The sequence below is a fragment of the Brachypodium distachyon genome, chromosome 3 (assembly GCF_000005505.3).
Source record: "Brachypodium distachyon strain Bd21 chromosome 3, Brachypodium_distachyon_v3.0, whole genome shotgun sequence".
NCBI lineage: Eukaryota > Viridiplantae > Streptophyta > Magnoliopsida > Poales > Poaceae > Brachypodium > Brachypodium distachyon.
The window spans coordinates 32,169,142-32,238,607 of record NC_016133.3 but is presented as its reverse complement, the minus strand read 5'-3'; the positions used below and the strand labels follow the sequence as shown (position 1 = coordinate 32,238,607).

The following is a 69,466-nucleotide window of genomic DNA, read 5'->3' as shown; positions in this document are numbered from 1 at the left end:
TACTGTCGCACCAGTGGCACCCGGGGTACCACCACTGCGCGACGCGTGGCCCCCTCCCCCGGGTTCCCGGGAAGGCCTCATCCCGGGGAGCGCCAACGAGCTTCCCGGCAAGCTACCAGCCTGAAAGGGGCTAGCGGGGCTTCCGGGAATATTCCCGATTAGGCACCTCCCGGGAAGCTGCTTCCCGGGAGGAGGTTCCCGGGCGCGCTGGGCCCGGGTGCTTCCCGGGCCGACTTGCGGGGACTGGAGGCTCCCGGACGCGTGCCCCCGCCTCGGGTCATGGGGCCCACTGGACAGCGCCACACGGACACTTGCAGCCCATGCACCGTGGCACATGTGGCATCCCCTTGTGTATAAAAGGAGGACCCATGCCAACGGTCTAGGGGGTTAGAGAGGATTGACGGGTCAGACAGTTGGAGAGGTTAGTCAGCTGGTCAGTTAGTTGGTTCGGACGAAGCTCGCTCGATAGACGCTTACTGCCTCCAGTAGGCAGCCAGCGGAGAGTAGTGAGGAGTGCCTAGCCACTGAGAGAAAGCCCGGGAGCTTGCCCGGCAACCTGTAAACATTTGATCCATAATCAATGTCAGCTCAGACAGGCAGGACGTAGGGTTTTACACCTCCGGGTGGCCCGAACCTGGGTAAAAAACGTGCGTACGTCTGTTCTTGGACTAGCGCATACCCCTAGCACTTTGCCTTGCCGGCCCCGTAGGGCCTCATCGGCCGTGCCGGCGATCATCTGGTCTCCACCCCAGACGCCCCTACCGAACCTAAAAGGGGGACGTGGCTGCACGCCCTCGGGGTCGGAGCACCGAGCGACGACACGGGGGCTCCCCAGAGGCCCACCAAGAAGGCGGCGTCGGCGGGAGCATCGGGTAGAAAGCCGGCGGTCGCCGTGCGCTGCCCCATCCACACCAATGCCACCCACGACGCGCAGGATTGCCGCACTCTTCAGACCATCAAGGAGAAGCGCGAGCAGCGCCACGAGGAGCGTCGTGCTGTCGGGGCTTGGTTCAACCGCGGGGACATCGGGCACCTCTCCTGGGAATGCCTGAACAACCCCCGCGGCGGAGCAGGCCGGGGTGCAGCCGGCGGCGACAAAGGAGAACCCACGAGGGGGCGCGGTCAAGCCCGTGGCGGCAAGGACCGGCCTCCCCGGGGACGCGACAAGCCTCGTGCCGAACAACGCGTGGATGACTACAGCGACGACGCCGACGAGCCCGGCTTCCAAGAGCCTCGCGACGTCGCCTGCATCCACGGAGGAGCGTACGCTCTCACGTCTCACGCTACCGTAAAGCGGCTTACGCATGAGGTCTGCGCCCTCCTCCCCAGTGTGGAGGCGCAGCAGCCGTTGAGGTGGTCGCATGTGCCGGTCACGTTCAACTCGGACGATGACCCGATCCGTCCCTTGGGGTCAGGGGTACTTTCCCTCGTGGTGTCACCAATCATAAACAATGTGATGGTGACCAAGATACTGGTGGACAGCGGGGCGCCTCAACCTGCTCTCCGCCAAGCTGGTGGAGAAGCTTAAGTTGACCCTGGAGCAGATGAAGCCCACCGACCCGTTCCAGGGGATCAACCCCGGAGGGGTGCAGCCCATGGGGCGAATCACGCTCCCAGTGACCTTCGGTTCCCGGGAAACGTTCCGGACTGAGCACATCGTTTTCGATGTAGCTCACACCCCGTTGCCGTACAACGGGATTATTAGTCGGCCGGCGCTGATCAAGTTCATGGCGGCAACCCATTGCGCCTATGGCGTGATGAAGATGCCGTCAACATACGGCGTACTCTCTATCAAGTGCGACATGAAGAACGGTGCTTGGTGTGTGGGCGAGGTCGTGAAGACCTCCGTAGTGGCGGATCCCGGCGTCCCGGCGACTATGACGTTGCCGGGAACGAGGATCCACTTGCGGGTGAACAACCCGCACAGAAGAAGGCACGAGCCGCTCCCGGACCGGACGCCGGGGATAGCTCCAGCTCGAGCCCGCGCGTCAGCAAGGGCGCGAAGCTGGAGTAGGAGGGCGCCAAGATCAAGAAGGTTCCCCTGCATGCCGGCAACGAGGCACGTGTCTCCATCGGTGCGAGCCTCGGTGACAAATAGGAAAGCGCCCACGTCACCTTCTTCCGGGAGAACTCTGACGTGTTCGCTTGGGAGCCGTCAGATCTTTCCAGAGTCCCTAGGGAGGTGATCGAGCATCTGCTGGCGGTGCGGCTAGACGCGAGGTCCGTTAAGCAGAAGGTTCGCCGGCAAGCACCGGAACGCAAATACTTCATCCGGCAGGAAGTGGAGAAGCTCAAGAACGCCGAGGCGATCAGGAAAGTGTTGTACCCTACTTGGTTAGCAAACCCTGTTGTTGTCCTTAAGGCTGGAAATAAATTGCGCATGTGCGTAGATTTTACAGATCTTAATCGTGCATGTCCTAAGGACCCCTTCCTTGTACCCGGAATCGATCAAATAGCAGATTCTACAGCAGGTTGTGACTTTCTGTGCTTTCTGGATGCCTTCTCCGGCTACAATCAGATTAAGATGGCAGTCGAAGACAAGGAGAAAACAACGTTTATCACCCCGGTTGGCTGCTACTGTTACACGTGCATGCCTTTCGGGCTGAAGAATGCGGGCTCGACATTTCAGCGCGCCCTACGCGAGTGTCTGGGACCCCAGCTAGGCCGGAATATAGAGGCCTACATGGACGATATCGTCGTCAAGTCGCAGCTTCGGGACTCGCTCGTCGGCGACCTGCAGGAGACGTTCAACAACCTCCGCAAGATCAAGCTCAAGCTTAACCCCGAGAAGTGCACGTTCGGTGTGGACTCGTGCAAGTTTAGAGACGTCCAGCACCTCAACGGATGCGTTGCGGCGCTTGGGCGTTTCATCTCAAGGCTGGGCGAGCAAGCCCTGCCTTTCTTCAAGGTGATGAAGAAGAAGGGTCCAGTCAATTGGACTCCCGAGGTGGAAGCGGCTTTCCAGGACTTGAAGCACTACCTGAAATCGCCACCGGTCCTCATTGCCCCCAAGCTAGGCGAGCCGTTGCTGCTATACCTGGCAGCGACGGACCAAGTGGTGAGCTCTGTGCTCGTTGCCGAGAGGGAAGAGCAAGTCCCGGGGGCTGAGACGGAAGGGCCAGGGGCTTTCGGCGACCCGAAGAAACCCCCGGCTACCGCCTTTGCCCCTGGATCCGAGGGACAGCCCATGCAGGCTGCCCCCCGCAAGTGGCTAGTGCAGCCTCCCGTGTACTTCATTAGTACGGTGCTGCGCGATGCCCGGGTACGGTACCCGCAAGTCCAGAAGCTTCTGCTTGGGATCCTGCTCGCTTCAAGGAAGCTGCGCCATTACTTTCAGGCACACAGCATCACGGTGGTGTCGGGGTTCTGCCTAGAGCAGGCCCTCACCAACCGTGAAGCCACCGGGAGGGTGGCCGAGTGAAGCGATCCTCCCCCTTACTAGGGTTCGATCTCTGTGTTTACTATGCTAGTCTCTGGATCGACTCACTAGCACACACAGTTTCATGATGAAATATACAGAAACAAAGGTCAAGTACTTTATTACATCGCATCATCCAGAACTTAAATAGTACTTACAACCTCGCATGACCTCTTGGGCCAGTATAAAACAAATACTGTTTCATCATCATAAAACAATGTTTCAAAATTTCTGCGGAAAAGGGTAGAACAAAAGGGCCTCAACTACTCCACGGTGAAAGCATGTTGGAATGTAAGCACATGACTCACAACATATTGACGAACCTCACTCATCGACGGATCCACCTGCATTGTTAATTGCAGCCACTACGTGGTCAATACATTTGAATGTATTGGCAAGTTAGCCAGAGTTATACAGGACCTACAAAGTACATGCATAATTTGGCTAGGTGGAGTTTGGTTGTTTGCATAAAAGCATCATAATTCAATCATATCATTTTTAATCAAGTAGTTTTTAATTCTATTGGACACGGGGTAGAAACACCCATGCTCCTATTAACCTAGGCACATTGAGTAGAAACATCAATGGTCCTACCCAGTTCAATCCATTCATTTTATTAGGAAATTGGAATGAGTGAGACCTTCCTTACAGCCCCAATATCTAGTTACTCATAATTGTCCGTAACCGGGGACACGGCTAAGTACTTAGTTTGACACTCTCATGAGGTGGTACACTTTACCCATAAGAAATCAACATGTTAATCCCTTGCTGTCCTCCAAGTGGAGCAGCAACAGCATCGATTACAGAAATTTTCAGAACATATTCCCCCAAACCACCTGAGGGATGCGTTCCAACCTACACTGCAACAAACCGATGTCACCTCGGATCCAGGTTCATATTTCTTACGTCCATCCTGGCAGAGCCCATAATACCATGTGGTTGTACTGGAAGCTACTAAACAAGAAACTAGTCCAGTTTCTGGTTACCCCGGGTGGCATTCCTCAGTTGCAACATAGGCGCTCCCATAGAAATGGCGAGACGACTCATAGAAATGAACCTGACGTCGCATACATCTCCACTTCCTCAAAGCAGCCCACCCAGGACGGTACATTGAATTACTTGTTTTGCCATACACTAGGAAAACCATATCGTAATTCAATAGTATCACATTGTAATAATACCACCCTCGTATATTATCATAGCCTAGCATTTTACTACCACGATGGTAATTGGTGGTGGGGACATGGCAAAGATATTTCTACACTACTAGGAGAATCATAGCATAGCATAGATACAATAATAGTCCTAATAATGCAACTAATAAAATCTCGTGCATAATAAAGTAATAGGTGAATGATCAAAGTAAACTTGCCTTGATAGTAATTGGTATTCAGACACTCTTCACGGTCACACAATTCGCTCTCCGAGAAAACTAAGCAATACAAACAATGCATACATAAACACACCATACCAACAAAAGAATATGTATGCCATGATGCAAAGCAAAACATGTGACATGAGTGGGTTGGTTTTATTCGGGTGACCTACTGATCCTAAGCATAAGTAATTAGGGTTTTAAACAAATAGCAAAGGCTAGGGTTTAAACTCTAAAATAAGGTTTTATTTGCATCAGCCAAATAAATTAATTCAAAAAAATTATTTCTCTGTCCCATTGGACAGAGCTTAATAAAATAAAATTTTGGCCATTGGTTTCATTCAAAAAGGACTTCTAAATAATTAATTCTGATTTAAATGGCATAAAACCCTATTCTGTAATTTGAATGTGATTCAAATTTGAAATCGGACAGTGCCAAAAGATTCTACAATTCCTAAGGATTCCAAAAAGGTGTGGATCATTAAATTTGGCCAAACAGATTAAAAGATATGATCATTTGAAATTACAGGGGCTTTTCTGCAAAAGTGCCATTTAATTATTCTGGGGAATGCAAATTAGATTTTCATTTTGTAATATAGGTGCCACGTGTCAGCTCCTAATTGGCGCGTACCGGTTCGTTTAAGTGAAATAAAAAGGATCTAATCTGGGCCGTTGAGGACGGATGGACGGACGAGATCTCACCTCCGGGAACATAGGGTTCCCGGGAGCTTCTCCGGCGGCGGTGCGGCACGGGCGGGCGGCGGCAGGCGGTTCCGGCGAGGCCGGCGCGACGGGGAGGTCACGGGGAGGCGCGGCACGGCACGGGGAACACGGTGACGCGGTCGGCGCGGGGTCGGGCGGTCGGAGTCCATGCCTACGTCGAAGACGAGGCGGCGGCGCGGGCGGCGGAGCTTCAGGCTCGGGCGTCGGGGCGCTGCAGTGCACGAAAATGAAGACGGCGTGCGTCATCTTGACCGCGAGGGAGAGAGAAGGAGAGAGAGGGAGGCGGCTTCGGAGATGGCTCACTGGAACTTCGTCGGCGAGAGAAAAATGGCGGCGGGCGACGGCGAGCAACGGCGAGAAATCCTGGTGGCGTGGTCGCGATTGACTGGGGAAGCAAGGGGAAAGAAGAGAGGGGGTCGCGGGGTTTAAATGGACGTGCTCGGGGCTCCGAAAGAAGGACGGGAGAGGAGATTGCGGCGGAGACAGCGCGCGGCGGCGAAGAAGGAAGGCGGCGCGTCGCGGGCGCTTTCCAAACGAAGACGACGAGCCTGACAGGTGGGCCCCACCTGTCAGTGACGGGCGCTGCGTGCGGGCGAGCGGCTGGGCTGGCTGGGCTGCGGCGCGCGCGAGGGATTGGGCGGGTTCGGCCCGAAGTGGCCGGGCCGGTCCGGTTTCCTCTTTTTTTCTTTCTTTTAGCCTTTACTTTTTCTGCTTTTCTCATTTTTTGATAACTTTTGATTTTGAACTCCAAATTGGTCCAAATAAATTCCAGAAAATGTGTAAAATCACGTTCTACCATGATACAACTTTAGGGAGTAGTTTCCCCTCAAAATAAAATTATATAAAATACATTTTCCCTATAAATGCCTTAGGGCTATATTTCTATTTAAATAAAATACTTTTTCAACTCCAAATAATTATCCAAAAATTATGGGATAGCTTATATATGCATTAAACCCCTTTTATACATAAAACCTATTGGTTTGAAGATCCAAAGCTCAAATGGGTGTAAACCCTAAGGTTTAAATTTAAATAAAATCCTTTAAAAGCCTTTTGGAGATTCAAATTTGAATTCAAACATGCAATTGTGGCATGATGCTTATGGATGCAATGCATATGTAAAAGTTTAAAATTTTGGGATGTTACACCGAGTGGAGGATGGAGCTGGCGGAGTTTAGGCTACGTTTTGCAAACACCAAGAGCATCAAGAGCACCGCTCACGCTGACTTCGTCGCGGAGTGGACATCGACGGGCATAGAGGAAGAAGAGCCGGAAGCGAGCCTTCCCGGCAGATTAGACGAAGTGTACTTTGACGGCACCTTCTGCTTGCAGGGCGCCGGTGCTGGAGTGGTGATCGAGTCGCCCACTGGAGATCAGCTGAAGTTCGTAATACAGCTCGACTTCGCCACCTCCACCAACAACACAGCAGAGTACGAGGGACTGCTTGCCGGGCTGCGCGCGCCAATCACCCTCGACATCAAGCGCTTGGTTGTTCGTGGGGACCCCCAATTCGTGATCAACTAGGTAAACAGGGACTACGACTGCCCTATAGGAATGTTTCCAATAGAAATGGTTTGCTTTTGCACATCGAAACCAAAAATTAATCTCGCAGATACATATAATTCGGAAGAATGGGTGAGTGATTCATATACAGCATCCCTTTCTTTTATCGAGGGTTCTGGCAATTGATATTCTTTCGCAAATAATTGAAATGCAATTTCTTGATCTGGATCTTTAGTTGTTAGAAACTTCTCAAGCTCTTCTGCCAAGCCTTGATTAATGAACCTACAAAATCCCTCAAATTGGATCTGACTAAATCCAGGTATTGTGGACATTCCCTCATTCCCATTCCGGAGCATCTTAATCTTAAGTTTCCTGTTTATCAAAGAAAAATTCCGCCCAGATGGCAGCGTACGTGGAGGAAGTGCGAAAATTGGAGTCCAGGTTCAAGAGACTTCGATTTGAGCACGTGAAGCGCAAGGACAACTTTGTTGCGGATGAACTGTCCAAATGGGCGGCGGAATGCAGCAAGGTGCCTCCTGGGGTGTTCCTGCAGAGGCAGTCAAAGCTCTCTGTCGACCCCAAAACGGTTGCCGGGGAAGCCCCTCCGGCAACTCAAGGGGACCCTGCAGCTGCAGGGGACCATGCCGCCAAGTTGGTGGCATACACTAGCCGGGAACCACCACCCTGGGGGACGGATATTATTCGTTACCTCAGGGACGGGACCCTCCTAGAGAAAGACGTTGCCATGGAGCGAGTAGCCCGACAAGCTAAGATGTACGCCCTAGTGGACGGGGAACTCTACCGGAGGCGTCCTAACGGAGTCATGCTCCTCTGCGTGCCCCAGGAAGAAGGACGCACGTTGCTGGAGGATATACATCGAGGCACATGCTCGCACCATGTGGCCTCCAGGGCACTAGCTGGGAAAGCATTCCGGCATGGTTTTTACTGGCCGACAGCACTAGCTGACGCCGAGCAATTAGTCAAGACTTGTGAAACGTGCCAGTTTCACGCCAAGAAGAGCAACCAGCCAGCGCAAGCCCTGCAAGTCATCCCGTCCTCGTGGCCATTCGCGGTCTGGGGGCTGGACATCGTCGACAAGTTGCTGAGAGCAGTTGGCGGCTACGAGTACTTGCTCGTGGCCATCGACAAGTTCTCGAAGTGGATCGACGTGGAGCCTATCCGAGCCATCACGGCGCAGGCGGCCATCAAGTTTTTCTAGGGCATTGTGTGCCGGTTTGGTGTGCCTAACGGCATAATCACCGACAACGGCACGCAATTCCCTAGCACGGTGTTTCAAGCTTACTGCGAGGACATGAGCACTAATATTCACTTTGCCTCTGTTGCTCATCCGAGGAGCAATGGGCAAGTTGAGCGAGCCAACGCAGAAGTGCTATGGGGGCTCAAGACGAGAACCTTTGACAAGCTCAAGGGCCACGGGAAACACTGGGTTGAAGAACTCCAGCCCGTGCTGTGGTCACTGCGGACCACACCAAGTCGGGCGACGGGTCAAACTCCGTTTGCCCTCGTCTATGGGGCAGAAGCTATGCTGCCCCTCGAGCTCAAGTATGGGTCACCTCGGGTACGCGCGTACGGTGACAAGAGCCAACACAGGCAGGATTGATGACCTTACCTTCATCGAGGAGATTCGATGCCGGGCTGCCGTGCGAACTATAGGCTACCAGCAGGGACTCCGTCGTTATCACGACAGGAGAGTTCGTCCCTCGGGGCTCGAGGTTGGAGACCTCATCCTGCGCCAGATACAAGGAACGAAGGCCGTGAACAAGTTGACTCCAATCTAGGAAGGCCCTTTCCGGGTAGTGCAGGTGATCAGACTGGGGGCTATCCGGCTGGAAACCGAAGAAGGCTTGCTGGTGCCCAATAGTTCGAACATTGAGCACCTGCGGAAGTTCTACCCGTGAAACGGTGGCGCCTTACCCATGGGTGACGCTGCAGCAGTGTGCCTCTTTAAGCTAGTGTAGCCGGGCAAGGCCCGATTGTAATCCGCTAGCACAAAGTTGAATAAAAATAAGTGTTGCTTCAATGAATATTGTGCTTTGCTGTTTATGAGTGCTTCTATCTCCTACTCTAGGTGCACAAAATTGTCTCCTCATCCTTGGCTGTGAGCAGGGGGCTGCTGGAACCCCGAAAATCAAGCTCGTTGCCGGGACGTCTCTGAACGAGGCCTAACAGTTGCCGGACCCGTCCGCAACGTGCTACGTGCCAGCAAGGCACCATGGGAATATGAAGATGCTCACACCCAAGTCTGAGGTCGACTCTTCTGTGCTCGGGGGCTGGGAGGCAAGAGGTTATCCAGTTGGAACTGTTTTTCGTGCATTTAGAAATTTTTTGCTATGCACCTTGGGCACTGCAGGAATCTGACACACAGGGTAAAGATGGGGCGAAGGCACACTGTGGTGCTCGTCGGGTGGTCATGGGTGTAGACGCCTTGTGAGTAAGTTGTACATATATGGCAATTACTTCGGGGCTTGATGCAGGAAACTGAGACAAGTCCAGTGCCTCCACGCGGCGGCGGGTGATCCCGCGCGTGTAGAGGCAAGGGCAGCGCTTCGGCTATTTAAACAGACCGAGGCAAGTGCAACGCCAGCAACGGGCAAGAAAGCAAGAGATGCCGCAGAGAGGCGATGGTGGTGCATCCCTCTGCGCTTGTCGCTGAGGGTGTTCCCACCATTGCGGCCCTGCCACATGGCGATGCAGCGGGCGAGGGGCGTCGCGAAGACGCTGTGGGGGTGCATGCCTCCGCGCATGCCGCTGGAGGGTGCACTGCCACAGCGTCCTTGCCACGGCTCTCAACAAGGTGCTACAAGACCAAAGAGAGTGGAAAGCTAAGTACTTTGTTTTGGGTCCTTAGCTCTTCCTTTAGTCACGCTGGTTTGCTAAGGTAAGCTCGGTCCCCATGTTGCCGGAGTGTAGGAAGGACGTTGAGGGGTGAGGATGCCCCCCGCATGTGGCTCGCGGGTCCGTCCCGGAGACGTGCGCGCTGGGGTAGTTAACCCGCAGACAGAGTGACTAGCCGCTGCTGTTTGGTCCTAGGTCAGCACCGCGGGTCCATCCCGGGTCCCTAGTCTGGCCAAGCATGTAGTTGGCGAGTCCCCGGATACGCAAGGCTAAAATGCGAGAAGGACAGAGCCCCTCCCCGGCAAACTAGTTTTAGATAAAGAAGCAAGTAAAAGTAGCATTGGATATAATGAAACTTCAGCAAACGAGTTGACAAGTAACACTTGTGATGACAAGAGAAAGCTAACACAAAAAGTTCTAAGGCACCATGCACCAATTGCAGGAAAAAACAACAAACAATCATGCAGGAGGTGCTCCCGGGGCGGCTGCGTCGGTGTCAGGTGCATCCTCGGCATCGGGAGCTTCTCCGGCAACCTCCTCTTTAGCGGCTTCGGCTTCATCGACCTTGCCCTGCATCCGCGCCACCATCTCGTCCACAATGCCCTGCACCGCTTCCCGGCGGGTCTTGGCCTCTTCCTCGTCCGACCAGGCGTCGAAGACCGACTCGAACGGGAAGTCGGGGTGGGCGGAGTGGACCCAGGTGAGAATTTTCCCGGCGACCTGCTCGGCTGCAACGCCAACTTGCCGGTCCCCGAAGGCTGTAACGCAGTTCTGCAGGCCGCTCAGCCGGCCGACAAAGTCTGCGAAGAAAGAGGTGAAGCTGCCCATGTACGCCCCGTCGAAGGAAGCCACCGGGATGTCGAACCCCTGCAGCGCCTCCACCACCGAGTCCGCCAGCTTCTTCAGCCTGGCCACCTCCTCTGTCCTGTGGGCCCGCAGCTTTGTGCACGTACCGCAAGCCTCCTGGGCCTGCAGCTTGTGTTCGCGGCACTCGGACTTCAGCCTGCCGATCTCGGACGTCGAGATCGCCCTGAAGGGACGAGCTGGCATCTTGGGCGGCCTTGAGCTGCCCCGCAAGCTCGTGCTCTCGGGAGCGAGCCTGGTCCTGCAACTCCTTCTCCCGGCGCGCCGAGGCTTCGGCTGCTGTTGCAGCCGCCATCTCCAGCTCTCCAACCTCGCGGCGGAGGCGCTGGATCTCGAGGGAGTAGTAGAACAGTAAGTCCGTCTTCTCCCGGAGACACCCCTGGAATGAGTCCAGAGCCGCCTGGTGCTCCTACTCGCTCTTGGCGTGCGTGGCCTTCACCAGTCCGAGCTCCCGCTGGTGCTCTTGCTGGAGATCCCATAGCCGCTGGAGGACTTCTGCCTCTGGCACCCCTTGCACGGCAGGCGTCGCCCCGACTTGCTGCGCCAGCTGGAGCTTCCCCCGGAGCCGCTGCAGCTCGGTGCGCTGCTCCTCCGCCTCCCGTCACGCTGCGCGCAGTTCCGCTACCACGCGGGCGTGGTGTTGTTGCACGTCGTTGAAGAAATCGACGAACATCCGCTGCTGCTGCTAGATGTTGTCGATCACTTGGTGTCCCTGTTGGAACACGCTGGGGTCGAAAGTAACCGACCCCATGACCGCCCGACGAGCTCCCTTGCTCCCGGGCAGAAGGCGGCTCCGGCGGAGGAGGAGGACCCCGCCGCAACCGTTTGTGATCCCGAGGGTGCGTCGGGATTTGACGACGCGCCCACGGCCTGGCCAAGCCCTGCTGCTCCTTGCCCGTCCAAAGGGGCGGGCTGGGGGGCTCGGGGGCTTCTCCAAAGCACCGCCGCCTGCTCCGGCTGGCAGAGGCTGCTCCGTGTCACCTGCCACAGATGGCGCCCCCTGTGTGGCATCACCTGCGGCAGCAGTCGCGGCCCCGGCAGGCGCCGGTGCCGAGTGCTAAAGGGCTCCAACGGAGGCAACCTCCGCCGGAGCATCGTCGTCGACCTCGCCGGTGAGGTCGATTACCTGCACCTCGGTGGACGCGGGCGCAGCCGGAGCAATTTCGGCAACTGCACGAAGAGCACCTGCGTCAAGTATGGGAGATGGCGCAGATGGGTAAAAGAAGTATTGGAACTCGCACGTACCTGTCGCTGGGCCGGTGCCCTGCAAGCTTGAATCGGGGACCGTCGAGTCCCTAGCGGCGGCTGCCGCCGCCACAACATCCGCGTCAGCGGCATCGTGGTCACCATTGCCTGATGCGGGCGGGGCTTCTTGGTCGGGGTTGCCGGCGACGTGCTGGTCTGCCCCCTCTTCCTCGAAGAACTGGGAAATGTAAAACAAAATTAGTCAGACATGTAAAAATTCATGAAATCTAAAGTGTTCAAAACAACAATGAACTCACCCCGCCGGTCTGAGCTTGAGCACCCTTTCCGCCAGGATGCTCCTCGCCGGAGGGCCGCTTCATGCGGGGGAACTGGCGGAGCCGTCAGGGTAGTCGGAGCGGCCGCTGCAGCCACATCACTGCCGCCGGAGGCCATAGCCCCCCCGTCGGCATGAGGCTCCTGAGGCCGTGGGCTGGCCTCCTGCCTGCTCGCCCACTCCGCCGCAGACTGCCTCACCAGGGGGACGTCGTCTTCCTCGTCGTCCTCCTCCGGCGCGACCCCGCTGGCTGCCGGGGGAGCGTCGTCGTCGTCGTTGAGGTCTCCTCTGACGCCCAGCGAGGAGTCGTCGGAGTCCGAGTCCTCTGGCCTGGCGGAGGCCTAGCCTTGGCCCCCCCTCCCCAAGTCGGCAAGCGGCTCCTTGCCCCTGCGGGGCGCGGGGGGCGGGGGCAGGGGGGGGGGGGGGAGGGCTGCGCCGAGGGGTCCTGCACAATCCCCCACTCATCGCAGAGTGGGAGATCCCGAGCTCCCGGGTTCGGGATACCGGCGTGGAGCGGGTGCGCTCCTAGCGGCGTCAGCCGGTAATCTTCGTCCTCGCCGGTGATGCCCTTCACCCAGAATTGCACCTCCTCCGGCAGGAGGTCTGTGCGCTGCAGCCGGGTCCGGTGTACATCCACGCCGGATGTGAGCGCTGCTGTAGGGGAGCCACGCGCCTCCTGATGAAGTGGCGCGCCACATCCGTGTCCGTGAGCCTAGCCTCACGGAGCGCCTTGATCTTGGCACAGATTGGGGCCAGCTCCTCGTCCTTCTGGTCGCTGAACGTCCAGTCGTCAGAGCCCTTCGGAGGCCCGAGGGGCTCCTCGTGGAACTCCTGGAGCTCGTCGGTCCGCACCCAGCACCAGTCGCGGTGCCACTCATGCTCAATCTTCTTCTTCCCAAGCCGGATGAACTCCGACTTTATCCTGTCGCGGAACCGGAACACCACTCCCGAGGACAGAGGAGCCTTCCCTCCACCCTCGGGTAGTAGTAGTGGCGAAATAGAGCCTCTGATGGCATCACCCCCACGAACGCTTCAGAGAGGTGTTGGAAGCCAGCCAATGTGAAAAACGACGTGGGGTGAATCTGCGCCATGATGAGCCCGTAGGTCTCCATGATGGCGGAAAGGAAAAAAGAGTGCGGCGACACGAACCCAGCTAGGATGAATCTTCCGAAGACCCGGAAGTACTGCGGGTCGCTCGCTGCGCCGACGGGAAGAACCCGCGTCGGCCCGTACTCGTTGTGCTTGGTGGCGAGCGCCAAGACCAGCTTGTCAACTCCCTCGCCGTTGTAACCGGGGGGGGGGGGGGCAAGAAGGCGAACTTAGTCCGCATTTCCTCATCCTTCCGGGCTCAGTCTGACAACTCCTTCTTGGTAACCTTCTCGCGCTTCTCCCCTTTGCTGGTGCTCCCCTTGGGACGGTTTTGGCCCTTGGAAGACATCGGCGGAGGTGGGGAGGTGATTTGGTTGGAGTTGGGGCGCGGAGAGCTTGGGGGGGGGGGGGCAATGGCAGGAGCAAGAGGCAATGGGGGGTGCCCGCCGCCAGCTTTGGGTATTTATCGGGGCTGGCGGATTTCAACGGACACCCCCACGATCGGCAATAAAGTGCCCTAAAGAATCAGGGATTAAGAGGGGGCTGCGCGACGTGGCCTTAACTCTCTGGTGATTAAGGGGGATAAGGCACGAGATCATGCGCCTGACAGTTTCGCTCGGAAGAGTGGAGCTGTAAATGCGGCCCACAAGGCCGGGTGCCAGGGGGACTCCCCTTAGGACCCACGCGTCGGATAGGGCTTAGCCCGGAAACCGACCAAAGATAGCACTTGTTGGGAGCTTCAAGGCTGCCGGCCCACGCCCGGGGGCTACTGTCGTACAAGTGGCCCACGGGGTGTCACTGATACGAGACGCGTGGGTCGCCAGTGATGAAGCCCCGTCAGGAAGGCCTCCCGGGAAGCCATGGGCCCGGGAAGACTGCCTCAAAGAGACGGTCCTTGGTGAAGGCGAAACTAAGGGCCAGAATAGAAGAAGCTCCCGGGAACCCCGGTCCCGGGAAGTGGAAGAAACGCCTCCCGGCAACTAGCAGGTGTGCTAGCCAGGAAGGGGCACCCCAGCAACCCACGCCCGGGGATGTAGGCGGGGCCCGCAGAACAGTGAAGACATGACAAGACGGCGGGCGCAGTGCATTTAATGCACCAACAGGAGTCTTATCAGTAGGCCTAGTCTTACTTAGCAAGGTTAGGGCGACTACTCTACGAACCATTTTTTCTACCCTGTACAGTGGACCGGGCGCTGCATGGCGTCTAGCATGGATCAGCGGGAGTGTATTTCATGTGGTTGTGACACGCGTCTAGGAGACGTGTCACGTTGCATGCATTGGCAGCTGTGGTATCCCCTTGTCTATAAAAGGAGTACCGATGCCACCGGTCAAAGGGTTCCAATCGGTCTTAGTTCTAACCCTAGTTAGAGCCATCGCCAAGTAGCTCCCCGGGAACTCCCGGGACACCTTGTAAGCCACATACATAATCTTGAATATAACAAAAAGCAGGACGTAGGGTGTTACACCTCCGGGGGGCCCGAACCTGGGTAAATTCACGTGTCCACACTTCGTGTCTATCGTCACGCCGGCGATCGCCGGAGCGATCGCCTCGCCCTCCACCGAACCAAAAAGGGGGTGCTCGGCATCCCCGGTGCCGGAGACCCGTGCTCCGACAAATGTGATTGTTTCAATTTGCATTATTTGCAAAATTTGCTATGGGAGAGCCATTTGGCGGGGTGGCTGGGAACCGACTCAATCGCAAACAGAAAATCTAACCGGCACCCCCTCATACGGACGAAAAAACTGCCTTGTCGGATGCCGTATGGGGGGCGCGAGTGAGAATGCTCTTTGTGCCTAAACAAAATTTAGGATCGACGGGAGTAACTTTTAAGTAAACAAATTGTAAGTCTCACCGCACCTTAGGGCCTAGGGGTTATTTGAGGAGGAAAAGAAACAATTTTCTTTTTGAGTCGGAAAAGAACTGATTCCAGCCATCCATTGAAGGGGGGATGGTCGAATCCTTCTCGGTTTCCTCCGTGAATACGAACTCTAAAAATCTGTATAATTGTTTTAGTCCAAAATTACATGGGCCTAGGGCAAAAATAGTGGTGGTGAAAACCTCCCTCCAATCCATAATAAGTGTCGCTTATTTTGTACTATGTTAACACTTGTACTTAGTACTTCATTTATTCCAAAATACATCTCATATAGATTTGTGCACTTGTACCAACTCAGCTCTCGTTTATAGTGCCTGACCACTCATATTGGGTTAATAATAAATAGATGTGATTTTGTAATATGAGATTATTTTGAATCGGAATACAAAATAAGCGACACTTATTATGAATCAGAGGACAAGTTCTGGGTCCAAAATCCAATGGATCAAGGTCTAGTTTCACCTTTTGTCTTAATACAAAAAATGGTTCTCGTCGCTGATCCGGCCAAAATCGGTGATGACTGATCGGCACAATGGCATCCAGCCATCCACCTCGGCCTCATACGAGATGCCTGGTCTCAAAAAAAAAAAATGTACTGTATACGAGATGCCTGTTTCTTATGGAGCGGCGATTTCCAGATTTCCCTCATTTATTAAACGTCTACGCAAGAAAACACACCCGTAATTCTTCAACCCCCGCTGCCTTGCGGCGGAAGAAGTGAAAATCACCAGATAGAAGAAGGACAAATCACCAAAAACCCTGCGTCCAATCCCCCAGACCTCCCGTCCGTTCCACCCCACCGCCTTGCCGAGCAAGCAGATACCGCCGCCGCCGTCCACACCGTACGTCGTGATGGCGCCAGTGCCGAATCCGGAGGAGGGGAGGGAGCTCTACGCGCTGCTGCACCTGTCGCCGGAATCCTCCGACGAGGAAATCCGCAGGGCGTACCGCCAGTACGCGCAAATCTACCACCCTGACAAGTACCAGGACCCTCAGGTATCCCCCTTCCTTTCACCCACTCTCTGTACGCTGCAGCTGCGATTCAGTCGGCTAGAACTGATTGCGCACTGGCTAGTGATAGCTTAGGATTGCTACGCTCGGAGTTTTACTGGTGCTGTTATGGCGTTAGTGGTGTGGTGCGACAAATTGGTGTCATGATTTGGTCGTTCTGAAGTGGTTAAGCAGTTGGTTTCACGGGTTTCATCCAGTACTGTGTTCTGTTCGTATTGGGCTTCGGTACAGGCACTCCTTTTGATACGCCAGTAGATGGTATTGATTTCCCTTTCCGTTGAGAGATGGTGAAAGGGAAGAGTTGGGCAATTTCGATGCTAACTAATGTAGTAGGGATTCACTTCTTTGTATATCAAATCGATTACCACTGGGGAGAATTTAGGGGAATGATAAGAGTCAACCGCGGGCAGATTTTGTCAGGGTGGATGCAACCTATATTTTGTGCTGGTCATTCCGCAGAAGGGATTGTGCTTTTTTTTTCTGCAAAAAGCTTTGTAAGTTTGATGGTGCTATGGTAGATTGGAGAAATACCAATTTGTCATGCACATTGCGCTGTGTATGTTGGCATGTTAGTTTTTTAAACCGACCTGAAACTTATCCCGTAAAAAGTTGTACCATGTACTAAATTCCAGACACTTATTATGAATCGGAGGGAGTGGCATTCTTTGGTGATTTTAGCTTGTCAGAATGGAAATTAGAGAGAGAGAACCATTCGTTATCTGATTTTTCATACAATTTTGTGAAGATTGTTAACATTAGATTCTTTCACTCGTGCTACCTGTATTTTCTTGAACAACTCATCTCCTGCAACTTACATTTCTCAATTCTTCCAAGCTGACTAGATTCTTCTTTGCTGTGTTCTTTGCTTGTCTAGATGAAGGATGTAGCCACTGAAAACTTTCAACGAATACGTGATGCTTATGAGATACTATCAGATGAGAACAAAAGACAGATCTATGATATCTATGGTATGGAAGGTTTAAATTCTGGCCTGGAACTTGGTCCCAAGCTAAATAAACCTGAGGAAATCAAAGAAGAGCTAGAACGGCTGCGACGCCGTAAAGAGGAAGCGAAAATTTTCATCCATTCTTGGTCCATTGGGTCAATCATCGCTAATATGTCACTGCCACAATATTTAGATGGCGATGGCATCATGAGAGGGTACATAGTTTTCTCCATTCTAGTATATGTCTATACTCTCTCATTCATCGTACGTGCTGGGTGGTTTTTAACGCAATTTAGAAGCCACTTTCTGTGTAGTTATTGTTTATACCATATTGCAATCTGTATACACCTTCAGCAGGCAGCAGTTCTGACCTTTTTTTTATATAAAAAGATTATATAGATTGAGAGAGTTTTCTGTGCTGAAATTTAGTACTCCCTTTTGATTTGTTTCCTGCAATTATAAGTGGTTAGAGACCTAGTGCAGTTCAATTAACATACATAAGAGAAATTTCTGCATAGGATGATTTAACATACATAGTATTCGCACACCTGTTTCACACAATTAGGGACTATGTAGCGCTACGGGGAGTATGCAATACTCGTACGTAGTAGGAAGTATATAGGTAATATGTAGTATGTCAAACATTCTATGTATATACTATTTTTTAGGTTGTATGTGCAGTTCTTTAACATGCTCTATTATATGTATAAATATGAAGTTATTTAATAAACATATTAAATACAAAGGATGAACTCCCACGTCTAATATACTCCCACATGGTAGTATATATTCTACTTTATCATTTTTCATGTACTCATATACTATTTCTAAGATACTTCAAAGCGAACTACTAGAAAAATTGCAAGTTGGTCCGTTGTTTTTAATATATTTTATTTATATACACCTTCATATTTGTGTATATAGTATGTTAAAAAACTTAATATGATACCTCAAAAAAAGTACTCCCTCCGTTCCATAATTCTTGTCGAAATATTACATGTATCTAGACGCTTTTTAGGAATAGATACATCCATTGGGCAATTTGAGACAAGAATTATGAAACGGAGGGACTATATAGACTATGTTCTACATACTATATACTTCATATTGCATACTACATACGCCCTGTTGCGCTACACACTCTAATTTATGTGAAACGAACTTGGGAGGGACTACATCTGGTATTACTGGAAAAGTATATACATATATAAACTCTTTCTGTCATAGATATTGTTCTTAAGTACTTCTTAGACAGTGGCGGAGCTCAATTTTTGTTTAGGGTGGGGCGACTAAAAAAAATTAGGTTCAATACAATGGATGTAACATGCCAACACACAAATATATAATTTATCAAACGAGCAAAAGAAATTGATTCATAAGGTCTTAAATGTCTCAAATTTGCATAAAAGAACACTACATACCTGCAACATTTTTCAAAATAAGACGATGCTACTACAAAATTGCACCTTATGTTAGGCTTGAAAGGTTCAAAACGAACAAGATAGGAAGCGTCCTGTGCTGTCCTCGCCAGCTCTGCTCCTGACGTCCTGCTCTGATCTGCCGGCGCCGCACCGCCTGAAGGCTGCTGCTCCTGGCAAGCAGAGGCGCCTGGCCGAAACTTTGATCTCATGAGCAACCTAGGTTTGGCCTGGCTGTACTGGGGAATTGCCGAATTGGAAATTTGGGTGTTCTGAATCGTACGTGCAGGAAAGACTAAGAGTTGGGGACTTCTGGCGCTGGCTGGGCGTCGCACAAGCGCTCAGCGAGACCGAAGTGCGTCTGTGCAGTTGGAGTTAGCGTAGAATACGACCTGTTGGGCTGCAGATCCGATCGATGGGCTTTTTTCCAGGCATTTTTCTTTTCTGTTAACAATACTATGTGAACATGCACCTATTTCTTAGGGTGGTCCATGCCCCACCCAGCCACCCTGCTAGCTCCGCCTGTGTTCTTAGATGATAAATTAACTTTAGTACTCCCCATAATCTTCAGCAATACTATGTATTCATTATTTATTTTTGAAAATGGCTAGAATGGGAATGTCTAGCCAAGTTCAGCTGCCGATATCGAAGCAAAACACTGTTACTGTTGGTGGAAATTTGGTTGTCGATGGTACAAAGGGAACCAGTGCAGCAAGCGCTGTGCTGCGGCACGAGTTGTCTCCAGCGTCGTCGATAGAGTTTATGGCAACAGCTGGACTACGTTCCCTTATTGGAGTACATACATCTCGGTGAGATTTTTCCTTTTCTTTGCTTTCCTTCCATTTCTAGTTCCTTGCATGTTGCAGATCATAATTCTTTGATCTTGTCTGCTTCAGTCAGATTTCGCCAAATTCATCAGCAACTTCCGGGCTTGCTCTCTCATTGAGAGATGGATCTGTCAACCTGTCAAATGCCTGGACTCGCCAGTTATCTGAAGATACTGTTGGAAATGTATGGCACCTCCACCTTGTAATTGATGCCCTTTTCATGTGTCTGACATGCTTTATTTGCCATATTTGATTAACATAAGCAAGTAAATTGACACTTTATATGCAAGGGAGCATCTTATAATTCCAATATTTTATATTTTTTACTTCCAACGTGAAGCCCCTTTTATAATCTGTTGTGGGAAAATAGCCTTGGCAACAGGAAAAAGTTGTTTAGCCAGATAGTAAAATAGGGTTTTTAGGCAAGCAGGATTATCATAACCTAGGATGTATGTCTTATGTGATCTCACTTCCAATTCACGTCTAGAAAGGAGGGGTCAACTGAACCTTGCTGGATAAATTGCAACAGGGGTGCAGGTTACATTTAGTAGTTTCCAAATTCCATACAAATCCAAAGTGTGTCCCACTTTACTGGTTTATGCTCGAGCGGGGCATCTTAGCATAGTTACCCCTGTTATCTTTATGTATATGTAGTATGCACGTGATTATACTGTTCTGTTACTGATACCATGAATTGATTGTTGATCTGCTTCAGTTTTTTATTTATTGTATTCATAAGCCGATGCTGATTGTTTGCCTGTTTGTGACTATTTCCCCCCTGATCTCTAGATAGAACTTAACCTTGGTACTGAATCAAGTATATCTGTCGGATGGCAAAAGAAGAATGAGAAAAGGTCTGCAGTGGGAGAAGTAAAGGTAGTTCTCATTATGAAAGTAATTGAGCCCAAATTCTAATTTAGAAAACTAAATTGTCTATAAGTTTGGAACTAACAACATTAATTTGGAAATGTATAGTTATCATTCCATGTTGGTGCCACTATTTATTTTAGTTCTACGTAGTGTCATACTGTCATAGTATTGTTTTGTTCCCAAGAATCTACTTCTTTTATTTTATTTTTTTGAATAGCTCCGCATTGTGTTTTATTTGAGACACTTCAAGAAGTTTTAGTTACTGCAGATGCTACTTCAAAAGCTCCCCGTTGTGCTCTGAAGCTAGCTCTAGTTAGTATAGGAGCAGGGAAAAAACCTGCAGTTAAAAACTTAAAATTGACTTTAGTGTCATATAATATAATTAATTTAGTACTCGCAGATGGAAGCCTATCAATATTCCTACTCTGATTCAAGTATTCAAGAAAACATTTAGTGTACTCGGAACAAGAAAAATGTAGTGTCAAGCTAGCCTTTCTGGTAAATTGTAGATTTGTGGTAATTGTACTTTAATATGTCTTGCCTCTAGTTAAAGGGCAATAGTCTGCATATCTAAATTTATTTGTATGGTTGAACTGTGCTGCCTTCACGAACTTAGAGCATGCAACAATCAGATACTTGTTCTTTTGAAGGCTTTATCCTTTATTATTAACTATACTCCCTTCTCCCCCAGCTTGGTGCTAATTATTTTGGTGCATCTGCTCATTATACCCATCATTTCTCCTCCAAGTCCCATGGTCGTGTTGCTGGTAGAGTTGGAAGGTATATACTGTTTTGATTCACTTATATCTGATATGTACCTTCCTTGTTTGCATTTAAAAAAGAAAATAACCAATTGTATGAGTTGGTAAATTCTCTTTCTTCTCTCTTGAACAATTTATTTGCAGCACGGCCCTTGATTTTGAAATTGGAGGAGGAAGGCAGATATCCGAATTCAGTACTGTGAGGATGCTCTATAATATAGGAATTCAGGTGAATATGCTTGTTTCTAACTTCTAAGGTCCTATTTGCTGGATGTGCTCCCAATTCGCCTCTTTAATTCTTTTTTGCTTCTGCAATATTACCAAGTCTGATACATACTTTTTTGGCCGATTTGAAAATAATAATACTAAACCATATCTACTACTGATTCATACCTATGCTAATTAGTCATGGACAATGAAGCAAACAACTCCTGCACGCTCACTATTTGCCAATGCGAAAATTTGAACATGCATTGTTATTAGGCAATGGCAATTGATATTTTGATACATGCAACGATCATGTATTTCCAATTCCCTTTCATCTCATGTAATCTTTAGTAGAGAACTTTGCTGTTTGATGCGTTTGACAGCTAGTTTTCTTATTATTCGTTTTGTGTTCTGAGATTGCTTCATTTCTGTTGCAGGGTGTCTCTTGGAGATTTGAGTTAAAGCGTGCTGGGAAAAAGTTAGTTATCCCAGTAAGTTAAAACCTTCTTGTCTTCTTCTATTATCTGTTTATCTAATGGTATAAACATGCTCACTGCGTAAATATTACAAAACTACAGGTCAATTTTATTTGCTTGTGGTCCATGCAACAATAAATATTTCGGATTTCACTGACTTTTTCATTAACTGTGCAGGTCTTGCTTTCAACTGACTTCAATGCATTATTTGTCACTGGTGCATTTGCTATTCCTTCAACACTATATTTTCTGCTTCAGGTTCTAATATTCCTGACTTCTGTTCTTACCGCGTGGCAGAGATGTGTGGTAGATTTATGCAGATAAGGCAGAAATCCCACATCTGTTACCTTCTCTGCATCTGTTCACTAAAGTAAACCTGTGGTTCCTATGCTTTGACAGACATATGTGGTGAAGCCTTACTATCTAAAGCGAGAAAAGCAGAAGACACTTGAAAAGATGGATAGCTTGTCAACACAGGTAAATCACCACTTATGTCTTCTTATTTGCCATCTTATGTACTTCATAACATAAAGAGCTTGTCTTATGCTTTTGTGTTTGCATCTTTACATATAATATTGTTTTGGAATGATCAACCGATTATAACATGCTAGTTCAATTTGTCAAGTATGTACATGATGTATATTGGAGGAAGATACATGCGTGTGATTGGCCATTACTGTTACTTGAATTTACTATCCATGGAAGATACATCTTGTGGTTTCTCAGTTTCCCGTTTTTGCTGCATTTTGTTTTCAGATATCTATTGTTGTATTCCTTGACTGCATCATTGATTGTGTTTTTCTTGTAAATGTTTCATATATTTTTCATTATATAAAATCATCTAGTAATACTTATAGTAAATGAACATGTCTATCCTATACAGCTAACAGAAGCTAGACAGGCAGCCAAAAAAGCTCAAAGGTTACTGGAACCTGTCTCCAATCGCAAGAAGAATAAACAGCTGGAGAATGATGGTTTGGTCATTACAAAAGCTTTGTATGGCAATCCTAGAAAAATCAAAGAGAGCAGTGAACTGAGTGAGATAAACGATGATGTGGCTTCGCAAGTATTTGATGTTACGATCCCACTGAACTTCCTTGTGACCGAGGCAGGTCAGCTCAAGGTATGTCCCAGTCATATTGTTGATGAGTTTAAGTCGATTATGTAAAATATAAACCCAGCAGTTGACAAGAACTGTGATATTTCATACAGTAGCTGTTTGCAGCATATTTGTACTTTCCTAGTTAGAGTTTCTGTTGGGAAAAAGCCAATGCCAATGATGTGGTGTGGTATTTGACTTTTTGTGTATTGCAACTCACAAATGCAAGCTTTCGTACAATCATCAATATATTTAAAAAATTAACTGTGTATTTCAAATTTATCTCTCCTAGAAACAAATCCCTACGTTTTACCAGCTACAGTTCATCTTTGGGCCGTAGAGGCTGGAGGAAGAGGGTTTAAGAAAGTTGTCATCGGTTTGTTAGTGTTATGTGATAGTAGTGATACCACTTGGGGAAGAAAACCCGAGGAACTTAAATAGCTTGCAAATATCCATTTTACATTCATATGTTTTGTCTCCAGATTCATGTGCATAAATGTAAGGAAACCCTAAGTCGGTGTCCATATTATATGTGCAACTGATCGTCTTTCAGATACCTGTATTATTTCATGTGGGTGTCAGAACTAGCCAGCTTAATTCCCTCTTACATTAAATGAATGATAAAAGGAATCTCTACTGCACGACCTATCAGATACTAACAGTTGATATGGGCCCCAGAACAAGTCAATTTCAAATCACTGTACATCAACATATGTGGTTATGAATTTCATGCATACTACTGTTGCTCCTGTACCTGGCTGTATTTCAATCTATTCTGCATCTGCAGATTGGCAGTAATCCGTTGCACTCTTTGTTAAGATTAACTAGGTTAGACCATTCGGCAGAAGCATTTGCGGGATTATCCCACTGATTGTTTTCTGCTTGCCACCTGCAGCTTCATGAGGGGATAAAGAAGTCCGGAATAATGGGCTTCTATGATCCTTGCCCTGGAGATCCGAAGCTACTGCTTGTCGAATACACATTTCATGGTCAGCAATACAAGGTAGTGGATTATTTAGCATTTCTATTGCATATAGCTAAGTTTGTAGCCTTTTTTTAGGACTGTCGAGGTATACCTTTGTCAATAACAAAATCATTACATTGCAGGCCACAGCAGATGATTACAGTGCGCTGTTGATACCACAAGAAATTCATCAAATTTGACCTGACACTGACCCAAAGTAGTATTCAAACAACTTTTCAGTTGCATGTAATCACTGTAGTTTTTTTCGTGTGCTGGTGTATTCTTTCTTTTCTTAGGCATAATTTCTTTATGTGGCCCATTTTGTTTACAAGCCTGGGTTTGTGCCACTAGGTAGTGATACGTGGCCCATGTCCCGACAGTAGCTGAAGTCAATAAAAGGTTTACTACATCAGCGCTCCGTCTCCACTCCACTAGGTACAAGTATATCCTGAACTAGCTAAATGCACTGCATTGTTGCGGAATCAAAATTATGTATGCATGAGTTGTTTAGATGCTTGTGCTTTGGATTTGTGCCAAATATTCACTCCTTCCACTTATGTAAGGCCTCGTCTGGAAATCTCCAATACCAAGACAAAGAGTCGTATCTTGAAGAGGTCTTTGCCGATAGATTCGGAACTCAAGAGCCTCGGTTAGTGTATATTTGGAATAGTAGTGTCTGAGCCCGAAACTCAAACACCGGGAATGCCGAGCACCCCTTTTTTTTGTTTCGGTAGTTGGTGAGGGAGTTCCCTGACGAACGCCGGCATGGTTCACAAACATGAAGTGTGGCACATGAGATTTTACCCAGGTTCAGGCCGCTTGGAAGCGTGATACCCTACGTCCAACTTATTGTATTGCTCCGAGTGTTTGTTTTACAGATTGCCGAGAACTCTTTCTTTGCTCCTGGGCTTGCTAGTTAATAGAGTGGCTTAACTGCTAAAAAGTCAACCCTTTTCTACTGTGGTCTTGATGCTCCTTTTATAGCTGATACCACAATGGCCTGGTCAAACGGCTGACACCCGTGCGGGATACCTATCGGGGTAAAAATTGAGGTGGCATGGGTTTCATTTTGCTGTTGTGCATGCAGCCCTTGAGCTACTGTTCGATGGGACTAGATGGGAAGCCTAGCCCCGCCGCTCTAGCCCTGTAGGCACAACTAATTCTTCTACCGTTACTTGGACCCCCGCACCGCACGGTTGTCTCCAAGGTGGGGTTGCCGGGGGTGAGGCGTTCCCGCGACCAAGGCGTTGCCGCGGGCCGAGGGTTGCCGGCTTGCCGCGAGCAGAACGTTGCCGGCAGTTGTCTTGACGAAGATCGGAACACGTTGCCAGGGTGACGTGCTTGAATTGTTGCGGAGAGAGGTCTGATCCAAGCCAACAACACCCTAGATGTTTCCAATTTTCCAGGCGGGAACCAGTTGGACCGACCCACGCGTTCAGCATCAGTGGGACTCGGAGGCCACTAGTGCGACAGGTAGACATGTATCAGTTGCATGTAATACAAATTTGAAGCACAAGTACTTGCAATTGAGTGAGACATGATGTGAGATATATTTTTTTTGAATAATGGCCTTCTAATTTTGAAAAACTTGGATTTAAAATGGGGCCTTACATACATGGAAGAAGCAAGTAACGGGTTATGTCAAAACATAAGTCAAACTGAAAGCAAAATATATTGGAGATCATAATGCTTTCTCGAAGGTGGCTATCTCAATTATACAAAACTAAATATAAATTAAATTGTCCACGGTAAGCTTTATGCAGCCTTGGTCAGTTTTGACTGTCACGTGTGGTGGCTTGACAATCACAATGTATACTTGCACAAAACTCCTGGAGAAGTTCTCTTCTAGTTTTGTTTCAGCTGGTTTGTTTAGTAGTCCCTCAGACCGGTATTACCTATCTCAAATTTTCCAAATATGAATGTATCTATGTGCAAAAGCGTCTAGATACATGTAATATTTCGACAAGTAATTCCGACAGGAGGGAGTAACTAAGTTCAGTATCAGTCTTGCTGGCCATCCTTTTTCTGGTAATTTTTTGTCTCCTTGTTGCAACACATGCAAATCTATTCAAATGTGATTCGCTGAAGCTGCTCCCCTGCTCGGCCACCGCTTCTTCGCAAATCACATGTTTCCGGGTACCCCATGTTGCCTTCCTGTCCCGGAACCGGTGAACAAATCGTCATGTGCTCCCTCGTCGTCTCGTGCAATCGACGAGATGCAGCCGGCGACAGCGCATAGACATAGGAACTAGGGTCGATCGTCGGATCCATGGCAAGTTATTCGGCTAGTTGTCGTAGGGAGATTCTGACGTCGCTTTACTGCTTTAGATTTTGATCAGAGGAAGACTTGGGGTCTAAGTACCTTAGTGATGCAGTGCAGACTACAAAGGTCTAGTAAATCTATTACGCCTATGCAGTAGCAATTCAGTGTGGGTGAAAAGTTTGATTGTGTAAAGGTGGCTTTGCCCCATCGCACGTGTGTTCTCTTTCGTTTTGCGTTTTGGACATCATACTGGGTGGCAGGGTGCGGAGCGGATCTAATCCTTGGAGATCCTTCGCACGGGGCCTCGCTTTCGTTAAGTAGGTGCTTTGGCGGTCCGGTGCTTGGTCTTGGCAATCATGGCCTTGTGATGGGTTGAATTTTATTTTTTGTTCTCACCAAAGTTCGCAGTAGAGCATCCCATCACCAACACGAAAGCTCATAGTACTTGCTTTGCATGCGTCCTCGCTAGAAGAGCTGGAAGTAAAACAACCAAGATCCTAGTATAAAACAACCAAAATCGTCCCCGAGCAGATGGAGCATACTCCTTTGCACGTAGGCAGCAGGAAGGGCACCCGGTACCAAACGCGTATTCTGACTGGGGATAGTACTCCCGTGCTCCATTTGGGTAGCCTAGCTAGCCTAGTCAGCACGGAGCCACGGATCCATAATCCAGCTGGCCGTGAACGGGAGACAGCGAGCCGTGCTCTTCCCACTCCACCAAACAAGGAGATCGCAGCCGCGCGCTTTTGACAAGGGTCAAATGTCAGACCAGCTGCTGATGAAGTGAGAGTGCTGACTGCTTCCCGCCCGGGCCAACTGGAAAAACCAGCACTGCACGAACGAGAACCACAGGAAATAGTGAAAGAGAGGAAAACTCAAAATAAACGATGGTAAAATGCAGATAGAATAGAGTAACATCGTCTGCATAACACAGGAAAAACTTGTTGATCATAAATGGATAAAACTATTAACGAGTTGATAAATGAGGTACAATATGGCCCGTATGGTTAGTACTACTGCCTCTGTGAAACCAAGCAGTCCAAGCTCATCTACTCGTAGAGTCGTAGCAAAACGCGGCATACAGGAGCTTCCTCCGGTACAACACACCGGATCTCAAGCCTCAATTGTCGCACTCGCTAGCTCGTAGGCCTAGTACAGCAAACCACTGCAAGGAAGTAAAGGCCAAGGAGGACACAGCATCTTTCCCCTCTTCCAGGTTTCCAGCAAATGCCATGCCATGCCTCCGCGGCTGCCCAGCCAGGGCAGGAGTCCGCAGGACAGCACTCGCCCAACCCCAACCTTCCCCGCGACAATCTCCCCTGATCCGAACCTCCTCCTCCCTCCAGAATCCACTCCAATCTCACGCGCCAGCCTGGCACGCGACCGTGGTCAGCTTCCAGCTCACTGCCCTCCTACGGCCTATATATACACACACTCAACCACACGGCCACACCCACACCCACTCTACTCTCCCCTGCTCCTCGCATCCCCAGCTCACACAAGTCCGGAGCTCACATACAAATCGAGAAAACAGAGTAGTATTCCTCCAGTTAATAGCGGCTGCAATGGCGAGGCGCGGCTTCTTGTGTTCGCCGAGGGTGCTGGTGCTTCTTCTGCTGCTGGTTCTCGGCGACGCGGCCGCGATGGCGATGGCCAGGCAGCTGCTGGGCGGCGTGGCGCAGACGCCGTGGCCGGCCGGCGCACCGGCGGCGGAGGGGCCGGCCGGCGACGTGGCGCGGCCGCGGCGGCACGAGGACAGGTCGATCGCCGGCGCCGAAGTGATCCTTGCCGGGTTCGCGGCGGCGGTGGTGGCCGCCATCTTCTGCTACATCAGGGTCACCAGGAAGAAGAGCAGCGGCAGCCACGGGGCGACGCTCGGAACGGCGCCGGAGAAGGTTTGAAACAAGACGATAAAGTATGCAATATCTAGACACTACCACTAGTGTATTAGGTTGTTCATGTCTTGTTTTCGTGGTTCAGAGAGAGTTGTAAAGAGGATGAAATGGCAGGATTTGGTAGAGTTTTTAGTCTCGGAGCACCGAGCTCCATTGCTTAGATGCAGAGATGGCCGGCCACCTCTGTGGTTGTACATGTGTTGAGAATGAGAATGAGAATGAGATGTAGGGAAAAGAAAGCATCAGCTGAGCTATTACTGTTCTTGATAGCGTATCCGAGCTCTGTTGAGATCCTCCTGTTGAAATCTTAAATCATATCTCCAGCTTCCAGTCTTTTTTGTTTGCTGAAACAGCAGAAGACCTACAACAGAGTTGCTCTGCCATGACGAAGGCAAGATCTTGGGGATCGCATTCAAAGCCAAGATGGCACGAACGGGACCAACCTTTTTGGACCTTTTTATTTGTGTCCTCAAGAATTCAACGTGTTGCCGTTGCAGAGCTGTATCGCACCTGCCGGCCTGACCCAGCAGTCCAATTGGTTCCTACCAGCGTACCGTGTGTTCGTGCGTACGCCAGGCCAGGGCAGATTCCTCAACAACTAAAAACTCCGATGGACTGAGATGGGAGATTCGGAGCACCACTCAATCACGTACGCGCGGACGGCCGAGGGACACGGAGCCACTCGTCGCCGCGCGCGTTCACGTTCACCGCACTATCAGTCATCAGATATTCAAATGTCTGGTTACTGGTTAGCATACCCCTACATCTTCATCTTTTTTTCCTATTAAAAACTTAATTAGCGACGGCGGTCTTCGGTTTTTTCGGACTGCTTCCGTTGTTGATTTAAGGGCATCTTCAATGACATTAGCTAAAAACTCGCCATCCGTCCGTTTTTGTCCGCGGACCAAAAATTGCAATCCAATGAGACTAACCAAACACTTGCCGTCCGTCCGTTTGTCCGCTAACATGCCATATTCAAGCCAAATTTGAATTGGCTTTGGCAACATTAATTTGGGCATGAAAAAAAGCAAAAGAATTTGCTCTCCACGCGTGCCAACCAGAGGCATATCTCCCGCGTCCTGACAGTGCCATGTCATTAATTTGTGATGACGCACCGCATGATTTGTGCTTATTTCGATACTATGCCATTTGAGATATTTGAACTTTGTCATTTGAAATATTTGGCCCATGTCGTTTTAATTAATTTGCACTCTACGATTTATTCTTGCATTGATATTGTTGAATACATAGATGTTTGATAATACAATTCATCGAGAAATAGGTGTGGACAATATGAAAGACGGACATTTAGCTCGTGTCTATTGGGTGATGTGGTAAATGGACACTTGTCAAATTGTTCCGACGGTGGACAAACGGTTGGATGGCTTGTCCATTTGGCTGGTCAGCCTTGGAGATGCTCTAACACATTGAAATGAGAATGACTATGCCTTACATGATCTGAACACAATATTCTATGATAGTGCCACATTGTATGTAAATATGTCAGGTATTTTTTAGTCCATAGCGACCCATGTGCGTTATGCTAGTCTCTATAACAAGAGAACCAAACCACCTATTAATGCAGGAGTTCGCTCCACTTATCGTTCAATTTATAGTAAATTTCACGAAACCACATTTCTTGATTAGTGGCATTAGTCCATTATCCTCGGCCTTGTCTGTTGTTCTTTCTTTCATCACTTCTTGGTTTAACATAATAAATTATATGGTCTAAGATAATAGACAATAATACAATAAATTTAAAAATAAATTCATTTTAATCGGTAGCAGCACATGATATTGTTGCTAGTTTTTATGATATATCTGTTTATGATATGATTTCAATAGGCTCACGAAAGGACAAATTCGGTCACATTTGCCGGCAGGCCGGACCAGGGCCGCTTTTAAGCGCACCAGAATGCATGGCGGGGCCCGTGCAATCATCGTTGGCATAACGCGTTGATTTTCACAGGCCGCCACGCGTGTCCGGATATTAGATCGACGGCCTCTTGATCTTGAACATCAGTAGGAGTAAAAAAAAAATAGGCCTGCGGGAAAAACCCGGTATCGTTTGAAAGAAGAAGATCTTCTCACACAGGACTAGAAAATCGCCGAACCTCATGCCCACCCATACACAGTAGCACCTGCGGCGCCACGTGAGATCAAAGCCGGCTTGAAATTCGCTTCCAACGGGAGTTAAACCTAGGACCAAAAGGGTGCTACTGGATGCTCTAGCCATTACGCTAGAATCCTGTTCGCAACAACAGTAGGAGTAATACTGTACTGTATGGATCGTGTATATTCGAACGATCATGAATTCATGATTCCGTTGGCTGTGATTGATCTTCCAGCAATCTTCGTTTCATGATTTCATCTTCACTTTCTTTACCTGCAATCTTGGATTTCGTTCCGTGTGAAGTATCGATCCCACGGCTTCGAATCACCAACCCAGTCGATCATCTTCCATAACTGATGAGAGAGCTGAGAGCATGCATTGCACGCACGACCCAACGACACGGCGCCGCCGCGGGGCTCGTAGCTCGTTCTGGTTCAGTGCATCGCCTGGCGTCTCTGGTCCGCCCGGTACATGCACGCACTCCTATAAAAGCAACCATTCAACGCGACGGCATCTCACAGCAAAGCAATACCCCACAATGATGCAGGAATATACACTGCATCCATGATTAATTTCTAGTAGTACGTGTAGGCTCACGCACGAGTCATGACACAATAAATTTGGTCTCATTTGCCTACACGCGATCTGATTGCAATTGCATGCATGCATGGCTTCGAATCAGAAAAAGTCAAACTAGTTAGAGATCTCAACTGGTGGGGTCTTGCTTTTAAGCATGGACCTGTATAATCATTGACATTTTAGAAAACCGCGTCCTTTTTGGTGTAGTTTGAAGATGCATGCGTGTAGTTTTTTATGAAAAAAAATTAGTCCTCCGGTCCAACAAAAGATGTCTCAATTTTGACTAAATTTGAATGCATCTATACACTAAGTGATGTCTAGATACATCCAAATTTTGACAAACTCGAGACATTTTTTGTTGAACGGAGGGAGTATCAATTTTGGATTGAAAAGATAAATGAATTTGTTTTCGTACCGGCGGTCTCGAATAACTTTTTTGCATGAAAATCTAGAAGTATATTCAGGACTCAAATGTTTACATGAATAATTACTTTTGCTTTTAAATTCTTTGTATTTTTATTCTAAATTTATTGACCATCTCGGGACATTTTGGACATGGGCTGTCCTCTCTTTTTTAGGAAGACTTTCTCTTCCCGAGTTGTCACATGCAGATATCTCGCCCCTTCGCCATGGTGAGAAGAGAGAAACAAGATGGAGGGAAAGAACGAAAAATAACATTGACAAGTTGTTAAATCATACTCTCTCTAACTTTGTACTAAACCCACACTTATTATGGATCGGAGTGAGAACTAAAAAAACATCGACTACTACAATCCCCCTGTCATTTTTGAAGAAAAAAGATCTAAGTCTTGAGATTTACATTTGATGGATCATTTTGGGGTGGGGGGGGGGGGGGGGGGCTTAGGGTCTCTTTGATTCAATGGCAATCAAAGAATAGTAGTAAGACTTACAATTATTTAGATTTTTTCTCTGACTCATAAGAGTAATCTTATAAATTCTTTTTATGGACCAATTTGCGCTGAGTTGTATTTCTTGTTGATTTTATTTGTTTAATTGTTACCGTAGTAATTCCACTTGTTTTTTGTGAAATCCATATCTCCTTTTGTGGTGCAACCAAACAACTTTAATTATACTCAATTTTATGTTCTCAATTTTGTTAGAAATACTCCAAGGTATTGAGCAACACGTTCGACTTGGAAATGTTTGTTCCAAGTAATTTGAAAACAGTCACATGTCCCTTTGCTTTTACCAAATTATTCTTTGTCGTAAGAGGAACAAATGATCAAAGTTTATAGTCTTAGCCACCGCATCATAATATGGTGAAAAATCGATCGATGCACGGGCATGTGGAGACGGCTTCCTGTAAAAAGAGAAGAAATTAATAAATCCAAACGCCACTGATTGCAACATTACAACATGCAAAGGATTAGACGGCTCGATAGCATCAATTTGTCTAGCAATTAGTCACAACATGATAACGTGAAGGGTGAATTTGTCAAAGGCACATAAAGTGTCCCTCTGGTATATCTTTTGACAAAACCGTTTGCATGCACACAGATGCATGGACACTTCTTTTTTACTCTTGTCTCTCGGTCGACAGGATGTATGCACACCTTCCTATTTATTGTGAATGATGTGATGCCAACACGAGTGAGAACGACCGGGCAACAACGGAAAGTATATTACCTTTTGCTGAGCATATATTCACACATATATACATATGCTCGTACAGATAACAAATTCAGCAACTCACCCCATTCTGTCAAGAAAGGGGCCTACAGATAGTGTGCCATTTAAAGTAGATCATGATTTAGGGTTGTCAACGGAAAAGGCGACCAAAAAGACTATTAGTTATTTTTGCCCAATACAAATAACACTGTGCGGTTTGTCATTTTTGTCAAATATAAGTGTCTCACTAAATAGGTGTGAACATATTAATGATGTGATGATGTGGCATGTTTGCATGTTGAGAAAAATCAAGTAGCGGGTTTCTCCTACTTCCGTGCGGTTTGTCATTTTTGTCAAATATGAGTTTCTTACTAAATAGGTGTGAACATGTTAATGATGTGATGATGTGGCATGTTTGCATGTTGAGAAAAATCAAGTAGTGGGTTTCTCCTACTTAGATATAGAAGATTTGTAAAAACCAATACCGTTGGTCACGAGGTAGAGAAAATATAATCCACAAAATTCGTGTATTTAACATACCTTCTAATTTGGTAAATACAAGGTGGGATGGGGGTGCGCCAACGGTACAAGATAATTATGAAATACTCTATGTGTCCTCTGGAAAAAAAGAAATACTTTACGTGAGATACTCCGTATCCGGGATCTTGCCGTCAACCCATATGACTCACATAATTCAGTCCAAGAATAAGAAAATAGAACCCATAGTGAAACCCTAGCGAGCATAGAGCTTGGTGCCTGTCGCGTGCGGCGGACACTAGGCGAAGACAAGAAGAGACATCTGATGTTGTGCGGCAGCCAGAGTATATTAACATGTTTATGTGGAAAAAAGAGAGTACTCCTTTGTGTATCTTTTGTGTCAGTTGGACCACCTGGCTCAAAATCCGGAATACGCCACTGTTCCATACTAGTAGGTAATAAATATAAGCCATTTAATGAAAAAAAAGCACCCATGATAAATATATTTCATGATTTTGTATGAAGACCTTTAATATTTTCATAAATGGTAAAACCAAACCGAGTACATCTTTGAATCAAATGAATTTCATTATTTTTTTTTGCAAGATTTTAATCTTAAAGAATTTTGTCTATTAATAGAGGTTGTTTGATCCAGGATTAAAAAACTTTTATCCTCAATTCGAAAATTTTAAAATCCTGCAAATTTCAATATGAAGAAATGGAAGAAATTCAAAATAAAGGAAAAAGCTAATTAACATAAAACCCCAAGAAATTTGCATCCAAAAAACCAAAGCCAGAGCTGAAGCACGATTCCTCCGACCAAAAGGCCCCCTTTTCCCACCACTTCTTCCTTCCCCTTGGGGCACAGCAGGCCAGCAGCCATGGCCGCCTCCGGCGACCTCCTCGACGTCGACCCCCCCGAGCTCCAGTTCCCCTGTAAGCTCTCCGCTCTCGAACTCTCCTTTCTACCTCCTTCTCGTTTCAGAATTTTCCTGGATTTTCCCGTTGATCCGTCTCCAAGTTCTTCGCATACACAGTCGAACTCGACAAGCAGATCTCCTGCCCCCTGAAGATGACCAACAAGACAGAAAGCAACGTCGCCTTTAAGGTGAACCGCCTGTTAATTTTGGTGCTGAACCCTAGAAAATCTCCGTCGCTTTAGCTTCTCGACGGATTCTCTTATGCTTTTCTGTTGTGCCCCTGTGATGCGTGTGGGTAGTAGGTTAAGACGACGAGCCCCAAGAAGTACTGCGTGCGCCCCAACAATGGCGTCGTGCGGCCGCGGTCCACCTGCGTAGTTGTAGGTAACGTGTTCTGTTCACTGTACCAGCTAGACTGCCAGAGCTCAAGAAACTGCTCAATTCATACTTTAGAGTTTAGAGTATTCTTTTGTTGATTCTGATGGAGAAATTTCTCTGCGTTTTGTGTGGACCAGTGACGATGCAAGCGCAGACCATTGCGCCACCGGACTTGCAATGCAAGGACAAATTCTTGGTGCAGAGCGTGGTCGTCGGTGATGGCTTGTCAGCGCAGGACATCACCCCTCAAATGGTAATGGACTGGTAATAGTACCAGGGTGCAGCTTTCATGTTGTTTATGGCATTAGGTTTGATATTTGATTTTTTGTGCTTTGATGTTTGGTGTTTGTTGACTAGTTCATGAAAAAAGAGGGTAATGTTGTTGAGGAGGTGAAGATGAGGGTCACTTATGTGATGCCACCTGAATCGCCTTCTGAGATTGCGGAGGAGAATGATGGTCCACAGCGAATCCTTGTGCCTATGCAGCAAATTTTGGACAATGGGAGGAGTGCTTCAGAGCTGTCGAGTGGCTCGGTGTCACTGAGATCAGCTGAGCTGGGGACAGTAAGTCTTTCTTCTCGATATTTCTGTATTGATGTGAGTCTAAGGAGATGAATAATGTGTTCTCAGGAGGTTGGATCACCTAGAGGACCACTTATGAGGACTGAGGAATTACTTAAGGCTGCAGGACATGCTGTTGTATGTTCTAATATATATAAGTTCTTTGGCTGATAATTTTTTGTTTGTATAATTCTTATTTTGACTGTTTTGTCTTCTGGCGTGAAACTGTAGGAAACAAGAACATATGCAGGACCTGATGTGCAGTCCCTTGAGGTGAGCCCATTAGACTCGTTGTTCTTTGGCCTTTTAAAATGTAAATCATTGTTGCCCAGAAACGATGGGAACATAATAGTAGGTCTTCTTTATTATTCTTGCCATATGATTCATATTTAGTTGCTTCTTATTGGAATTACATGACTAAATGTAGTTATGATTTTAATTGTGCACATCCAGTTAATGTTCTTAAGTAAAGTTGGATTATCTGTTCTTTGGTAGTCTTGGCCATATTTCTAGTTCACTATATACATCATACTACTGGCATTAGTAATGCGGGCATCAGGACATCTTTTAGTTTAGTTGGTTTTTAATGTTTTACTAAATGATTGTTCCAGCCTTCACTGGTACCAAAGTTACTTGTTTGGCAAAAATTGTACTCTTCTTCTTAGCGTTTTAATTATTGTTGTTGTTTCTGAGCACAATAAACTTGTCTGTTTATCTAATTTCAGCTGTCAGCTTTGATTGCAAAATTAACTGAGGAAAAGGATTCTGCACTTGAGCAAAATAAAAAGCTTCGAAACGAGTTGGTGAGTATTGTGTTGGAATCATGTGCTCTTTCGATGGGCTTCTACACTCTATTTTTGAGATGGGGGCTACTACACTTACTAATGCAAGAGTTCTCTCCACAGTAAAATAAAATAAAATGCAAGAGTTCTCTCATGATTGAAATACTATCATAAAATGGATGTCAGTGCATAACTTCCTTAACTAAATGTCCTCTAAAATATACACATAAACCGTTATTCTACACACCCATAAATCAGGGCTCCAAGATTTCTGATATCTGAAACCACCTTGATCATTTTACTTACTCATGCAAAATATTTTCACCCCAACATGCAGGAGTTGGTAAGGCGTGAAGCCACTAAACAAGGAGGCTTCTCGCTGTTGTTTGTACTCTTGTCTGGGCTGCTTAGCATCGTTCTGGGCTACCTTGCAAGGAAATGAGGATTTAAGTGTCCTGCCCAGTCTAATCATACAATTCATGTAGTAAATAAACGACTACATCGTGTGGTGTTCGGTTCTGTCGGTTCGCAGTTTCACATTCTCACTGATAGGGCATGTTTTGTTCTTGATGCGTAATGCATTTTAGTTAGTCATTTCAAAGTAACTGCTCTTGATTGTGGCTTGTGATTCATTACAATTTCGTTATAACTATAGTCTGATCTGTTGAATGTCAGTTCCGAGTGTGGCCATGTCACTAACAACCTAACACAAATCTTTTCCAAATTCAGCTACACAATTGCTCAAATTTACCAAAGAGCTGACGCCCAAAGCAATATTTTGGCCAGACAATTGGAGCATCTGTTTTAGAAAGTGCAGTCAGAAACCAAAACCAAGCATGCACAGCAGCGAAAAGTTGATAAACTTTACAACAACAGTTCATGTGCAATTGCTGACTCGAACACTAATGCATCTGTTTATTCTACAGAAAAAGAAATATCACATACAAACTAGTCTCCAATTCTTTGACCCTTTACCAAGGTGCTCTTGAACTGCTTCAAAGTTTATCCTATATTCCTATGGCAACTGACCAGTAAAGCTCTTTGCCTCCATATCTTTTCTCCCAAGCTAGTCATGCCATCTTCAGTTTCCTGAGGGAGATCTAGGAAGAGAAAGATCAGCGGACAGATTTTTTTTTTGCAAAATAAGTATACTCTAGGTCTGCAAACATTAAATACTCCCTCTGACCCATATTACTTGTTTCAAATTTGCCCAAATATGGATGTATCTATTTTAAAAAAGCGTCTAGATACATGTAATATTTTGACAAGTAATTCCGGCCGGAGGGAGTAGTTCAATTATTCCATTTATGGAGATCAAGATCTTAACACAGACATTCCATCAGCAACTTAGAAAGAATTTCTAGCATCAACCATCAAAGGAACAACATTGACAGCAAATTGCTGTAAGCATACAATGCTTAACACTGCAAAACTATCTTGCACACAAAGTAAAAACATCTAATTTTCATACGCACATGTAAATTAGCACTCTATATGGACTTATTCACCATGTAACAATGATTCTACAAATGGGGATGGTGGGGAGTAGAAAATAGTGAAGGGAGACAGATTTTAAAAGCTCTTTTGTAACTAAAAGTTGTGAATGAAACAAAGTAGGAATGCACGGGGTCCGGTTCAGCCCACTGCACCACCCCTCATTTCTGGTACCAAAAGGGTATTTGTTCGCCCAAAAAGAGAAAAGGTTCAGCAGGGATGGAAGCTTATGCGCCTAGGTTCGAACCGTCATCCCTGATTCGTCCTCAGGGTTGTCTCTTCCACAAGTGACTTTCTCCTGCATCAATCTACAAACAGCCGCCATCGCCTCCATGGTATCTGTCTTCTCGTCCGCTCTGTTGGCTGTTGCGTCCTCCGCCTCTTACCGCTAGCTAGCCGGAGCTCATTGACCTTGCCTTCTTTGACCGTGCTAACCATACTTGTGCTCCATTTGGTCTTCATTGACGCAGTTGTTCTTAATTGGAGAGCCTTTGTCAGATTTTTTTTTTTGATTGGCAGAATTGGAGCAGCAATGGCGGCCACAAGAATTGGCAAATGCAAACGCTAATGGCATCAGCTGGACATGTTTGTGCTCCATCTGTTCTTAATTGAAGCAGTTCTACTATGCCAAACAGAGCCGACCCTAAGAACCATTAGGTCCAGCAAGTATCCTGCTGCTCTAGCTCTGGATCGACAATTACCCCTGCAATTTGTCAAAAGGGCCAGAGGTCTGTGAGGGGGGGGGGGGGGGTCAAAACCAGACTGCCCCCCCTTGCATGCATAAAACGAAGTCATCCCCAGTTTGCAACTAAGAATTCTTTCTTTTCCTTCTCCCTTTGTCCCTTTGGTGTGAGGATATTACCATATTTACACTTCCAAACAAACATTTAGAAAATCATTTGTCAATTGAAATATATTAATAGAACGTACAAACTAAGGATTCAATATAACAAGAGACCAATTTGGCAAATAAGTTAATTTAGAAATGGGAAGAGTGAATAAGGCATTTCAATTATTTTTCTGTCTGCACATGCCTACAAAATCAAAACAACGGAAATAATTGCGTGATGTGTTACGAATCCAACCTCGATACAAATGCCTTAAAACAACTTGAGAGCCATAATAAACCATGAAATAATTCATGATTCTAATTACAGTTGAATTATATCTTTCACCACAACAGAACTAATTTCATCTGTCACTCTCGACACCCAAAATCAGGAACTGAACAGGCATTGCACTACCGTACCTTGAATCGACATCCATTGCAAATCCTGCACACAATATGTGTGAACCCTCATCGTCGCACATACCTGCATCCAAGGAAATATGGACAACAATTAGAACGCGATCACAATCAAAACAAACATGGCAAACACACCAATAGTATCCCTGATGCCGCTACCTGGACGAGCGCTCCCGCTCTGGCTGCCTTCCCTTCCTTGCTGTAGCGGCAAGCAAGGCACGCTCGCGTTCCTTCTCCTTGGCCTCTCTCTTTCTCCTCTCCTCTCTAAGCTCCTCTATACTCTTCTTCCCACCATTCCTCTTCCCTTCTCTCCCTTCCTCGCAGTCCTTCCTCGGCTTAGAAGAGGACGCTAAGGGCTTCGACATGTACCAGGGTGCCGCCACACCCTTCCCGGCGAGGCCATAACCCAGCCTGTACTTTTCGTCGTCCGGCCCCGCCGTCCTGGTTTCCTCCTCCTTCTTCCGCTTCTTAGGGTTCGGCTTAGTGTCGGCAGCAGGCTCCCGCTCCCGAGCTGCGCCCCTCCCGCCGTTAGCAGAGGCGAGCGCGGCGAAATCAGCTGCGCCACCGCCGCCGGAGAACAGGTTGATGTGTCCGCCGTCGGAGACGATGGGGGAGGGATCCGCGGACGGTGTGGCGGGGGGTGGGGACGGGGCGACCGGGTAGGCATGGGGTGGGGGCGACGAGGCACGAGGAGGAGAGGGCGAGTCGGCCTGGAGGCCGCGGTTGCGACGGAGCGCGAGGAGGCGGGAGTGGGACTCGCGGCGGCGTGTGGCCTCTCGCTCGAGCTGGTCCTGGCGGGCGGCCTCGGCCTCGTCGACGCGGACTTTCTCCTGGTTGTCGAACCTGTAGACGTTCCAGCGCTTTTGCGGCAGGATGTTCAGCCCGCCGTGCCCGCCCATAGCTGCCTACCTACCGGAGCGCGGCTCCTCGCCGGCGGCCGCGGCTATCGAGATTAGAGACGAGGTGTTTCGGCGACTCGGAGATTGGAATTGGGGGATTTTGCTTTGCTTTCGCCCGTGTTGGAGGAAAGGGGTGGGCTACGGGCTATTCCTCACCTATATTGGGCCGCATTGGCTGATAGATTCAAGATTTTGGGGGCAGCCAGCCCAACACACAGTTCTGGGGTTAAAGCCTGACGTCATCCGCTTGCTTCCGTTCCGCCTCGCTTTCATTTCTTTTCATGGAGCGGCTCAAATCGGCGGTGCCGGCCGATATCCGGCGAGCCGTCGGCGAGGGCACGGCCCGCGACCTCCCTTCCACCACCTCCCTCCTTCTCGATTTCTTCGACGGCGTCCCTCTCTTCCACCAGGTAACCACCCCGCACGTCCTACCGCTCCATGGGTATCTTTGTGCTCCTGCCTACTGGGGTACTAGCCTCCAGCGTAGCTAGGTCGCTGGTCTCAGCGATTGTTTTTTTGTTTCCTTCTGTCCAAGGTCATCAGCGAGCTAACCGACCCAGAGCTCGCGCTGTGCCGCAAAGACAAGGGGAGGGCGGTGGAGCTGAAGGGCCGGGGCAATGCATGCTTCTCCAAGAGGGAGTTCGAGCAAGCACTTGGGTTCTATTCGCAGGTTTGGTTTCTCTTACTCTATTTACTGAACTGTGCGAAATTTTGAATTGCGGCCCATGATTTTGATACCTTGTACCCGTGAAAAAAGAGAACGCTTTGTTCCAAGCCAAGTTCAGAAGTAACTCTATCGTTCAGCAGTGAAGTATGTGGGTGGTTCACTTGTTTAGTTGTTAAAGCAGTGTCATATTGACATAAGAGAATTAATCCGACTTCATCTTTAATGGCATTTTCTTATTTAGCTGATTGATTAATGTTCTTTCTTGATTTTGCAATGCATTTTTGCAGGCACTACGTTACGTACCGATTAGTTCTGATGGAAATTATGAGATTTTGGTACCTACATTATATGTCAACCGTGCCTCTACCATGCATGTGAGTCTTCAATTTTTCTATTTGTAGAATCTGGACACCTTTGATGTAATTTTCTATCCCAGGGCTTGGAATTGTTTCTTGAAAAACAGTGAATATCTCAGATACTTAAATTGTTCCTGCTATATTTAAGTTACATTGCTATAAATGATTTATTTGTCCTTCCATCAGACATTTTCTTGTTTCTAATGATTTTTCTGAACTTGCAGAAATTGGGCCTGCTGAAACAGTGTCTACGGGACTGCAACAGGGCCATCTCTGTTTCATCTAATTATGCCAAGGTAATAAGAGTATCACAGTTGTAACTTTGTCACATGCATCTTGTATATGATGGTCATTTGTCACCTATTTATTTGTTTCAGGCATGGTACAGGAGGGGAATGGTAAATGCATCGTTGAAGAAGTATTCATCTGCCATACATGATTTAAAGGTTGCATTGAGCATGGAAGTGACTTCTTCTGGAAAGAGCAACATAGAGCAAGAGCTGAAGTTGATTTTGCTGAAGCATCGAAATGTGAATGAAGTTGGAAGATCAAGCAGTGATTGCCAGGATGCAGGGTTGCCACATACAGGTTGGAACTTTTCATAGACATACAACTTTTGTTGGATTTGTACTTAACACTAAGTGTCAGATATCAATTGGCTAATTGGCAGCAGAACCACATAAAGTTGTTCTAGAGTGTGCCTCAACACCCAACAAAGGTAGAGGAATGATGTCTCTAAATGTTATTTCTCCAGCCTCATTGATTCATGTTGAGGACCCTCTTGCTGCGGTATGAACAAGACCCATCTCTTCAACTGTTTACACCAAATGCTGTCTCTCGACCTTCCTGTTCTGTGTATTTTCTGAGGCCATATCAAGTTGTCAAGTTCTTTTCTGTAGTTCACATATGAATTGAGGAAGTTATGCATTTATTTAGGTACTAGATTGTTTTACAAAGGCAGGCATTTAGCTTACTTCGTGTGCTCTGTTTGCAATTAGTGATTAATTATTGTTGTTTTATTGCAAATTCCTCAGTAATCTTGAACTGAATTCTGTATGTCTCTTACTTGCTACAGTTGTATGCAGATTATCATTAAATCTTGCCGAGAGACCCACTGCCATTATTGCTTTAGTGAAGCACCTGCAGATGTTGTATTCTGCCCTTTGTGTACAATACCTGTTTACTGTTCAAAAGAGTGCCAGGAGCAAGCTGTAGGTGATATTTCTTGGAATCAAGATACTTCTCTTGAATTTAACAGTCATCATCTGGTTGATAACGCAAAGTTGGGCCTAACCTCTACAAGGTGCAAGACTTCAAACTCTAAACAGATTGCTGAACATATGCATGAATGTGGAGGTGCCCATTGGGCAGCTGTTTTGCCAGCTGATATAGTTTTAGCTGGTCGAGTAATGGCACAATACATAGATAAAAGACTGCTGACTGGAAAGAGCTCTGCCATCTCTGGCCCAAATTTGGTAAAATCTTATATTTTCATGAGTTTACCACTTTCTGTTGCTGTTAGCATTTACATATTAAGTAGTTAAGTACTGCCAGGTGAGGAACTAACGGGCCAAATTGACTATTGTAGGATCTCGTTCACCACTATGATATAGATTCTCCTACTAGCAAGTTGGAATCTCATATATATGCTATTGTCTTGTTATTATGCCTCCAAAAGTACTATAGATCAGACCTTTCATGGAGAGAGGAATCTTTATCACAGGTACATGTGACATTTATTTGTGTAGTTTTCCTACTTGTGTGCATGGTTATTGCTTCGATATTTCACAGGGGCTAATAAGCTTTCTTTAATCTTATACAGCTGGTTCTTTTGATATGTCAAATTAAGGTCAATTCCATTGCTATTGTTCATATGAAATCTGTGGATGGAGGCCAGGAACTGACAGAAAGTAAAGGGTATTCTACAGCTAGTGATGCAGTTATGTGTAGTGTCGAGCAGGTTTGTCTTTCACCACTCTCTTTTCTGGGATCCGTGCATGATATGATGGAAAGTGATGAATGTTGATTGCCTACTATTCGATGTGCTGATGAATATTTAATTTATTCTCCCATTTTTATATATAAGTACAATTCTTAAGCATGAAATGTTATGCTGAAAGTAGAAAATTTGATAATATCTAGTAAAAAAACTTGACAAGATGTTTAAATTCACAAAATATGGTTGTTATGTCAAGTAGGTACTCCTGAATCCCTATATAAGGCTATTTGAATGATATAGGTAGCATGTTGTTGCTACTTGTAGTTTTCCTACAATGTCACATGTGCTGTTACTTTGCTTTGGCTTTGGCTTTTGCACCTGATGCTCATTTGTTTCTCTTCACCATTTGTAACGTGTGTTTTGTTTTGCTTACTGTCAGATCAGGGTTGCCCAAGCTATTTACATGTCCGGTAGCCTCTTTAATCACTCGTGCCGCCCAAATGTGCATACCTATTTTCATTCACGCACTCTCTTTCTAAGATCTACGGAGTATATAGAATCAGGGAGCCCACTAGAGCTATCATATGGTCCACAGGTCTCTCCCTCCCTCTCTCTCTTGTGTGTTTATGTGTAACATACTGAAAGGTACTCTCTCGGATCCATAATAAGTGTCTCAGGTGTAGTACAATTTCGTACTAACTTTGTACTAGATCTGAGACACTTATTGTGGATTGGAGGGAGTAACTGCGAGTTAATAGTTTGCACTGTTTGTGCTTTTCATTTCTAGGCTGGCGAGATGGATCTTCTAGAGAGACAAAAGTCACTTCAGGAGAATTACAAATTTAGTTGCCGGTGTTCAAGTTGTTCAGAGCTAAATCTATCGGACCTTGTCATCGATTCATTTTGTTGTCCAAGAAGTTTCTGTCTTGGTGCCGTATCAGAATCGACTTGCTACAGATCTGAAGAGAACTTTGTGCATGTTTCCCTAAATGGATCTGCTGTCTGCAAACTATCGTTACCTGTAAGATGATTTTCCCTCCCAATGGTTTTAACCCAAAATTTTCTAATTGGTTTGTTTGGTGGCATCAACGTGATATTCTTTTTGTTCAGGATGTATCCAAGGTTGATGAGGATATGGAGAAGGTTGGGAAATTGTTTTTCAGAAATGATGATGCTGATTTGAAGATAGATCCAGGATATTGCATGAGCTGTAGATCACAACTTGACTTGTCTTCTGTTGTTGCTACATTAGACAGGGCAGCATCAAAGATCAACAGGTATATTAAGCACTATTGCATGAGTCATTGCTGAACTAATTGCATATTTCACCAGTGGATTTTTTTCCCATGGCGAAGTTGGATAACAATTACACTCACAGGTTTAAGGAACTTATAGTTATTGACGATGTCTCTGAAGTTCTCATCACAAATGCATTACAATCCCTGGAACAAATCAAGAAGTTGAGGCACCCATATAGCAAGGCTCTTGCCCAGGTTAGAGTGCTCATTTTACTTGCCTTCTTAGAAATTCTTCTCCAAATTTTGCTGGCAATTACTGTCTAAAAACATATGTTTTGATTTTGGAACATGTAGGCAGAAGACAAAATTGCAGAGGCCTTTGCAAAGGTAGGAGATCAAGAACAAGCAAGAAAGCACTGTGAAGCATCAATTAAGGTAGTCATTTTCTCGTCCTCAATTGTCGCTCAAATCGCTAACTAGTCTAGGGACGAATACAAGGGAGCTCTTCTATAATCAGGACGCATAGTATTTCCTTCTCCAACAAGTAACAATTACAATTATCAGCTAGGCTCCAGATGCTGATGTGGGCACAGCTTGCGTTATGGTTCAGACTGAATAAGAACCTCTGGAAACTTGTTTCATAGCTACCTAAACGGCTAAATTCATGCTAAATAGCACGGTTGTTGATTACAGCTTCACATAATTCACTTTTGAAATTTTCACTTGTTCTGAAGTGCATCTTATGACGATGCAGATCCTCGAGAAGCTGTACCACCCCAAACACATAGCCATTGCCCACGAGTTGATCAAGCTCATTTCCATCAAGCTGTGTATGGGGGATAAGGCAGGTGCAGCAGCTACAGTCACCCGGGCAGAGGCAATATTCTTGCTTTATTATGGACCAGATGTTCAGAGGGTTTTACCTTACATTGATGCCCTAAAAATAGCTGTCAGTGGATGATTCATCGAAGTACCTTGGCAATCTCAGGAGCAGAGGATCCTCACAGATATGTGCACCTACCTCTTCGCTGACAGGCTTATTGATCAGTGTATGATTTTACTTGGTGCAGTTTAGTTTTCAAATAGACAAAGCTAGGAAAGGAAAATTAGTCGATCCAATTGTGACAATCTTGCCAGCAATGTAACTTCTGAATTTCTGAAATCTCCTGTAGTTATAGAGGTTGCGAATTTTACTTCCAATGTAAACTGCTCGACACCATTCACACTGTCTTAAAATGCATGTACGTTGCAAAATGCTTCAACTGACGTAGATACAAAAAGTAGACCCATATTATCACGCGTCCATAAAAATAAACATCATCATTTTATTATGTATTAACTAGTACTAGTTACACACATCAACACCTGTTACGCAGTGGTGGCTAACCAAGCGTAGAAATAAGCATTTAATCAATTCTATTTTGCAAAGCACATCCGAAAACTCTTGGTACATTCCCTTACCATAAGAATTACTGAAGTCCAGACTCCACATCAAAGAAAAAGGACCACACGAGTGCAAGCAAAACTGAAGTTTGGAAATGCACAAAAATGAGCCTCCCAAAAGTGCACTGACATTACACACGCAAAATTTACTTCAATATCCAAAAATGGTTTGACATCTCTTTTTACAAACAGCGAGCGCAACTCCCGCAACTGGGCCTGTGGAGTGCATGACGACAGCAGGTGCAGATGATCATCCATCTAAATATAAATGAACGTAAGTGGATGTGGTGGATGTGCAGGTCTTCAGAAGATGGAGTCCACAGCTTTGTCAGCTGTGTGCATCCAGTGTACTTTCAGCTTCGCTGATGATCTCAAGCTCCTCTAATAAAGTAGCAAGTTTCTTCATATCGTCATCCTGCTTGCTCTGTGGGGCCTTCTTGCGGTAGCCTGAAGCGCTCATTTTCTGCGACAAGGTGTCATATTGCCTGATGGAAGACAGACAATGTTACCACTAAGATCAACACAATTTGTTCTTTTACTGGATTTGTTAATTTAACAAGACAGTGCTATCTAGCACTTACTTTTGAACATCTTTCCTCTTCTTCCTAAGCTTCTCATGCTCAGCTTCCCTGTTTACAGCTCCCCGGAGTTGGAGGTACACGGCTAGATCTTTGTTTACAATATTTCTGGCACAATCGGGTGGAACTGGATTATCCTCTGTCAGGATCTGGAAAATTACCACTTGGATCAGACTTTTTTAGGTGCTTTCGACTTTGCCAGATTAGAAGTGTGTATTGCACATTAATGACAAAGGTAAGCTAAAACAGAAAATGTGCCATTAGATAGCAAAAGTAAAGCATATGAAATTACTTGCGCTACATATATCTTCCTTCCCAACTGAACAAGTCTTAAAGAAGCCAAGAAAGTGCAAGAGAAGACGGAGAGAAGCGTAGAAGTTGCACGAGCTGTCGAACCTTAAGATATGATACAGAAGCAATCGTAGTAATTTGAGACTTGTAGGACTGGACTGTGGCAGCAATCTCAACGTTCCGGCAGAGCACAAATGATGGGCGCCTGTCCAAGTGAAAACAGAAAGGTATTAGGATACAAATAAGCAAATTCTTATGAATCAAGACTAAAATGAAATGGCAATCTTAATGTATGCATAGCATCTACCATTACAGTGTGAACTAAAATAAACATATTTGCTGAACACAAACACACCTTTCATGTATATCTGTCGATGCCTTGAGAGATTTCAGCTCGTTCGCAACAGCCAGCACAATCTCCATTTCATTTTCAACTTTATCATTTGCCCATTCCTGTCATCCCAAAGAACTCCTCTCAAGTAAAATTGCAGGATATAGAATTAATTAAATGTAGGATTCCCCAAATTGAGGTAGATTCTTATCCAAAAAATATTAATTTTTTTGAGGTAAATAGTGAATCAACTTTTTTGTACTCTTTTCCATATATTGAATCTACAGTGGCTTCCTTTTAGTTTTACGTGGTAGGGCACCACTGTCCTCCGAAAGATGGTAACGGGAAGACGAATCCTCTGATTCACTCCTAAGTTCTCCTGAAAAAGAGTATTTACCTGTACAACTGAGGGGTATTTTGATATCATGATGGAATCTTTCCTACAAGCCTCTTTAGGCTGAGGAAGGCGCTGCCAAAGCTCTTCTGTTACGTAAGGCATAAATGGATGGAGCAGACGCAAACCAGTGTCCAGGCACAACCATAGTGTATCTCTAGAAGCACCTCTTGCAGATTCAAATTCTTGGGAATCATTGAAGTAAGGTTTTATTGCTTCTATGAACACTTTACAAAGGTTGGATTTCCACCAAGAGTGTATAGAAGATGCTGCCTCTGAGAAATTATATGCTTCTAATGACGACACGGTCTTGCCAACAGTCTTATTAAGTACTGAGAGTATCCATATGCAGACAGGAAGCATTGAACACACCACAACAGTTGCTGGTGGAGTGTAATGATCTCCAAGCTTGATCATGGCAAAACGAACGGCGTTCCACAGTTTATTGCACCATTCTCGGTACGAATGCACTCTCTTGATATCCAGATTTATCTTGTCAGACTGGTAAATGCAAGAAATTTTATTACAAGAAATTTGCAACAATAATATTAATCAATAAATAATAAAAACTGGCGGTAACTATAACCTGAGAAGTGTAGGATATCAGGGCAAAACGAAGGGCATCAGTACCACACTCTGGAATACCATCAGGGAAATCCTTCTTCTGACCTTCTTTTGCCTTTTCTAATTCATCTGGGTCCAGATTGCCCTGTTCCAACTTTTTCTGAAGACCCTCTAACGTTATACCATTTATTACATCAACAGGATCAATGACATTTCCTAAAGACTTGGACATTTTGCGGCCATGTGCATCACGAATAATTGGATGCAAGTAAATCTGAGAAACAGATAAGAAAGTCACGATGCAAGGTTTAATCAATTAATTGTAAAAGCTGCAGTGTCACGATTCACCATGTGCGAATGGAATTTCTAGTCACAACTCCACTACAGAATTGGTGTCCTAGGTGAGCATAGTTTATTCCAATGCTATTGATAATACCAAAATGCATACTTTGCAAATGAATGATGTGAGGTGCAGCAAAATTACTATAGCTTTTGTCAGGGTATATATCAGAACCTGTCAATCTAGATTTCAATAGAGTTCAGTGAGGAAACAAGCTTGCCAAGAGAAATAAATGGTACTCCCTCTGATCCTAAATTCTTGAATCAAATTTGTCCAAATATGGATGTATCTATTCTTAAAAAACGTCTAGATACATGTAATATTTCGACAACAATTTAGGATCGGAGGGAGTAGAAAATACTGATTAAAATGGTTAAGCATTGGTGGATGTTTTCAAAAGAGAAAACTGTCAACACTTAATAAAAAGGGTCAAGCACAGGATCACCAATATCAACAATATTTATTTTTGTTTTAGTAGTCACTAGTCAGAGAACATCAAGCAATATAAACAGGCCGTTCTCCAGATCGTGGTTCTCCACTGCAGAAGGAAAGCAGATAAAACTAAAATCTGACAAGACATGAATTTGGTTGCCATTGCACAGGTTAGACCCAGAACTATCTCAGAAAATAATGTTAGCCTAAATATTATCTTTGGAAACGGCACATCACCACCGAGCAGTATTCCCATCATCACCATCCTTGCTGCCCAAAAGAAGAGGATGTCCATTCCAGTTTCAAGGACAGAAGTAGGGTAGAAAGTACTAAGATCGGTTGTATCATCTGGCCAACCAAGTACAGATAATGGAAAAAGACCAGATGAAAACCATGTATCCAACACATCAGGATCTTGATATAATTGATATTTCTGCCCCGGATACCTCTGTTTTGCCTCCAAGATTGCATCACTTTCATTTCTTGCAATTATCCATGGTCATTGTATGAACCCATGTCTTTCTCTTCATCATCTTCTAACGTCACATACCAAGCAGGCACACGGTGTCCCCACCAAAGTTGTCTTGAAATACACCAATCATGTATGTTTTCAAGCCATCTGCAACACTCAGAACAGTAGTGGTGGATAGATTATCCGTCTATTGATTTTTTAGAACTTTTGAATCATGTAGTGCAATCTGACCACAAAGAAAATATGCATGCCTCAAGGAAAATAGGATGTACCTATACCAGTCCTGCTCATATTGTGGTGGAATTATCTCGATCTGTTTGGATTTCACAGCATCAAGAGCTACCTTTGCCATGGTACTACAATTAATAAACCATTGGGGTTTGATCATTGGCTCCACGATATCATTAGTTCTTGAACAGATGCCCAATTCCATCTCATTATTTGTCTTGCCTCTGTATAGACCCTTAATTGACAAATGAGAAACGAAACTGATTATAGTTTGGCCATTTTTTGATGGGAAAACTGTAGGGGAAGAAGGGGCAAATAACCAGGTTTAACAAGATTAAACTTTTAACTCAAAGTAAAAGAAAAACCTTAATCAACCATCTTCACACAGGTATGCAGTCAACTACGAATGTACCACATGTAGTACGCAAATTATACTATATTTCTGAGGGGGCAAGTATCTGTCGGTTTTTTTTTCTTGAACCCGCACCTAAGTGCGTGTCATTTTCATTAGATGAAGCACCGAGAAGGCGAAAGTACAAATGCCAGCAGCCAAAAGCAAACCAAGAAAAAACAAAAGGAAATCCTCGACAGCGTGCAGCGGCAACCCAAGAAGGCAAAAAAGAAGAAAGGAAAAACTGTACAGTATCTATCAATGTAGTTTTTAAACCTATGATGAAATGCCTTTGGCAATTGAAATATAAGTAGGAAAAAATGAGAACCGTGAAAAGAAGCACCACAATGTTGTTGCTCATACAAGCACAAATAAATTTAATCGAACTTCGAGGAAACTGAACTATTGAACAATGTTCAAGATTATTCCAGATGCTTTCACAGCATAAGTTGACAGTATTCAACTATGATAAGCTTTTTGAAAAACAGAAACTTTTATTCACTATGACAATACATGATACACCATTTCCAAGACATCAAAGATAAGCAATAAATTACATACAAATGCATGCTGCATGAACACCCCAGAATCAATTGTCAATAAAAAGTTGGCAAAAGAATAATCTAAGAATACCTTTGCCTTTAGTGCATCAATAACGGCAGCTCGAGATGTGAAACGTGGCATTCCTTCAAATTGTGGACCTCCATTTTCATTTATGTTGCCGTCATCAGTGAAAATATTAATAAAGTCAAGGTTATATTGTTTCCCGAACTTGAAGTCATTAGGATCATGAGCTGGTGTGATCTGCATACAGATAGCAGCAAAATAAAAATAGAGATAAGTGCATGCTGATTGCTGAATGTAATTATTGCAATAGGGAACATGGACCAAGATATCCAAACCACCTCTTCAGGTGAACATACCTTAACAGCACCAGTACCAAAAGTGGGATTAACTAACGCAGCATCACAAATTATTTCAAGTTTTCGGCCATTAAAGGGATGAATGGCATATTTTCCATGCAAATGCTTATATCTTTCATCTTGAGGATGAACAGCTATAGCAGTATCTCCAAGCATGGTTTCTATTCTTGTTGTTGCAACGATAATTTCACCCAATCCATCTTCTAGAGGATAGGCAAAAGATATCAAAACACCAAACTGAATTGGGGTACTATAACCAGGGACCTCTAAAAAAGTCTCTTCCTTAAGCTCCACACGGTCAACCTGAAAAACAGTGAATGAAACACAAAATACAATTCTACTCACACATGCTAGAAATTGTATTCTCATGTACCTCAATATCAGAAATTGCTGCACGAAGTGTGCAATCACAGTTCACAAGACGAATATCCTTGCAAAGGGATAAATCATCCAAGATAAGGTAACATGGGAGGATTCCAAACAATACAAAGGGGAGCACGCAAATAAGCACAACACGGAATGAGAAAGCATGTAAGCTCAACAGAGCGACACCAAAAATAATAGCACATTCTATTATTGAAACAAACCTATATACTAAACCTTCTTTGTATAACCTGACAAAAGCTTCTGTTACAGCTTTTGACCTCTGTTCGTCCATCGTAAAACACTGGAAACAGATATAAAAAATAAAGAGTGAAAATTAAGCAAAACAATACATTGTTCAGGAATAACTATTGCTTTCTCTATCTGTAATAATGGAGGATTCAGAAAGGAATTTACCTCGCGTGACCAATCAAGTGATGCCCCTAGTGTGCGTAACTGTCTCAATATGGTACCACCATACTGAGCTTTCCAGTTGCAGACCTGCCAAAATGATGATGAAACATGGGATACGAGAAGTGTGAAAATCAACCATAAATTAAAGTATGGGACGGAACAAAAATCCTTTCAATTACTAAAGTTAACAGGCCAATTTATTTCATGGCACTGTAATTTTTTTGAAAATTTGTATGTTCCACTCAGTGTGACTACCTTGTGTAACCTCACAATCCAAAATTACAAAAAATTGTAGTGCTATGTAGAGAACTTTCACTTGAATTAAACCAAAGACAGAATAGAGCATCAAATCCGAGAAATTTATGAACAATATGAACATTCACCCCGTTGAACGAACGTGAATTTATTAGTGGGACAGAAAATGGAGTGCTTACCTCAGCTAGAAATTTATCCCGCCCGAGATCATGCCTTGACAGCTTTCTCTCACGCATGAGCTTCTTTTCCACCACCACCTATACGGAGGGAAGCAATTTCGTCAGATGAAATTTGCATAACAAAAGGAACGCCAGATAACAAGTAATAAATCAACATAGTGTTTGGGTAGATGACAATTTGAACTCAGGCTAATAATACCAGGCTTGTGAGCAACTGCAAAAATGCAGCTCTTGGGTTGCTAAAATAAAATAAAAAAGTCCAGGAAGATAAATGCTGGGACCTTGGGACCTAAGATATATGTTCTATGCATTCGGAATTATTGATTATCAGCCAAGGGGAGCATAGCAGACCTGTGTTGCTATGCCAGCATGGTCCATCCCAGGAACCCATAAAGCATTATAGCCTGACATCCTCCGCCAGCGAATCATAGCGTCCTGTGTTGTTGTCAATGCAATAAACAAAGAACATCAACCGTGATATTGACAGGGAAAAAAAAAGGTATCAACATGAATAATCACTACGTACCTGAATAGCCACTGTAATTGCATGGCCTATGTGAAGGGCACCAGTCACGTTTGGGGATGGCAGGATCTGAAAATAAGTAGTTAGTTCATGTCAGTCTTGTGTAAAATCAATTCTCACTTGTACAGTTCCTATAGAATATTTGCTGGGTAATTAAAATCATCTTATGAACAATTCACACACAATCGTGAGAAAATGATTATTCTGAATATATCAATGTACTCTTCAGGTTATGGGGGGACTTACTATAACAAACGGTGGCTTTGAGCTTGATGCATCTGCTACGAAGTATTGTGATGATTCCCACCAAGTATACCATCTACATGATAATAAGAGAAGGGAAATTAGTTAGTTCAGTGAGAAAATTTCTGATTATGCATTCCAAAAGTTCTGTTGGTATTATTCACTAGTGAGAAAGCCAGCACGCGATTTCTCGACGGAAGAAGGGCTATATTGTTTTGCCATTTGAGAAGCAAGCAGTTTCTTCTGTCCAGTAGGAGTATCAGGACCAATGAAATCCTCAGGATTCTCATCGGTGGCACCTTCCTTCTTTTGCTTCTTCTCACTCTTCTTAGCTCCATCAGATGCTAGTTGGGCCTACACACAAGCACATCACTTTCATTACTAAGAGTAAGAGGGACAGTCAAAAACAATGAGTCCCCTCGAAAAATCGAGCAACAGGTTAGCATCGCCACCTGAAGCCTGGCCGCCTCCTTTTGCTTCGCCTTGAGCTTTTTCTCCTCCTTCTCTAACGCCTGTCACAAAATACACTTGACATGTGGGTAAAACTGCTCGCGCCCAAAAAAAATTCGACAAATTCTCCTGCTCTATCGTGAACAGCACAGAACCCAATTAGAATAATTACCTTCTGATCTTTCTTCAGCTTTCTTTGAAATTCCTTCTCATCTAGTGGCTGTGGACGCACGCACACAATCAAACAAAAACAGTTCAGACGACCAAAACGACAAAACAGAAGCTAGTTCAACAGCGGGGCAACCAATCGGTGAGATGTCATGCGATTCCCCCCGAAATCCAGTTTAATATAGTAGGAGCCACATTCCTAGCGACTTAACGAAATTAAATTGCGAGTGATGAGCTCCTTAATTAGGAGGGGGTAAAAACATTGAGTCGCCCACTGCTCATAGAAGACTGCACCTCGCTAATCACCCAATCAAAAAGCCGTCGCCCATGGATAGGATATGGGAGCACAATTCCCGAACCCAAAAACCCGCATAAAAAAGAAGACGATCTCAAGACGCAAGGGTTTAAGGTTCAAAAAAAGACGCAAGGGTTGCGCGACCAGGAAAGTGATCCGAAGAGCTCGAGGGAGGCAGCGGCGCTCACCTTCTCCATGTCGCGGATCGAGCCCTCGGGCACTAGTTTCCCACCGCCGGTTTAGATTCGGCGAGCGAATTCAGCTGGTGTTACTGCTACGATCACGAACAACTGAAACTTGGGAGGATTCGAAGCGGAAGCGTGGAATCGGCACCGGCGGATTTGGGTTGGGTTTAGGGCTTTGGAGCTTGCCGGCCGTCCGATTCGAGCGTCTCCTCGTCAGCAAGCGTGGGGAAGCTGTCTGATCCCAGCTTTTTGCGGGCGTGGGTTTGCTTGATTTTTTTTAATTTTTTTAGGAAATTTGCTTGATTTTTACCTGTACGTAATTTGCTGCTCTAACATGGCTGAATATATATAGATCCCGGCTTCAGGTATTGACCATGTTTTGATTTTACCACGAAATCGGCAATCGTTTTGCATGCAAGCACTAACTTGAGAGCCAAGTCGTTTGGTGGAAACTTGATAGTCAAGTTTTTTCTAGGCCACCGATATTCGATAGTCAAGTTTGGGGCTAATTTGAATCGTAACAGTGTCAAGCTTTATGGCATTGCATGCGAAAAGAAGGTGAGGACAACTAAGGGCAACCTCAATTTTTTTTTCCATCTTCGTGTATGCCGTTTTCGGCACAAATTTGTGACACCATTTTTTTTTAAGAAACATCTGCCTTTATTGATTCAATATAGAAAGTACAAGTGATCGAAATTGAAACAAAAACCAATCACAAAAAAAAAGTAATGAAACAAGATTTTTTTTGAAGTAAACAACTCTTGATCCGTCATCCGTATTTTAAAAACTCTCCATGTCTCCGGTGATGAAATTGAAGAAGACCAAAACTGTACAAACTGGACTAACCTTGTAGGTTTTGAATAGTCGCATGAGTCACTCACCGCAACCAATGAGAACCTAATATCGTTGAACGCACTCTGGTCTGGGACACACCACTTGCAAGACAGGTTGTCGATCTGCTGATTCGTCGCCGAACCAACTAGAAAGAAGACCAAAATAACAACGAGAAAACAAACCGCGAGATCCGCTAGCTCCATGGAGTAGATCGTGTTGACTACACCAGGAAGAGGATGGAGCCGGGAGACTATTATTCCATACGTCGCGCCTCCTCCACCAAGACGTCATCGCAAGGACACAAAACCTCACAAAGAAGATAGACAAACTGCAGCCAAACTTTGATCTATGGTTCCCCTCGTCACCCAATACCTAATCGGCGGTCGGAGACGAGGGAACCGGAAGAAAAACGCTTATTCGAAGACTCCTGGCGGCTAGGGTTCAGCCTAGCTCCTGGCAAATTTGTGACACCATATTGGTGTTTATATCAGAAAATAATCCAACTAAGATTCGTTTTTGCATCAGTTTGATTCAATCCATCCTTCTAGAGTGGACGTTCCAGAATTAATTTGTCATTTGTCAAATTTGTGTTGTTCTCAGGCCCTTGACGTAATGATTAAGAGAACAACTCTAATAGCAATTCTCAAGGTTTTGAGTTTTACTCTTTTGCAGGTCGAGCTTTTTTAGTTGTTCTTGTTGGAATTTTGGGTTAGGCCCAAGGCCCAATCTGAAATTAATTTCTGGAAAATCTCAAAAGCCCATTCATGTAGTGGGATGAGGAAATGGGAATAGTCCCACATTGCTAGTTTAGGGGGAGTTGGACCAATATATAAGGTATGTTGGTTCTCACCTCTTGAGCAAGTGAGCAAGGAAAATTCCTACGCGCGCTACTCCTCCTCCGCTCGCCTCGCCTCGCCTCGCCTCGTCACGACGCGCGCGCGCGCCGCATTTCGTGGATCGAGTTCGAGCCGTGCCGGGACGTGCTTATCTTTTTGGCAGTCGTATCCATTGCGGACGCGTAATAAATCCCGATAATTGCGGAGTCGGTTTTGGTTTCCTAAACCGAACCGAAGTCCGCCTGCGTGCCTATATAATAAGACTACCCCGGCCTCCGGACGAACGAAGACACAACCCTAGCCGTTGTTCGCTGCCAACTGCTGCTCCATCCCGTCGACTGCGTGCACAGATCGCCGGGAGAGCAGGCCTCCGGAACCCCGACCTTCGAGATCCTGCCCGGGAGACGGTCGATAAGGTTTTTGGGGAGCGTTCTCACGCGACTGCTCGCTTCTTCACGTCTCTGTTTCGTCGGCATCTTCATCACCAATGGCCGACGACCTCGGAGATCCCGCGGCTCAGGCTGCCGCTTTAGCTCAACAGCAGCAGGCTGCACAACTCCAAGCACAGCAGCAGGCTGCCCAACTCCAAGTCCAGGCAACTGCTGCTGCACAGGCGCAAGCGCAGGCACTGGCCGCTGCTCAGGAAGTAGTCAAGGCTGCAGCTGCTGCTGGCGTGAACATCGACGCCACCGGACTCGTCACCGACCTCAACAAACAAACACAAGAAAAGAGCACATCACCGTACGTAATCTACTCTTTCTTGTTGATTTTGATTAGTGGTTCTATTATTCATGCCGTGAAATTAGATGAGTTTTATTGCTGTGCGTTGCTATTTAATTTGTCTAGTTTGCATGATATAATGTGCTACATGTTTTACACACTGCCTTTCTGGATTAAATATTCATCGAAATTACCTAATTTATCAACAATCCAAAAACCTTATTCGTGTAGGCAATTTTCGATGTCTCAATTTGCTGTCGCATTGAAACCACCTGTGTTTACTGGACTGCACTTTAAGAGGTGGCAGTATAAATGTCATATGTGGCTCGTGGCTATGGGCGCTTGGTGGGTGGTACAACACGGGAAGACTCAAACAATTGCTTCTCAGCAGTTGTATGTTGAGGCTTGTGTTGTAGTCGTCGGTGCGATCTGTAGTGTGCTGGGAGATAAGCTCGTTGATGCTTATCTGCACTATCAGGATGCCAAAGAGTTGTGGGATGCGCTTGATGCTAAGTTTGGCGCATCTGACGCTGGCAGTGAGCTGTACGTCATGGAGCAGTTCTTTGACTATAAGATGGTTGCAAACCGATCTGTAGTGGAACAAGCTCATGAGTTACTGACTATGGTTAAGGAACTTGAGCAATTCAAGTGTCCATTACCCGACAAGTTTGTCGCCGGGGGCATCATCGCCAAGCTTCCTCCCTCGTGGAGGAACTTTGCTACTTCACTAAAACACAAGAGACAAGAAATCTCTGTGGAGAACCTGATTGGGACTCTTGATGTTGAGGAGAAGGCGAGAGCAAAAGATGCTGGCCCCAAAGGCAACACACAAGAGGGTACGTCCACTGCCAACATGGTTCAAAGGAATAACCACAACAACAGTAACAACAAGGGAAAGGGAAAGGCATTCAATAATGCTGGTCCAAAGAACACTACCACTTTCAAGAAGAAGAAGAAAGGAGGCAACAAGGACAAGGATCCTTGCTTTGTGTGCGGAGGACTTGGCCATTGGGCGAGTAACTGCAAGGAGCGCAAAGGAGGACCGATTCGGCAAAAGTTTGCTAATTTGACCATTGGCAACAATGAAGATGCAGGCAGGTATGGTAATTTATTTACTGTATTTTCTGTATGTCAGTCCACCGATTGGTGGGTCGATACAGACGCAACTATTCATGTGTGTGCTGATATTTCCTTGTTTTCTTCATATCAGGCCATCAGCTCCTCAGTGATGATGGGGAACGACGCCCATGCTTCTGTTCATGGTGTTGGCACGGTGGATCTGAAGTTTACTTCGGGAAAGATCATGCAGCTGAGGAACGTGCAGCATGTGCCCTCCATTCAGAAGAATCTTGTTAGTGGATCCCTCCTTTGCAAAGACGGATTTAAGTTAGTGTTTGAGTCCAATAAAGTTATCGTGTCTAAGTATGGACAATTTATTGATAAAGGTTATGAGTGCGGAGGTTTGTTCCGCTTATCCCTTTTGGATTTTTGTAATAAGGTCGTGAACAGCGTCAATTCTATTAATAATGAGTCTAATGTTTGGCATTCACGACTTTGTCACATTAACTTTGGTTGCATGACGCGATTAGCAAATCTGAATTTAATCCCTAAAATCACTGTGGCTAAAAGTTCCAAGTGCCAAGCTTGTGTGCAAGCGAAGCAGCCTCGCAAGCCTCACAAGGCTGCTGAGGAGAGGAACTTAGCACCGTTAGAGCTCATACATTCTGATCTTTGTGAGATGAACGGTGTATTAACCAAAGGTGGAAAACGTTACTTCATGTCTTTCATTGATGATGCGACTAGATTCTATTATGTGTATTTATTAAAATCAAAGGATGAAGCATTGCATTATTTTAAGATCTATAAAGTTGAAGTCGAGAATCAACTTGAGAAGAAAATTAAACGTTTGCGGTCTGACCGCGGTGGAGAATATTTCTCCAGTGAGTTTAATTCATTTTGTGAGGAACATGGCATAGTCCATGAGAGGACGCCTCCCTATTCGCCCCAGTCAAACGGGGTTGCTGAGAGGAAAAACCGCACGCTGACTGACTTGGTCAACGCCATGTTAGACACTGCTGGTTTATCCAAGGCATGGTGGGGGGAGGCGCTTTTGACTTCGTGTCATGTCCTAAATCGTGTTCCCACAAAAGATAAAGAAGTCACCCCATACGAGCTATGGGAAAAGAAGAGACTCACACTTTCTTACTTACGGACCTGGGGCTGTTTGGCGAAAGTCAATGTGCCAATCACCAAGAAACGTAAGCTTGGACTAAAAACCGTTGATTGTGTTTTCCTTGGCTACGCACTTCGAAGTGTTGGCTATAGATTCTTGGTTGTAAATTCTGGAGTACCTGACATGAGTGTCGGTACAATTATGGAGTCCAGGGATGCTACATTTTTTGAGGACATATTTCCCATAAGAGATATGCATAGCACATCTAGAGAGGATCATGACGTACCTGCTGAACTCGTCAGTTCAGAGGAACATCAGGATCATGGTGTAGCTCCTGAACCCATCATCCCAGTGGAAAATCTTGAACAAACACGTGATGAGATTCCTGAGGAGTATGACAATGAAGCCCCTATTAGGGGTAAGCGACAAAGGATTATTAAATCCTTTGGTGATGATTTCATTGTGTACCTTGTGGATGACACCCCTAAAACCATTAACGAGGCATTTGCATCTCCGGATGCAGACTATTGGAAGGAAGCCATTCGTAGTGAGATGGATTCTATCATGCCTAATGGTACGTGGGAGGTCGTTGACCGTCCGTACGGGTGCAAACCTGTAGGATGCAAGTGGATATTCAAGAAAAAGCTTAGGCCTAATGGTACTATTGAAGAAGTATAAGGCACGACTTGTGGCCAAGGGTTTTACCCAGAAAGAAGGTGAAGATTTCTTTGATACTTACTCACCTGTAGCACGATTGACCACAATCAGAGTATTACTATCACTGGCTGCCTCATATGGTCTGATCGTCCATCAAATGGACGTTAAGACAACTTTCCTTAACGGAGAGTTGGACGAGGAAATTTACATGAACCAGCCAGATGGATTTGTAATAAAGGGTCATGAAGGCAAAGTGTGTAAGTTATTAAAGTCTCTGTATGGCCTGAAACAAGCTCCTAAGCAATGGCATGAGAAGTTTGACAAAACTTTAACATCTGCCGGCTTTGTTGTAAACGAAGCTGACAAATGTGTATACTACCGCTATGGTGGGGGTGAGGGAGTTATACTTTGTTTGTATGTCGATGACATACTAATATTTGGGACTAACTTCAAAGTGATTGAAGAGGTTAAGACTTTCTTGTCGAAGTGCTTTGACATGAAAGACCTTGGTATAGCTGATGTTATTCTGAACATCAAGCTTGTGAGAGGCAACAATGGTGAGATCACTTTGTTGCAATCTCACTATGTGGAGAAGATCCTGAGTCGTTTCGGCTATGCTGATTGTAAACCTTCTCCAACTCCTTATGATCCAAGCGTTCTGCTTCGAAAGAATCACAGAATTGGAAGAGACCAACTGAGATATTCTCAGAATATTGGTTCCCTCATGTATTTGGCTAGCGCAACTAGACCTGACATCTCTTTTGCTGTGAGCAAACTGAGTCGGTTCAATAAGAATCCGGGAGATGATCATTGGTGCACTCGAGAGGGTCATGCGCTATCTAAAGGGCACAATGGGCTATGGTATACACTATACTGGGTACCCCAAGGTACTTGAGGGTTATAGTGATTCAAACTGGATATCTGATGTTGACGAGCTAAAGGCCACGAGTGGATATGTGTTCACACTCGGAGGGGGCGCTGTTTCATGGAAGTCTTGCAAGCAAACGATCTTAACCAGATCAACTAAGGAAGCAGAACTTTCAGCATTAGATACATCCACAGTTGAAGCCGACTGGCTTCGTGAGCTCTTGATGGACTTGCCGATTGTTGAAAAACCAATACCGGCAATTCTTATGAACTGTGACAATCAAACTGTGATAGTCAAAGTGAACAGTTCTAAAGATAACATGAAGTCATCAAGACACGTCAGGAGACGTCTGAAATCTGTCAGAGCAATGAGAAATTCCGGAATAATAGCATTGGGATATATCCCAACGGCTAAAAATCTGGCAGATCCCTTTACAAAGGGTCTATCAAGGAATGTGATAGAATCTGCATCAAGGGAGATGGGATTGCGACCCACGTGAGTTATCATGACGGTAAACCAACCTATGTGATCGGAGATCCCGTGAATTAGGACCTGGGAAACAAGTCATTGGATAACTGAGGAGAGTGTACATTCTTTATCCCACTTCGTTGACGATGCATTACTTTTGTGTACTGTATGGTAGGTTGTTTAACTTAATGTGTTCTAACGCGTTGCATTAATTTGCAAGGGAGACACTGTCCTACAGAGTAGTCTCTAAATAACACACCTATATGAGCCTGACTGTTGGTCGCAGTCTATGAGATTTGGGTGGTCTGTAGTAAGCTCATGAAAAGGCCTGGCATTCGGCAGCCCAGTACTAGACAACAATTTAGTGAAGCTCTAACACAGAAAACTGACAATTCAAGGTTTGTCCATTGTTCAGTTGTGCGTGAGTGAAGCAATTTGTTTAGGTGGATGTTCAACCTTAATCGGTCTCCACTGAAACGCTGGTATATCAAAAACAGAGTTTTGGATCAACGGCAATTTTATGTGCTTATGAGATATTGTGGGGGATTGTTGGAATTTTGGGTTAGACCCAAGGCCCAATCTAAAATTAATTTCTAAAAAATCTCAAAAGCCCATTCATGTAGTGGGATGAGGAAGTGAGAATAGTCTCACATTGCTAGTTTAGGGGGAGTTGGACCAATATATAAGGTATGTTGGTTCTCACCTCTTGAGCAAGTGAGCAAGGAAAATTCCTACGCGCGCTCCTCCTCCTCCTCCTCCGCTCGCCTCGCCTCGCCTCGCCTCGTCACGACGCGCGCCCGCCGCGTTTCGTGGATCGAGTTCGAGCCGTGCCGGGACGTGCTTATCTTTTTGGCAGTCGGAATCCATTGCGGACGCGTAATAAATCCCGATAATTGCGGAGTCGGTTTTGGTTTCCTAAACCGAACCGAAGTCCGCCTGCGTGCCTATATAATAAGACTACCCCGGCCTCCGGACGAACGAAGACACAACCCTAGCCGTTGTTCGCTGCCAACTGCTGCTCCATCCCATCGACTGCGTGCACAGATCGCCGGGAGAGCAGGCCTCCGGAACCCCGACCTTCGAGATCCTGCCCGGGAGACGGTCGATAAGGTTTTTGGGGAGCGTTCTCACGCGACTGCTCGCTTCTTCACGTCTCTGTTTCGTCGACATCTTCATCACCAATGGCCGACGACCTCGGAGATCCCGCGGCTCAGGCTGCCGCTTTAGCTCAACAGCAGCAGGCTGCACAACTCCAAGCACAGCAGCAGGCTGCCCAACTCCAAGTCCAGGCAACTGCTGCTGCACAGGCGCAAGCGCAGGCACTGGCCGCTGCTCAGGAAGTAGTCAAGGCTGCAGCTGCTGCTGGCGTGAACATCGACGCCACCGGACTCGTCACCGACCTCAACAAACAAACACAAGAAAAGAGCACATCACCGTACGTAATCTACTCTTTCTTGTTGATTTTGATTAGTGGTTCTATTATTCATGCCGTGAAATTAGATGAGTTTTATTGCTGTGCGTTGCTATTTATTTGTCTAGTTTGTATGATATAATGTGCTACATGTTTTACACACTGCCTTTCTGGATTAAATATTCATCGAAATTACCTGATTTATCAACAGTTCTCACTAAAATATGGTTTGATCGCGTCGACGAAGCAGATATAAGGGCGACCTCAAATTTTCTATCTGATCAGCTCACTTCAGCACACATTTTTATAGAATATTTGTGTCCGACATAACTGAGTAAATATTTGGTTCGTATTTGAACATCAAAATTGTATTCACATGCAACAGTTCTCACATTTCTATTCGTATTCAATTGAAATACATACTATACAGAAATAAAAGTGGAAAGAACGCTGTCCGGTTCGTTTCCACTCCTACCCCCACAACTGAGTTGCCGCCGTCCCGCACCCATCGATCACTCGTTCCAGGGAAATCGGGCAAAGTATCACACGGCTCTGACGCTGGTTGCTGCCGCCCCACGCAAACCAATCCCCTTCTTTCAGAATGAAAATCTCGTCTTCGTGCGGACCGACCTCACCGACTGCGATCCTGCAAACAGATAATGAGATTATTCAGATCAGACGTCACATAAGTCAAATTGGAGAAGAAAAAAGGTGCCGGATACCGGCGAGGTGGATACATCAGTCACAGAAGCACGCACGCACGCACGCACGCAGACGCAGCAAATGCGTCCGGTCCGGTCCGACTCATCGCCCAACGTCAGTGCTTAACTAAACCCACTAGAATTTCAGCACAAAAACGAACAGGAAAGGCGGGCACTCTTTGCACCTTTTATATAAAGCGAAAACCCGTTCACCAGCATTTCTGGTTGGTTTCTTCCCATTTTTCACACACCTCAGCACAGCCAGCTCTAGCGAGGGCTCCAGATGGCCGCTCAGGTACGCCGGATTCTCTGGTTTCTTTTACCCTGATGGATTGGATTCTCCGGTTTCTTCCTCTGATCGCCTGTCACGACTGAGCTTTGCATGCGTTAATTGCTTGGTTGGTTGATTGATTCTCCTCAGCAGAAGGTGGTGCTGAGGGTTCCGACCATGACCGACGACAAGGTGAAGCAGAAGGCCATCGAAGCTGTCGCCGACATCTATGGTAACAACAGTTTTGCACCTCCCTTCTAAACCTGATTTGATCAGGAGAGGACAGCATGGATGTTATGATAGTTGCAGAAACCGGCATCGTATCCTTCCATCGTTCTTTCACAGGTCATTCGATCTGCAGTTTGCATACCTGAAAAGCATTGGCAAGCTTGAGAACGGAAATCATGTTAGGTGGAATGGCTCTGTCGTTCACACCTATTGACATAAAGATGATGACAATCAATAGAACCTTGCGTATTTCAAACCAACTAGCATCGGTTTTAGGTGGAGGCTTGAAAGGGAAAATATCGTGTTAGGTGGAATTATTTTGTCACACATTTTGACATGAAGATGAGGGCCATTCAGTAGAGCCACATCATATAGCTATGCATACAAAGAGGCTTGCATCTGAATAATCGTAAATGAAGCTTGTACTTGCCAATATAAAATCTACGATTTGACGTGGGATACTTTAGATCTGAGCCATGCATAAATTTCTCGTCAACAGCTCACTGCTATAAGATCAATCCTTTGCAATTGCGTCTTCACGGCAGACTTATGTCATAATTAATTCCCTAACCAATACTGGTTATTTACCTTTTAATTGTATGATTATGGATTTATGGTCACGACTTATGCTTACTGTCCATCATTTTTTTCCTTCTAGTGGTTTACAGCATAAGACAGTATAAAATTATGACGACTTTAATTAAAATATATTGTTTCACATATGTTAGTATATTTCTCATGCAATTTATATTGTGAGAAATGTGCATTGCACATGCATGGTTGCTAGTATTTCAAAACATGCATCTCAGGAAATGGTAGGTAACTTAACTTCAATCTTCAGCTCTTCACTGCTAATGGGTATGCTAATATTCAAAGAAGTTTGCCCCCGCGTAGTTTTCTGCACACCATATCATAACATCAGAATAAAGGAAAGATGAATATATTGATGGGAAGATCTGAACAGGAATTACAAATATTGTTATGCCAGCAAGAGAATTTGATTCAATACACACCTCATTTCGTGCACAGGTGTTGATTCCATAGTTGCGGATCTGAAGGAGAATAAGATGATCATCATAGGCGAGATGGACACTGTGGCAATTGCGAAGAAATTAAAGAAGATTGGGAAGATTGACATTGTGTCTGTTGGACCTGCAAAAGAAGAAAAGAAAGAGGAAAAGAAAGAGGAGAAGAAAGAGGAAAAGAAAGAGGAAAAGAAAGAAGAGAAGAAAGAAGAAAAGAAAGAAGAGAAGAAATGATTAAGCAGACAGCATCATTCAATGGCCTTTCTCATATCTGCAATTGCAATAACTTTAACTACTGATGAATGTTTCTATGCGAAATCACACTGTACCATCATATTATAAGTACATATTATTAGTATTATTCCCTTAACAGTTACGAACAAAAAACACATTCCGTGTATCGATTTCTTAGCGTCTACAGGCCCTAACTCACAGAATTATCTTCATACTCACTCAATGCTCAGTCTTTAAGATAGTAAGATACAATCAATTTGGCAACTCATACCAGAAATATGTATATTATGCTGAATCATCGAAGGCATGTACCTACCAGATTAATTAATGAAATAAAGAAACAGAGGACTGGTCACACATAAGGTTGACATTGACTATAACAATATTTAATAATTTAGCTCTCATGCTGCACCTATTGACATCCCTTAAAGGCACGGTAAAATCGTAAATGGGCAAACCATAATCAATAAAACGAGAAGATAATATAGTAACCTAAAAGAGCATCATCAAGGTGAAACATTGCATAGAATTTATGCTCTTAGTGTTAGTACAACATAATGCACAACTCATCTACAGATTTTGTCTGATGTGTGACATGGAATCCACTAAAACCTATGCTAGGTTTGGCAGAAATAGACTACTGCTTGGGACAACCAAAGTTTGAAGGCAGGTTGCTTACCATTTAACAAAAATATGTTCTGCTTGCATTCAGTAAAACCAAATGCTCGCTATCGTATGTAGGATGAACTTTGATGCTATAAACATATATTGATAATAAAGGATGGGTGTCATCTAGTTCAGGTCTTCAGGAAACTAAAATTAGCAGTAGAAACTGTAGTGTGAATTGCAGTTCAGGAAAAAGAGATCGACTTATTGGTAGGAATTAGGACTAGCAAATCAGGGCTAGTTCATTACCCACAAATCATTACCAGTATTCACCATTATGCCCAATTTCATTATTTGCATAAAACAATTGTAGTGTACAACATTACATGTCTACACATCATCACTGAATAAGACAATAAGTAACCTAGACATGTGCATCACGAAGTATATATAACAAACTAGCCAAGCTCGCATGGCAGCACATCGCGCACCTGAGGGGAGTTCACTACCTATACAATCATAATCCTGCAACAGAGATTGCTTTTAGAAACTAAAATTTGTCATTTTTACATGATATGATTTTGTGTCTTAGGAACATGTCCTCCTGTATTAATCAGTCTAAGCAAAAGCGGAAATGATAGATCCAGTTTTTGCTTTTTTTCAACACAACCAATTGACGGCATGATCTGAAGTAAATGCATAAGATGACTATAAGTGCAGAAAGGCACCACTTCCATCGGGTTCAGGTCCTTCGTCTCCACAGTTAACTCCAACTATTTTACCCTTGATTAAACAGCCGCAACTGAAAATGCAGGAAGACTGGCATTTTTTTCAGTTTCTGCCCAGCCAGTTCTTCTGTTCTTTTCCCCAAGCCTGCCATTCGCTCTTCCTTTTCTACCCAGCAGACTCTTCCCAGGGGAAGACATGCTTGTACTGCTGGACATGCAGCAAAAGCAAATGAACATAAATGCACGAATCACACATCCATATTCCCTGAACAAATGAACATGCAGACCTATCATGCCAAGAAATTCTTTTAGCTGCAGGATAGGTCTGCAGATGGGCACGTATATGATGCATCAGTGACAACTCAATCATTTCTAATGGAGGGAAAACATCATGGTGGCAAAAAATATCTACTTTCCGATAATCATGAATATGCAAATTTGCAGCACAATCGCATCAGCACGATATGGAAGTGATGACATTTTTGCTAGTGAAGCTGCCAAGACAGCGAACTAGTTGTAGATAAATAGCTTAAGACGTGTCAGAGCTTAAATTATTGCATTGTACTCCCTCTGATCCATATTAATTGTCAAAATATTACATGTATCTAGATGCTTTTTAGGCATAAATACATCCATATTTGGACAAACTTGAGACAATTAATATGGATCGGAGGGAGTAGCTAACAGGCTAACAAGTCAGATAATCAAGCACACTGTGAAGGAACTATATATGGCGAAAAGCTCCAGGAGAGATAAAATAGTACTTCCTCCGATCCACATTAATTGACTCAAATTTGCCCAAATATGGATATATCTATGTCTAAAAAGCGTCTAGGTACATGTAATATTTCGATAATTAATATGGATCGGAGGGAGTAACTTGACCTTGCATTTATTCCCAAGTACTAACCAATGAAGTAGACAACAAAAAAAACTCAGTTATTAACTCAAAACCATTAAAAATAGCCCATATAGTGAATATTTTTGAAAGATGAAATCATTTTAGCCAAACCAAGAACTACCTCAGATCACAGAAAAACTACTCTAAACAAAAGGGCACCAAAAAAATCTCCCATCTTTCAATTGAATCACAAACTTGCTGGCTGATGGAAGATACTTATCTGTTGTGTGGCTGTGCTCCTCCTCTTCTTCTTCCTCTTTTTTTTTGGCAGTTAGTGTGGCTATGCTCTTTGTTTCCAGGATAGGTAGCGAACCAAGCCTTAGTTAAATTTTGTAGAAGCTTAACTTTGTCAGAGTAGCTTTATAGTTATGTGTTACATTCAATTAAATTAATACAAGACACCTCTCTTCTATTCACCCACCCGCCCTCACGCCAAACACCAAACCCCACAGCAAGCCTCCTTTGCAAAACTACCGTGTGTGGACTTTATAGTTCGCTCACAACACACAGAAAAAAAACAAAACCAATAAAAGAGAGACAAAATAAAGAATCAGAGCATACTTAATTACCGAACTTAAGGTTATGGAAGTTTTTTCTGTCAGCAAGTGAATCATGGTAACAGAAAATGTAGGAAACCAAGGCAATTGGTCAGCATATAGCTATAAGCCTATAACTTCAAAATTGGTACTCCAATACCATTAATAATGCAAAACATACTTAATAACTGAACTTAGGGAATTACCGAACTCAAAGCTAAAAGCATTAAGCTTTGTCAACAGCATTGTGGCGGACAAACATTACCATTGGGGCAGTGTTCAAAAAAAAATCCAGAAGAAAAAAACATCACGACTCAAAACTGAGAATTCACTCTCTCTTTTTTCTCTGGGGAAACAGTAGGAGTATCCTACTGTGTGTATGTGAAATAAAAGGTTTATATACAACAAAACAAAAACAAAAGAATTTGAAATGTCTGATCCCTGAAAGACTTGATGCTCTTCTTTTTTACCCTAATGGATAACCATCGCAATTTTCATATTTGAGGTGAGCTTTCCAGCTGTGAAAAGAGAGTTTTTCATTTTGAAGATTTTTTGTTTCTGACAATCGAAATGCTCCAACCTGAGGGGATTATAATATCCATACAGGAGGGCTGACACTCCGTGAGGGTTGATAAAGTCCGAGCATTCCTGAACAGCTGCACCAATTGAGGTTTCCCCTGAAGTGGTATTGCATAGCCCACAATTGTAGCTTGGCCTCTGAAAATCTCTCTATTTTTCCATGTCCATTTCTATGATTTCATAAAGATAAGAATACATGTATGTATGGAAGGTTTCCCTGCCAGCAAGTGAATGATGGTAACAAGATGCGTAGGGAAACTAACACAATCAGCAAGCACATAGCTATAAATAAGAATTGAGCTATCAGTACTTCCTCGTATTCAAAGTACGAGTCTAATCTGTCTGTTCATTGACACGAGGGTAGGATAGGAATTCTCCTACTCACACCCCCCCCCCCCCACCCACCCACCCCCACACACACACAACCAATGCTGGCTCGCTCTCTTCCTGGCGCACACAACCTCATCCCGTGGAAGATCCCACGGCTCAAAACAAATAGTACCTCCTGTAATACCTCTCCAACTCAACCCCCACCCTTGCTCTGCTGCCACCCAACCAATGCTGGCTCGCTCTCTTCCTGAACGCAACTTTTTGGCAAACAGATATCAGTGTTTCCTTTTTAGCGTAAAGGAAAATAAAAACAAAAGCTCTGTGAGTATATCATAATACAAATAACCAGTAACTCTTCACAGCAAAATCATGGTTATTTTCATTGAACAAACATACCTTCAGACCATCCATTGTAGTTTCATATTCCTTGTACAAATCTAGGACATCTTGAGAACCAGGCTCTCTTCAATCTGAAGCTTGTTCAGCATGTAGTCTGCAAACAGATTAATTTTGGAGTATGACAACCAAAGACCGATGCAACTGTTACTTACCTAGTTTGTATTTGAGGCAGGCTAAATTGATTCCTAAGCTTGAGGGGTAGAGGGTCATCCATAAATCAAAGATTCAGACGTAACTAAGACACTACAAATAACAAATAACATGCTGATCCATTAGATTAGAGAAAAAGTTCCGCGATAACATAATTCCACAACCACATAAATAATCCCCATTCTCATAAAACCATTTCAGCAAACAAGTCATGGGCAGGTATATAAATGTAATCAAACAACTCATGAGAGCTCAACACCGCTCTTCTGTCAGTCCAAAAATCAGAGAAAAATAGGAAGTTATTGTCTTCTGATATTGTATTAAAGTGGTAAAAAAAAAAGATACACTCTTCAGATCTATAGCTCCAAGGAGGCCTTGGAGTTATGAATCTGTCTATTTTCAACCGCACCCTTCTCCTTGAGCACCTCTATTAATTTTACAACCGTCAGGACATTCCATTGGTTCGCCTTGTTTGGCAATCTTACTACAACACTTCTGTCCCTCATGCTGGATCTGTTAACGGCTCCTTCTGGTGGCATGATATTCTTCGGCTCGGTAATTCGTTCAGAGATTTTGCTTTGCTGCATATCAAGGATGACAGGTCTGTTTTATTTTGGAGCGACAACTGGGGTCATGCTCTGCTTGCTTCTCTCTTCCCCAGATGCTTCGCTTTCGCCAACTCTGAGAGTCACTCTGTTAAAAATGTTAAAGATTCCGAGGACCTATTAGCTCTCTTCAACCTCCCTTTCTATGCTGAAGCCTTCCAAGAGTATCAAGATCTCTGGATCATTGTTTTATCCTTAAATCTGGTCATAATCTGAGAAGGGCTCCTGGGTCTGCAGCAGCGGAGTGGGTTCTTATTTGCCTAAGAAATGCGATGAATTTTGCTCCAAGGACCTCCCCATTGACAGAGTGCTTGGGTGGATTTGGAAGAGCAAGTGTGTTCCGAAACTTAAAGTATTTTGCTGGCTTTGATTGGCTCAACACCTTTGATAAGATGGACAGAAAACATTGTAACAGGTCCAATGCTCTATCCTGCTGCGTCTCCCCCACTGGACTGCTTGAAAATTGTAGCCATCTCTTCTTCACTTGTTCTTTCAGTGTCCACTGCTGGAACAGGACTGGCATTAGTTGGGAGCCCCTTGATGATTTCAGAGAAATACTCATTCTTGCCAGAAACTCTTTTCGTGGACCTGCCATGATGGTCTTCACTTGCGCCGCCTAGCATATCTGGAAGCAAGGTAATGATCTAGTCTTCAATACGGATCGCCCTTCTGTTAAGAGTGTTAGTCGCTGGTTTAGCTGCTTCAGGCAGAAATTAATGTGTCATTACCCAAGGCTTAACCGCACCCTCCTCTCATAGACTTGATGTTTCAGACTGGCTGAGTCCGATTGATAATGTAACTTAAGTCCTCTCTGTTTCTGTGTGTACTGAGTCTTGTACTTGTACATATTTACTTTTAATATATATATTCCACTGTTGGAGCCTCTCCTACAGTTTCGTTTCACAAAAATAGTTCTAAACAGGAAAAAATAACGAGGAACAACTCTGCATTTCATTATAGGGCCTCCCATTTCAGCATCTTCTATATCCCCCGAATCTCGACAACAAATGAAGATATTGGCCCTTATTTGCCATGTACTTAATGACATTATTAGCTTCAGCATCCTTTCCAGCATTTCGCAATCTGCACACTAAAGTACTATACACTGAGAAGTTTGGTGTGCATCCACGCAGGTCCATGTCCTTTAGCATAGAGCAAGCTTTATCAAACTCCCCTACTATGCAAAGCCCGCGTATCATTGTATTATAAGTGTACACATTCGGAAGCTTCCCTCTCACCAACATATCATCAAACAACTTCTGGGCTTCCTCAAGTTCTGCAGCTGCCACATAGCCTGTGATCATAACAGTGTAGCAGACAACATCCGGTTCACACCCTTTCTTCATCATCTCATCAAAAAAATACTTGCAAGCTTCTAGGTTGCCAGCACGGCTAAGACCATCTATCAAGTTAGTGAAATGGAGCACACTCGGTACACAACCAACATCACTCATATAGTTCAGCAAATTCAGAGCTGCGAGTGGTTTGTCTCCTTTACCAAGTAC

General features: G+C 45.1%; 8 protein-coding genes and 1 pseudogene across 11 annotated transcripts in view; 6 read left to right on the top strand and 3 right to left on the bottom strand.

Moving 5' to 3' along the window:
• The first annotated feature begins 15,828 nt into the window (after window positions 1-15,828).
• LOC100821946 (chaperone protein dnaJ 13) lies at window positions 15,829-24,360 on the top strand. The gene is made up of 13 exons (XM_003574120.4): window positions 15,829-16,220; window positions 17,110-17,396; window positions 19,211-19,408; window positions 19,496-19,610; window positions 20,216-20,302; window positions 20,988-21,076; window positions 21,202-21,286; window positions 21,702-21,755; window positions 21,918-21,998; window positions 22,140-22,217; window positions 22,624-22,863; window positions 23,735-23,842; window positions 23,947-24,360. The coding sequence occupies exons 1-13, from the start codon at window positions 16,077-16,079 to the stop codon at window positions 24,001-24,003; spliced, it is 1,623 nt and encodes a 540-aa protein (XP_003574168.1). The 5' UTR covers window positions 15,829-16,076; the 3' UTR covers window positions 24,004-24,360.
• A 2,842-nt stretch (window positions 24,361-27,202) lies between these two features.
• On the top strand, window positions 27,203-28,291 carry LOC104583679. The gene has a single exon (XM_010236590.3). The coding sequence runs from the start codon at window positions 27,299-27,301 to the stop codon at window positions 27,965-27,967; it is 669 nt and encodes a 222-aa protein (XP_010234892.3). The 5' UTR covers window positions 27,203-27,298; the 3' UTR covers window positions 27,968-28,291.
• Window positions 28,292-33,555: 5,264 nt separating this feature from the next.
• Window positions 33,556-36,074, top strand: LOC100821628 (vesicle-associated protein 1-2). Its single transcript, XM_003574119.4, has 9 exons — window positions 33,556-33,695; window positions 33,797-33,867; window positions 33,982-34,063; window positions 34,195-34,310; window positions 34,415-34,621; window positions 34,688-34,756; window positions 34,850-34,891; window positions 35,344-35,421; window positions 35,738-36,074. Exons 1-9 carry the CDS (start codon window positions 33,641-33,643, stop codon window positions 35,840-35,842), a joined length of 825 nt encoding a protein of 274 aa, XP_003574167.1. The 5' UTR covers window positions 33,556-33,640; the 3' UTR covers window positions 35,843-36,074.
• Window positions 36,075-36,146: 72 nt separating this feature from the next.
• On the bottom strand, window positions 36,147-39,077 carry LOC100821326 (vasodilator-stimulated phosphoprotein). Of its 3 annotated transcripts, none has more exons than XM_003574118.4 (3): window positions 38,300-39,077; window positions 38,144-38,207; window positions 36,147-36,500 (listed from the first exon to the last, which is right to left on the bottom strand). In XM_003574118.4, the coding sequence occupies exons 1-2, from the start codon at window positions 39,037-39,039 to the stop codon at window positions 38,192-38,194; spliced, it is 756 nt and encodes a 251-aa protein (XP_003574166.1). In that variant the 5' UTR covers window positions 39,040-39,077; the 3' UTR covers window positions 36,147-36,500; window positions 38,144-38,191. The 3 variants fall into 3 exon arrangements, with proteins under 3 accessions (XP_003574166.1, XP_014756388.1, XP_010234891.1); XM_014900902.2 differs by having other exon boundaries at window positions 36,147-36,489; XM_010236589.3 differs by lacking the exon at window positions 36,147-36,500 and adding an exon at window positions 36,838-37,597.
• A 25-nt stretch (window positions 39,078-39,102) lies between these two features.
• Window positions 39,103-41,181, top strand: LOC112271522 (small glutamine-rich tetratricopeptide repeat-containing protein beta-like). The gene is made up of 7 exons (XM_024460764.1): window positions 39,103-39,449; window positions 39,575-39,709; window positions 39,994-40,080; window positions 40,287-40,358; window positions 40,440-40,650; window positions 40,711-40,851; window positions 41,148-41,181. Exons 1-6 carry the CDS (start codon window positions 39,321-39,323, stop codon window positions 40,743-40,745), a joined length of 669 nt encoding a protein of 222 aa, XP_024316532.1. The 5' UTR covers window positions 39,103-39,320; the 3' UTR covers window positions 40,746-40,851; window positions 41,148-41,181.
• On the top strand, window positions 41,142-44,528 carry LOC100821025 (SET and MYND domain-containing protein 4). Its single transcript, XM_024460762.1, is given in 9 exon segments — window positions 41,142-41,537; window positions 41,651-41,785; window positions 41,885-42,022; window positions 42,441-42,596; window positions 42,789-43,022; window positions 43,112-43,278; window positions 43,380-43,494; window positions 43,594-43,674; window positions 43,994-44,528. Coding segments are annotated over 9 exon segments (1,743 nt in total). The 3' UTR covers window positions 44,315-44,528.
• A 373-nt stretch (window positions 44,529-44,901) lies between these two features.
• LOC100846833 lies at window positions 44,902-53,024 on the bottom strand (annotated as a pseudogene).
• An 8,473-nt stretch (window positions 53,025-61,497) lies between these two features.
• LOC100846524 (heavy metal-associated isoprenylated plant protein 39) lies at window positions 61,498-63,293 on the top strand. Of its 2 annotated transcripts, none has more exons than XM_003574116.4 (3): window positions 61,498-61,664; window positions 61,794-61,872; window positions 62,898-63,293. In XM_003574116.4, exons 1-3 carry the CDS (start codon window positions 61,653-61,655, stop codon window positions 63,125-63,127), a joined length of 321 nt encoding a protein of 106 aa, XP_003574164.1. In that variant the 5' UTR covers window positions 61,498-61,652; the 3' UTR covers window positions 63,128-63,293. The 2 variants fall into 2 exon arrangements, with proteins under 2 accessions (XP_003574164.1, XP_010234889.1); XM_010236587.3 differs by having other exon boundaries at window positions 61,791-61,872.
• A 4,223-nt stretch (window positions 63,294-67,516) lies between these two features.
• LOC100830027 (pentatricopeptide repeat-containing protein At3g60050) overlaps window positions 67,517-69,466 on the bottom strand; it is a 3,122-nt gene continuing 1,172 nt past the window's right edge. The window contains exon 1 of the mRNA XM_003571904.4: window positions 67,517-69,466. This exon is cut by the window's right edge and continues 1,172 nt beyond it. Coding sequence (XP_003571952.1) covers window positions 68,933-69,466 — 534 coding nt within the window. The 3' untranslated portion in view covers window positions 67,517-68,932.

Bases quoted from the DNA above. Each gene is read 5' to 3' on its own strand.
- LOC104583679 (XM_010236590.3), top strand. From the start codon at position 27,299: ATGCCATGCCTCCGCGGCTGCCCAGCCAGGGCAGGAGTCCGCAGGACA.
- LOC112271522 (XM_024460764.1), top strand. From the start codon at position 39,321: ATGGAGCGGCTCAAATCGGCGGTGCCGGCCGATATCCGGCGAGCCGTC. The intron at 39,450-39,574 runs GTAACCACCCCG...CTTCTGTCCAAG, and splicing joins GCGTCCCTCTCTTCCACCAG to GTCATCAGCGAGCTAACCGA. The intron at 40,651-40,710 runs GTTGGAACTTTT...ACTAAGTGTCAG, and splicing joins TGCAGGGTTGCCACATACAG to ATATCAATTGGCTAATTGGC.
- LOC100846524 (XM_010236587.3), top strand. The intron at 61,873-62,897 runs GTAACAACAGTT...TTTCGTGCACAG, and splicing joins AGCTGTCGCCGACATCTATG to GTGTTGATTCCATAGTTGCG.
- LOC100821326 (XM_003574118.4), bottom strand. From the start codon at position 39,039: ATGGGCGGGCACGGCGGGCTGAACATCCTGCCGCAAAAGCGCTGGAAC.
- LOC100821628 (XM_003574119.4), top strand. From the start codon at position 33,641: ATGGCCGCCTCCGGCGACCTCCTCGACGTCGACCCCCCCGAGCTCCAG. The intron at 34,064-34,194 runs GTAACGTGTTCT...TGTGTGGACCAG, and splicing joins GTCCACCTGCGTAGTTGTAG to TGACGATGCAAGCGCAGACC. The intron at 35,422-35,737 runs GTGAGTATTGTG...CCCAACATGCAG, and splicing joins AAAAGCTTCGAAACGAGTTG to GAGTTGGTAAGGCGTGAAGC.
- LOC100821946 (XM_003574120.4), top strand. From the start codon at position 16,077: ATGGCGCCAGTGCCGAATCCGGAGGAGGGGAGGGAGCTCTACGCGCTG. The intron at 21,287-21,701 runs GTGAATATGCTT...TTTCTGTTGCAG, and splicing joins TCTATAATATAGGAATTCAG to GGTGTCTCTTGGAGATTTGA. The intron at 21,999-22,139 runs GTTCTAATATTC...ATGCTTTGACAG, and splicing joins CACTATATTTTCTGCTTCAG to ACATATGTGGTGAAGCCTTA.